Source organism: Solanum verrucosum, unplaced genomic scaffold (genome assembly GCF_900185275.1).
Source record: "Solanum verrucosum unplaced genomic scaffold, falcon-dt-bn FXZP01000207.1, whole genome shotgun sequence".
Taxonomy (NCBI): domain Eukaryota; kingdom Viridiplantae; phylum Streptophyta; class Magnoliopsida; order Solanales; family Solanaceae; genus Solanum; species Solanum verrucosum.
Window position 1 is genome coordinate 1992738 of NW_026019996.1, and position 72089 is coordinate 2064826.

The 72089-nt window shown below is 32.5% G+C and overlaps 3 protein-coding genes across 3 annotated transcripts; all 3 read right to left on the minus strand.

The window, feature by feature from the left end:
* Positions 1-25719: 25719 nt before the first annotated feature.
* Positions 25720-27065, minus strand: LOC125819239 (CBL-interacting protein kinase 18-like). The gene has a single exon (XM_049498705.1). It carries the CDS (start codon positions 27049-27051, stop codon positions 25720-25722), a length of 1332 nt encoding a protein of 443 aa, XP_049354662.1. The 5' UTR covers positions 27052-27065.
* Positions 27066-27150: 85 nt separating this feature from the next.
* Positions 27151-53323, minus strand: LOC125819313 (uncharacterized). Its single transcript, XM_049498771.1, has 12 exons — positions 53248-53323; positions 52238-52266; positions 52072-52140; positions 51817-51963; positions 50754-50946; positions 50228-50301; positions 49697-49780; positions 49479-49619; positions 49323-49388; positions 48795-48904; positions 48354-48538; positions 27151-27356 (listed from the first exon to the last, which is right to left on the minus strand). Exons 1-12 carry the CDS (start codon positions 53321-53323, stop codon positions 27151-27153), a joined length of 1380 nt encoding a protein of 459 aa, XP_049354728.1.
* Positions 53324-53490: 167 nt separating this feature from the next.
* On the minus strand, positions 53491-58399 carry LOC125819240 (CBL-interacting protein kinase 18-like). The gene is made up of 2 exons (XM_049498706.1): positions 58294-58399; positions 53491-54833 (listed from the first exon to the last, which is right to left on the minus strand). Exons 1-2 carry the CDS (start codon positions 58366-58368, stop codon positions 53583-53585), a joined length of 1326 nt encoding a protein of 441 aa, XP_049354663.1. The 5' UTR covers positions 58369-58399; the 3' UTR covers positions 53491-53582.
* Between the last annotated feature and the right edge of the window lie 13690 nt (positions 58400-72089).

Consider the following 72089-nt stretch of genomic DNA (forward strand, 5'->3'; position numbering starts at 1 on the left):
ATTATGGATTCAAGGTTCATGATCTCATGTTTATGGATGATTTCATGATGTTTAGATGTACCTTAGAGTGTTGGAATCAACTAGAAAACGTAGGTACATCACAAATGAACACGTACTAAAAGGTGGGGAACGAATAGGGAGAACTGGCGTCCCTGGCGCTCTGAGAGGCGTGGGGTGCCAGCCCTCAAATGCCAGAGAGGCTGCTGGGGCGGGCTGGATGGAGCGTCTCCCCAAGGGGTGGACTTCAGAGTCCCATTTGGAGGGCGCTGGCTGGCGCGACGCCCCACCTCCTTCCCAGGTTTTGGCGATTTTTCTTCTCTGTTTTTCAACTCTAAACCTCAATGGTTCTTTCCCCAAACACTTAGAATCAGTAGTATCCTCAATAACCAATATATTTAACTCAAAAAACAACCCGGAAACACGAATCAAATCAACACTGGGCATTCAACAATCAACCAACAAGAATTCGACAATGTTCTTCAAGAACCTTAACATGTAAACAACTCTAAATCGTTGAAATTGAAACAAGTTGGTGTGTGGGTGAACTAACCCAACACGAGAAGATCTCACATACCTTAATAGGGATTACCCCAGACGAATTCCACTCCAAACGCTTGACGTTCTTGGCGAAATCTTGACTTTTCTCCCTTTCTTTCTTCTTTTGTCTTTTCTGCAAGCCTTAGTGTGAAATTTAATTTTTCTTATTCTTTCCAAAAATCAAAATTTTTCATATTTGAAACTCTTTATAGTCGTTTCTAAGTGCGAGATGTTACAATATCTTCCCCTTAGGAACATTCGTCCTCGAATGAGCTTTATTTCACTAAGCTAAGGGTGGTAACATCTAGTTCAATCACCCAACATGTAAATGCAACAATCAACATGCTTATTCATAATTCAAAGAGTACTAAGAAGAGAATTAGTACCTTGATCTGTATTCCCTCCGGATTCAAAGAGATGTGGATATCTCTTCTTTATATCTTCTTCAGCTTCCCAAGTAGCTTCATCAACAAACTGGTTCCTCCAAAGGACTTTGACTGAAGCTACTTCTTTTGTCCTTAACTTGCGAACTTGGTGATCTAGAATCTGGACTGAAATCTCCTCATAAGATAAGTTATCCTTGATCTCAATATTTTCAGTTGGTATGATCAATGAAGGATCGCCCATGCACTTCTTCAACATGGAGATGTGAAACACCGGATGAACCGCTGCTAGCTCTTGTGGTAGCTCCAACTCATAAGCTACATTGCCCATCATTTTGGATATTTTATAAGGCCCAATATACCGAGGACTAAGTTTCCCCTTTTAACCAAATCTCATAACACCCTTCATGGGTGAAACTTTATGATTTACCCAATCATCTACTTCGAACTCTAACTCTCTTCTCCTAAACTCAGTGTAGGATTTCTGACGACTCTTTGCCATTTTCAACCTCTCTTGAATCACTTTAACCTTCTCCATGGCTTGGTGAACTAAATCTGGTCCTATCAACCCTGCTTCACCAACTTCAAACCATCAAATACGAGATCTGCATCTTCTCCCATAAAGAGCTTCATATGGAGCCATTTGGATGCTAGAGTGGTAATTGTTGTTGTAAGCAAACTCAATTAAAGGTAGGTGATCATCCCAATTACCTTTGAAATCAATCACACATTCCCTCAACATATCTTCTACTGTCTAAATGGTACGCTCTGCTTGCCCATCTGTCTGAGGATGAAAGACAGTACTCAAGCTCACCTTTGAACCCAAGCCTTTTTGGAATGACTTCCAAAACTGTGCAGTAATAATAGAGACCGGAACTCCATGAAGTCTTACCACTTCTTGAATATACAACTTGGCATAATCTTCTGCGGAATGGGTAGTCTTTACTGGTAGAAAATGGGTAGATTTAGTCATTCTTTCTACAATCACCCAAATGGAATCATGTTGTATGCGAGAACTTGGCAAACCTATGATGAAGTCCATATTGATCATCTCCCACTTCCATTCTGGAAGTTCTATATTTTGAGCCAAACCATTGGGCCTTTGGTGCTCTACTTTCACTTGTTGGCAATTTGGACACTTAGCAACAAACTCTGCAATGCCCTTCTTCATGTCATTCCACCAATACAGTTCTCTTAAATAGCGATACATCTTTGTGGAACCCGGATGAATGGAATATCTGGAGCTATGAGCTTCCTCTATGATCCTATTTTGGAGTCCATCCTCCATAGGTACGCACAATCTACCTTGATATATCAATACACCGTCTCCCCCTTGTTCAAAAGCTAATACCCTTAGCTTATGAACATTTTCCTTTAAGTCTAGCAAAATGGGATCTTAGTCTTGCTTTTATTTCACTTTTGACACTAGTGATAATTCAGCCCCATTCGTCACCACTATTCCTCCTTCTGTGAAATCCATCAGTCGGACTCCTAAGCGTGCAAGTCTATGCACATCTTTCGCTAACTCTCTCTTTTCTTCATCAACATGGGCAGTACTACCCATAGACAACCTACTCAAGGCATCAGCAACAACATTAGCCTTACCTGGGTGATAAAGAATACTCATGTCATAATCTTTGAGTAATTCTAACCACCTCCTTTGTCTGAGATTTAGTTCTTTCTGAGTGAACACATATTGTAAGCTCTTGTGATCAGTGAATACATCAACATGAACACCATACAAGTAGTGACGCTAAATCTTGAAAGTGAAGACTACCGCAGCCAACTCTAAGTCATGGGTTGTATAGTTCTTCTCATGAACCTTCAACTGTCTGGAGGCATAAGCTAGCACCTTACCATTCTGCATTAGGACACAACCCAAGCCAACTCTAGATGCATCACAACACACCACGAAACCGTGAGTACCTTCTGGTAAGGTCAACACTGGGGCAGTAGTCAACCTCTTCTTCAATTCCTGAAAGCTTTTCTCACAAGCTTCAGACCATTGAAACTTAACTGTCTTCTGAGTCAACTTCATCAAAGGGGATGAGATAGACGAGAACCCCTCTACAAACCTTCTATAATAGCTAGCTAAACCTAATAAACTCATAATATCAGTTGGAGATGTGGGTCTAGGCCAATTCTGCACTGCCTCAATTTTCTGAGTATCAACTCTAATTCCCTCTCAAGACACAATATGGCCTAAGAATGCCGCAAACTCAAGCCAAAACTCACACTTAGAGAACTTGACATACAACTCCTTATCTTTCAAAGTCTGAAGAACTATTCTGAGATGACTAGCATGATCTTCTTCATTCCTTGACTAGATTAGTATGTCATCAATAAAGACGATAACAAACATATCTAAATAAGGTTTGAAGACTCTATTCATACGGTCCATGAACGCTGCTGGTGCATTGGTTAAACCGAACGACATGACCATAAACTCATAATGACCATAACGGAACCTGAATGCTGTCTTTGGAATGTCACATTCCCTTACTTTCAACTGATGGTAACCTGATATGAGGTCTATCTTAGAAAAACAAGAAGCACCCTGAAGCTGATCGAAAAGATCATCAATCCTTGGAAAAGGATACTTATTCTTGATGGTAACCTTATTCAATTGACGGTAATCTATACACATCCTAAGGGAACCATCCTTCTTTCTCACAAACAAGACCGGAGCCCCAAGGTGAGACACTTGGTCGAATAAAGCCCTTATCTAAAACATCTTTTAACTGTTCTTTCAATTCTTTCAACTCAGCTGGTGCCGTTCTGTATGGCGGAATACAGATAGGACGAGTATCTGGAATAAGATCTTTACCGAAATCTATCTCTCTCTCTCAGGAGGGGCTCCGGGAAGATAATTAGGAAAGACTTCTGAAAAACTCTTTTACTACTGGAACTAACTGAATATGAGGTACCTCAACACTTGAGTCATTAACTCAGACTAAGTGATAGACACACCCCTTAGAAACTAACTTCTTTGCCTTAAGATACGAAATGAAACGACCCTTAGGCACTGCTGAACTGCTTTTCCACTCTAAGATTGGCTCATTTGGAAACTGAAACTTGACAACTCGAGTTCTACAATCAACTGAGACATAACAGGCATGAAGCTAGTCCATACCAAGAATGACATCAAAGTCTACCATGTCTAACTCAATTAGATCAGCCATGGTACTCTTGTGACTGACGAAAAAGGGACAATCACGATAGACTCTCTTTGCTAGAATAGACTCACCAACAGGCGTAGAGACATTAAATGGTTCACTAAGCTGCTAAGGAATAACATCAAAGTTCATAGCAACATAAGGAGTTACAAAAGATAAACTAGCTCCTGGATCTAGCAAGGCATAAATAGTAAAGTCAAAGACTTGAATCATACCAGTGACAACATCTAGTGAATCCTCTTGCTCTTGGCGACTGTTGAGAGCATATAAGCGGTTTGTTCCTCCGCCAGTATCGGAAGCAGCCCCTCTAGGTGCAGCTCTGTTTGGTGGAGCAACTGAAGAAGACTAGGCTCTGTGGCACCCATTACCATTTCCATGTTTGTTCTTTGGGCACTCTCGCATGAAATGCCCACTCTGACCACACTTGAAACAACCAGTGGAGCCCTCACAACAAACACCTGAATGGTTTCTACCACACTTGGGCGCATGCAGGAGGCTTATTACCCCCTTGTGCCACGCTACCATGAAAATAAGCAGGTTCAACTCTGAAGTTTTGATTATTGTACTCACCTTTGTTCTTGGGTGCAGGTGCACTAGCAGATGATGGAGTAGGGCCCTTCTATTTCTGTTGGAAGGATGACCGGTTCACATTACTTTTCTGCTGCCCGGACTCATTCCTTGTCTTAGCCCTCTTGTTCTTGAACTCTTCTCTATCTCTTAGATCTCTTCCTCTACCTGTTGCACATAGACCATCAACCTTTTAAAGTCCATATACCTAATAAGCATTGCTGCCCGACCCTCTTTGCTTGATAGACGGGACAACCCAAGAACAAATAGACTCATCCTACTCCTCATGTCCGCAACCATTTTCGGAGCATAGCGAGACAATTGAGTGAACTTCAACCCATACTCATGAGCGCTTAGAGAATCCTGCTTAAGTGTGAGGAACTCACGTTCCTTAGCCTCTACTAGTTCCCGGGGAAAGAAACGCCCCAAGAAAACCTATTCAAAACATGCCCAAATCGCAGGTTGTGCATCCTCAACTCTACCCCCTTTCCACTGATCAAACCAAGTCCTAGCAACATTTTTCATCTGATAAGCAGCTAGCTCAATTCTCGCAGTATCAGTAACATGTATCACATCGAACACCTTTTTCAGTTCCTCAATGAAGTTCTCTGGATCCTCTGCAGTGCTCGAACCAATGAAAATTGGGGGATTCATCCTCAAGAACTCACGAATCATTGAAGTGTCAACCTCTTCTTGTCGAGCTCCTCTCTGTTGCCCATCTTGGTTAGTCACAACTTGACTGAGCATCCTAATAGCCTCACAGAACTAAACATTGGTCACTTCTCCTTGCTGTTGCACTTCAGGTGCATTGGGTAACCCTTGCTCCTCAACATTACGCCTAGCAGGACGTCCTCTAACAGCTCTTCGTGGAGGCATGATTATCTGAAAAGCACGCGCAAGCACGAGTTAGAGGAAAACTTTTTAGAGATTAAACTCTAACACACGAAATGAGTGTGAAAGAAGTGAGATAGTTCCTAAATATTGCAGCCTCCTAATTATAGATGTGGCGCGCTTCACACCGATAAATAGGACTCTACAGACATGGCTTCATAGACTCCCTAGGACTCTTGAACTCTGTGCTCTGATACCAAGTTTGTCACGTCCCGAGCCTACACCCTGGGCGGGATTGGCACTTGAAAGCCATTGCTGGCCCCAAGCGAACCCTTGGCCTGACTTACTTAACTCAACGGAAGACAATATTCATATATATAATGATCAATGATCTCAACTGAACTGGATAATAAAACGACTGAGAATGTTTTAAAGATTAAACATTCAACTTGGCCAAAAGTGGCAACCTAAGTCTTAACAACAAGAAATGATAATGAAAAGACTCAACGAACTAACATCTGACTGTCTATGAAGCCTCTAAAACAACTGAGATGGATGTTGGGACCACCCTCACAACATCCTAATGAACTAACTAGAAAGCAATAAAAAAAAGAGTCATCTGGAATGCAAAGAGGCTCACCAACAAACTCTGAACTGTTCACTGGATCAACGATGCATCGGATGCTGATCCTAGTTACCTGTGTCTGCATCATAATAAGATGCAGGCCAACTGACATCAGTACATTGAATGTACGAGTATGAGAGTTGGAATGCTTAAACAACATAGGCTTGAGATGGAAATCTGAAAGAAACACTTACCTTGGCTCTTCTCAACTCATGAATACTTACTGAACTCATTTCAATATAAAACAGTTTAAACAAGTGCAATATAAAGAAAAGTTGTTTAAAAACATGATGTCAACTCTGTGTATATACAAGGATACAACATAGATCTGAAATGTATGTAAAAATACAATAAACTGATGTATATAAAAATACAATCACTTCTGTGGGAGTTTCTCTAACCGACAACCATCACATAAGAGCTATAGTGATGATACAATGATCTACCTCACGTTGCCAGCGCATCCTATACCCGGCCAAAGGTATATAATCTGAACTGCCTAATGGATCCACTAGTCTATAGCAAAAAGGATTCATCTAAAAAGTGTGACCCTTTTCAACCCATGATGGCTACATGGTTTTATGGTGACGTGAGTTATCTAAACTCATGCTCGTCCCCAATTCGGTGCTTAATACTACTCCCAAAATATACTGACTCTTATGTTTTAAAAACATACTTCTTCCGTTATTTGAGATTAGTGCTCAAAAACTTAGCTCAAAGGCTATCTTGGAAATCAAAGTTTCCCCTCTTGCTTAATTTAGAAAACGATTACCTTTTCTGAAAACTAGCCCGAAGGCTCTTTGAAAATCTCAGTTCTTATTTAAATGTGAAAACATTTTAAATCTCTTTGGGAATACTTAGTCCCCATATACTTTTGAAGAAATGAACTTCAACTTTACTCTTCACTCTTTACTCAACTTGAACTTTAGGTCTTAAAACAAAGTTAAAAAATTTGGAAAAGACTTTTGGAAAACTCTAGGAACTTATCTTGACTTGACTCTTACTTCTCTTGACTTTGATCTTAACTTCCCTTGAATTGGATTATGGATTCAAGGTTCATGATCTCATGTTTATGGATGATTTCATGATGTTTAGATGTACCTTAGAGTGTTGGAATCAACTAGAAAACGTAGGTACATCACTAAGGAACATGTACTAAAAGGTGGGGAACGAATATGGAGAACTGGCGTCCCTGGAGCTCTGAGAGGCGTGGGGCGCCAGCCCTCAAACGTCAGAGAGGCTGCTGGGGCGCGCTGGCTTGCGCATCTCCCCAAGTGGTGGACTTCAGAGTCCCTTTTGGGGGGAGTTGGCTGGCACGACGCGCCGCCCCTTTCCCCAGGTTTTGACGATTTTTCTTCTCTATTTTTAAACTCTAAACCTCAATGGTTCTTTCCCCAAACACTTAGAATCATTAGTACCCTCAATACCTAATATATTTAACTCGAAAAACAACCCAGAAACACGAATCAAATCAACACTGGGCATTCAACAATCAACCAACAAGAATTTGACAATGTTCTTCAAGAACCTTAACATGTAAACAACTCCAAATCGTTGAATTGAAACAAGTTGGTGTGTGGGTGAACTAACCCAATACGATAAGATCTCACATACCTTAATAGGGATCACCCTCGACGAATTCCACTCCAAACGCTTGACGTTCTTGGTGAAATTTAGGCTTTCTCCCTTTCTTTCTTCTTTTCTCTTTTCTCTAAGCCATAAGCGTGAAATTTAATTTTTCTAATCTGACAAAAATAAGTTTTTACCCCAATAAATTCCTAAAAACGAATTAGGAAATAAATTAGATAAAAGACTACTTTGCCCTTCCTTAATTCCGGATTGGGACTTTCTTCAATCCAACAACCCAACTTCCGAAAGGCATATCTTACTCATATGATGTCGAAATCACGCAAACTTGGCGGCGTTGGAAAGATCTCTCCAAGGTTTTTTCCAACCATATCAAGATCTAATCCTAAATCATCCTGAGGTAGGAGTTATGGCCGTTTGAAAATGGTCAAAACTCACTTTCTTAACTTATACAAAATTTCCAGATTTTTCTTTTTCTTTCCAAAAATCAAAATTTTTCATATTTTAAACTCTTTATAGTTATTTCTAGGTGCGAGATGTTACATGTACACCCCTTGTTTTTTCGTATATTGTATATAATATCTTGCCACACTTTATGTGGATACAAGAATGGGCGTAGTCAGGTAGGATCGAGAGGTTCATTCGAATCTCTTTCGGCTGAAAATTACACTGTTTATATATGGTTAAAAATATTTTTTTTATGTATGTATAGTAGATGTTGAACTTCCTTCGACTTTTTCGTGTTTTTGACTTCTTCATATTTTAAACCCCTTACTGAAAATTGTGGTTCTACTAATCATACAAGTAGCTATCTAAAGTGAGTGAATCTTTAATGACGACAAGTCATAATTTAATCTTGTTTTTCTAACAATCTGTCATCCCTCAAATTGGTAAAGTTGCTTCCGTGTGATCAGGAGGTCACGAGTTCAAGCCTTGGAAACAACTTCTGGCAGAAATGAAAGGTAAGACTGCCTACAATAGGCACTTGTGGTTAGACCCTTCCCCAGACCATGCGCATAGCAGGAGCTTTAGTGCACCTGTAGACTACCCATTTTTTTTCTATGTCTCATCCCTCGAACCATTTCGATCGCCTAACAAGTGCTTCATTATCTCTTAGACAAAGCTTGCATCAATGAATTCCTTATCTTAATTTCACTAGAAAGTAGTTCGTAGGCCTATGCAAGTTCAGCTATCATAACATCAACTTTGATTATTTGTACTAGGGGTGTACATGACCGGGTTGGTTTGGATTTTTCAAATATCAAACCAAATCATTTGTGTAAAATTTTTAAATTTATAAACCAAACCAAACTAATAAGATTCGGATTTTTTCGAGTTTTTCAACCTCGGGTTGGTTCGGATTTTTCAAATACCAAACCAAACCATTGTGTCGAATTTTTAAATTTATAAATCAAACCAAACTAATAAACCTCAGATTTTTTCGGTAAAGTTTGCATACAAACATATAATTAACTTGTGCTCCAAATATTTTTTTAGTCCAACCAAAATACAATTATCTAAGGTGTTTCTTAAGAAAATGACACAATATATGAGACGAGTACTGATGATACTAAAATATTCAATAAAAAATAATAATGAAATCATCATATAAAATAAATATTGCAAAGTCACAATGAAAATGATCATAATTTAAAAGTACTAAATCATGCTAAAATAAATTTAATAAGTATTAGTTACATTACTAAATATTTAAGGAAAAATTAAAATTAGATTATGTATTTTAATTGTCTAAACCAATGTAAAACTAAAGAACAAATATTCAATATTATTGTCATTCTTAGTGTTGAATTGATTTTCTTTTTGCATTAGTATTAATTTGATTTTGATTTAAGTTTTACTATAATTATCAACATCAATGAACTATAATCTTTATTGGACCATTCCGAATTCTATGTTTTAAACTTGAAATAATATATTAAAAGATAAAAACTATGAAATAGTATACAAAATATTTTAAAATTATATCAAAGTAAATATTTTTATGTATAAAATAAAATTTTAAAATTACATATATCATGTCGGGTTGGTTTGGTCCCGGGTTCGTTTTTTTAGTTAAAACCAAACCAACCCAATTATAGTCGGATTTTTTTTCCAATACCAAACCAAGTCAAACCAAACCACTAGTCGGGTTTTTTTTCGATTTGACTGAATTTGCGATTTGGTTCGATTTTCGGTTCGATTTTTTACACCCCTTAATTTGTACTATGAAAATAAACTAGTACAATTGATACTTTCTAGCTATATATATTCACATGGGACTATACCCTTTATGCAAGTCATCAATTGCAAGTTGTAACTTTATATGTGTCTATTCAAGTTCATTATTATGCCCAAGGGTCATAAAACGATATTCCACCTCCATAACTTAACATTATATTATTGGGGAATAAGAAGGGCTAGGGAAAGGAACTTTTAATTATTATTGGGGAAGAAGGAGGACCATGGAAAGGAACTTTTAATTAGCTCTCACAATATCCAAATTATGTCACATCCTCCACACGTACAATAAGGAGATGTTTGGAAGAAAAAATTAATTGGACATTCCAGCTAGATGAGTTGTGCTAATTAATTCGATTTAAGTGCGAGAAACAAGAGATGTTTTGTATAGCTTGCATTGTGCATGTTGCCGGACAAGGGAGAACACATAAAATGAGTAAGGGATATTCACAAAGGTTCTTTTGATGGAACTCAATTTGGAGATGTGTTTGGTGAAGATCGACCTTGATCACTTGTTATCAAAATCATAGAATGATCATCATAAGAAAAAGGCAAGAATTTATTTCCCGAAGATAGAGAAGGACTCATGTCTCAATGACGTGGTAAAAAAGAATAAAAGGATATATAGTTACATCAAATATATATATATATATATATATATATACTATGTAAATACTATTTAAGTATTTTATACCATATTTAAAGTGAGATACATTGAGATATATACACCACTCTCTAAAAAAATTAGCCTAGAATAGATCAATTGGGTATAATCTATCCCCCCAATTCACCTTCATGAATCCTAATCACTCTCTCTCTCTTCTCAATCTCCCATCCCACATACATCTCTTTATTCTCTCTTCTGATTATAGAGGCCTGTAACTGATTCAACTATTAATTAAGTTGTGTGTCTGATTTCTTATAGTTTTCAATTTACATTTTCTTCTAATTTTTGATAGTTAATTATACCAAATTATTGAAACTTGATTGATTTTGGGTTATCTTAATATACTTTACGGCTAATGATTCTTCAAACAAGAAAAAATATTAATGGAGATATAACATACCATCGTGAATCTACCAAAATAGACCTTTATCTATTTTGAATTTCACTAAAGAACAATCTATTGTAAGATCCTAGTCTGTGATTGTTCTTTTTACTCCATCGAATGATATTGTGGCAGAGAATAGATCTAAGCATCGAACCTGTAACACTCCAGAAAATTTTTGAGCTAAGACTTGAACCATCCTTTGTTGTGAGTAGGATTTTACCGAGGAATTTAAAATTTCTAAAGTGTTAAGGTCACTAAATGTAGCACCTTGAGTTCCAAGAAGAACTAAAGAGAGTTCATTCAAGTCATTCCTAAGTTCCTCTAAGATTTGGGTCAACTTCAAACGATCATAACTCTCAGTACAGAATGAGTTCGGTGGCCCGTAAAATATCAAATGAAAGGTCTTTGAATTATCTTTCCAATGCCACCAAGTTTGCTAAATTTCGAGCTCGTATGAGGGAGATATTCTTGTTTGAAGTCGGGCTGTCCAAATAAGGAAAGTTACCCAAAAATAATAAGGGGTATTTTGGTGTCTTTTCCTTACCCAATCAGATTTAATTCAGTTTTAGTAAGGTTTAAGGGGTCTAATCTGATTAGGCTCAGTTTTATAATCCTAATATACGCCTAGGGTTTTAGTTGAGAGTTCAAGAAGAGAAAAGAGGAAAGGATCAAGGCGTTCGTCGAGGTTCTTGAGTTTTATTGCAGATTTTCGCCATGTGTTTGATCCTTAAGAGGTATGTAAGCTTCCATAGTGTTGAGTTTTTTCACCCACACGCCAATCATGTTAATTTCAGCGAAATTCATTCTAGAAAGTTGAAAGTTTGGTGTTCTTAAATTGTGTTCTTGAAATTGGCTTTCGTTGTTGAGTTTAAATGAGGTTGATGAGTTCTTCAGGAAATTGTGTCAATTTTAGAGTTGTGTTTGATTAGATTCTTGTGTACATGTAGTGGGTATCTGAATCTAAAGAGAAATTGAGAAAAAGAATCGAATTTAGGCCAATTGGGGCAAGAAAACGAGGAAGAGCCTGTTCCTCAGAAGTGAAATTTTTTCTCCCCGCTTCGCAAAGAGAACGTGGACTCCATTGTTTCAAAAATTATTTTGACCAAACATTATAATTCATCTTTGCATTGCCGACTTGCTCCCCAGGCAGTGTTTTTCAACCGTTTCTCATGATTAACTATCTAAAACTCATTTAATCATTATGATATCTTTTCTATCACAAATCATAACTTTGAATTCATTATTCAAATTCAAGGTAGAGTTAAGAGCCAAGTCTTGAGAGTTCTTTTGAGTCTTTTGAGAAAGTCCCTTTGTGTCTTTTGAGGAGTCTTCTACAAATTTTAATAACTTGTTTCAAGACTCAAGTAAGTGAGCATGAGAGTAAGGAGAATGTATTTATGAGTCTACACTATCAACGAGATCCTTCATATCATGAACCATAACTCTTGAATTCATAATTCAAATTCAAGAGAGAGTTAAGAGTAGAGTTCAAAAAAGTCTTTGAGTTCAATTGTGAATCTTTTGAGATTAACTATTGATTTGAGCTAAGTTTTGAGGAAGTAAGTACGAAGATGAGAAGAGTCGTATACACGAGTTCCATATTGTTATGCAGACCTTCGAGTCGAGTCGTTCCTGCCCATAATTCTGCATGAACTTTATAATTTGAGCATCTTTGAGATGAGTAGTACTATCTTTAAGTTCTAAGTCTTGAGTATCGAGTTCCTAACCCTTTTGAGATTATATTCCTAATCATAGGACAATTACATGTTACCCATGTAGTCCTTCAATTGAGTAGTTCATGACCATAGTTCCGCATGAACCCTATGAGTTGAACATTCTTGAGATGAGTAGTATCTTGAAGTCCATGAGTTGAGTTGTTCATTCCCATGATTCTGCATGAACCGTCTGAGTTGAGCATTCTTGAAATAAGTAGTATTATTGAAGTTCTTGAGTTCTGAGTTGTCGAGTTTCGAGTATTGAGTTCTATGTATGGTTATTGAAAACCTTGAATTGAGTCGTTCACGTCCATAATTCGGCATGAACCTTATTTTGAGAAGTCTTTTACAATTTTTTCTAAACTTGTTTTAAGACTTGAGCACTTAAGTTGAGAAAAAGTGGAGTCGAGTCATTTTCTTTAAAATGATATATGGAAACTAAGTATTCCCAAGACTAAATGTTTTCACATTTAAAAGAGGAGGAAATTGAGATTTCCATAAGAGTTTTAAGCAGTTTGAGTAACATCTCTTTTTAGATAAATATTTTGAGTAATAATCTCAAACCACAAAAGGAGTTATATTTTTAAACATATGAGCCGAGTATATTTTTGGGAGTAGTATTAAGCACCGATATAGGGACGAGTTTAGATAACTCAAGTCTCCATAAACCATGCAGCTAACGTGGGTAGAAAGGGTCATACTTTTTAGATGATTCCTTAATGCTTTTAGCATAGACTAGTGGATCCACTTAGTTGAGAGGTTCTATACCCCGACAAAGTATATGACAGTTCTGGCAGCGTGGGCGAGACGTTGTATCATCACATAACTCATAGTGATTGTTGTCGATTAGAGAATCTCCAACATAGTTATATAATATTTTTATATACAAATTGAATTGCTATTGTATTCTTCAATACATTGAGTTGCTTTATACTGTTTAAAGGTTTTCCATATATTACATCTTTTATTGTGGCTATATCCTTGAGTAACTTGAGTTGAGTACCTTTGAGTTGAGTATCTTATTCTTGAGTTGAGTTTAGTTGAGTGAGTTGAGAAGAGGTAAGTATGTTCCCTTTTATCAAGTTCAAGCTTATGTTATGCTTTAGAATTCCCCTTACATGCTCGTACATTCCATCTACTGAGCCATTTGGCCTGCATGATTTCATGATGCAGATACAAGTATTCAGGATCATCAACAGGCACTTCGTTGATACCACTTGCAGTTCCAATTAGCTATGGTGCCTTCTTGCTTCCAAAGGATTTCATTTACCTTTATTTTTGTCTGGATGTCGTGGGTCTTGTCCCGACTTCCATCTTTGTCATTTAGAGGCATCATAGATAAACAGTACAATTTGAGAAGTCTGTTTTATTTATTTTATTAAATGTTTTAAAGACTTAAGTTGCCTATTTTATGGCGAGTTTAATATATTATTTTTATTCAGAGTTATTCATTTGAGTTAAAGATTTGTAATTGAATTCAATGAATTTTATTCAGTTTTTAAGCTTTTGTATGCTTGAGTTAGTCTTCCGCTTGTAGTCAGCCAAGATGAGGGTTCGCTTTGGGACCAACAATAGTTCTCGAGTGTCGGCCACGTCCAGGGTGTAGACTCGGGTCTTGGTAAACTTCGTATCAGAGCACATAGTTCAAGTGTCCTATAAGGTGTCTATGAAGCCGTGCCAGTAGGGTTTTGTTTATGGTTGTGAGGGCCCCATTTCTATAAATAAGGGACTACATACATTTAAGAAAACTTTTCCATCTTTCATACTCTTAATCGTGCGATAGAGCTATGTCATAAAGATTTATTCTAACTCGTGCGTTCTTATATCCATTCGACTACCCCCATACTAGAGGTGGTTGAAAAACAAATTCAGTCATTTATCGATGAGTTGCTCTTAGATTTTTTTTTGAGGAAGTCATGAGTTTGCAGAATGGCTTAAGAGAAACATGTGAGTGAGTTAAAGTATTGAGTTCGAGGAAATGCACTCATATTCGTATGAATCATGCATTTGAGATAAAAATGAGTTGTACTATTTTCTTTAAGTCCTGTTTCAGCTGAGATCCTTATGAGAAAGTATGTTTAGAGCTTGGGTAGTATTTTCACCCGAAAAGGTAGCATGAGTTACGAGATCATGAGCAGTAGCACTGAAAAAGCCCAGAGTTAGAGGAAAGTATGTAGAGGTTTAGTAATCTAAGTAAGGGAGATGGTGTTTTGACAAGCTATGTTTACTATAGTCATGCACCTAGTAAGTTAGTAATGAGGAGTTTTCCCTTATGGGTAGACTATGATGTGATGAGTTGTGAAGATTCCATCATAGGAGGTAGAGTGTGTTGTAGCTAGAAAGGAGTTTGTGATGAAGTGTCATTTTGTAGGTACTGACCAAGTGTAAGTGTTCAATAAAAGAGCAAGAGTATACATGAGATGATAGATCTAAGCTAGGCTTATGATTTTGAGGGAGTGCCCATAATATTCAAAGTGTTATATAACTAATTAGGCATTGATGTATAGTGAATGAGTGAATAGTACTCAAGTTGTGAAGGGAAATGTGATAGTAAATTGTAAGTATGAATAAGTAAGGATTGACTATTTATCATAACGTCCTAGTGGACGAGTGTTACCAAATTTGTATCAAGTAGTTGTAAGATAGTATAGTAAGCGAGCAATCATATTGATAATCGAGTTTAGTCATAAATACTAAGCTTCAATTCGAGATTAACTATCTAAAACTCATTTAATCATTATGATATCATTCCTATCACAAATCATAACCTTGAATTCATAATTCAAATTCAAGGTAGAGTTAAGAGCCAAGTCTTGAGAGTTCTTTCGAGTCTTTTGAGAAAGTCCCTTTGAGTCTCTTGAGGAGTCTTCTACAAATTCTAATAACTTGTTTCAAGACTCAAGTAAGTGAGCATGCGAGTGAGGAGAATGTATTCATGAGTCTACACTATCAACAAGATCCTTCATATCATGAACCATAACTCTTGAATTCATAATTCAAATTCAAGAGAAAGTTAAGAGTAGAGTTCAAGAAAGTCTTTGAGTTCAATTGTGAATCTTTTGAGATCAACTATTGATTTGAGCTAAGTTTTGAGGAAGTAAGTATGAGGATGAGAAGAGTCGTATACACGTTCCATATTGTTATGCAGACCTTCGAGTCGAGTCGTTCACACCCATAATTCCGCATGAACTTTCCAATTTGAACATCTTTGAAAGGAGTAATATCTTCAAGTTCTAAGTCTTGAGTATCGTGTTCCTAACCCTTTTGAGATTATATTCCTATTCCTGGGACTATTACATGTTACCCATGCAGTCCTTCAATTGAGTAGTTCATGCTCATAGTTCCGCATGAACCCTGTGAGTTGAACATTCTTGAGATGAGTAGTATCTTGAAGTCCACGAGTTGAGTTGTTCATGCTCATAATTCCGCATGAACCCTCTGAGTTGAGCATTCTTGAAATAAGTAGTATCATTGAAGTTTTTGAGTTCTGAGTTGTCGGGTTCCGAGTATTGAGTTCTATGTATTGTTATTTAAAACCTTGAATTGAGTCGTTCATATCCATAATTCGGTATGAACCTTATTTTGAGAAGTCTTTTACAATTTTTTCTAAACTTGTTTTAAGACTTGAGCACTTGAGTTGAGAAAAGTGGAGTCGACACATTTTCTTTAAACTGATATATGGGAACTAAGTATTCCCAAGAGTAAATGTTTTCACATTTAAAAGAGGAGGAAACTGAGAATTCCGAAAGAGTTTTGAGCAGTTTGAGTAACATCTCTTTTTAGAGAAAGAATTTGAGTAATAATCTCAAACCACAGAAGGAGTTATGTTTTTAAACATATAAGTTGAGTATATTTTTGGGAGTAGTATTGAGCACCGATATGGGGACGAGTTCAGATAACTCAAGTCTCCATAAACCATATAGCCAACGTGGGTAGAAAGGGTCATACTTTTTAGATGATTTCTTAATGCTTTTAGCATAGACTAGTGGATCCACTTAGTTGAGAGGTTCTATACTCCGACAAAGTATAGGATAGTTCTGGCAGCGTGGGCGAGACGCTGTATCATCACATAGCTCATAGTGATGGTTGTCGATTAGAGAATCTCCCACAGAGTTATATTAGATTTTTATATACAAATTGAGTTGTTATTGTATTCTTCAATACATCGAGTTGCTTTATACTATTTAATTTTTTTCCATATATTGCATCTTTTATTGTTGCTATATCCTTGAGTATCTTGAGTTGAGTACCTTTGAGTTGAGTATCATATCTTTGAGTTGAGTATCTAATCTTTGAGTTGAGTATCTTATTCTTGAGTTGAGTTTAGTTGAGTGAGTTGAGAAGAGGTAAGTATGTTCCCTTTTTATCAAGTTCAAGTTTATGTTATGCTTTAGAATTCCCTTTACATGCTCCTACATTCCATGTACTGAGCCATTTGGCCTGCATCGCTTAATGATGTAGATACATGTATTCAAGATCATCAACATGCACTTCGTTGATACTACTTGCAGTTCGTGTTAGCTATTGTGAGTCTCCTTGCTTCCGGAGGATTTCATTTACTTTCAGTTTTGTCAGGATGTCGTGGGTCTTGTCCCGACTTCCATCTTTGTCATTTCGAGGCTTCATAGATAGAGAATACAGTTTGAGAAGTTTGTTTCATTTTTTTTGTTAAATGTTTTAAAAACTTAAGCTGCCTATTTTATGGCATGTTGAATATATTATTTTTATTCAAAGTTATTCATTTGAGTTAAAGATTTGTAATTGAGTTCAATGAATTTTATTTAGTTTTTAAGCTTTTGTATGCTTGAGTTAGTCTTCTGCTTGTAGTTTGCCAGGATGAGGATTCACTTGGGGTCCATCAATGGTTCTCGAGTGCCGACCATGTCCAGGGTGTAGACCCGGATCGTGACTAAACCGACCCAGTACTAAAATTGTAATACCTATGCAAAGGTCTACACCCAAAATCAAATACACAAGCAGAGCAAGATGTTAATTGAAATATTCATATGTAAATTAGTGCAATATCTATGTATAATTCACAGTATACATTCATCATTCAATTGTATTTCTCTTTTTTTCTTCTTAGTAGTAGATGAATCAACTGTGATTATGCAAATTCTCTATATGTATGTGTAACTATGTTATGTATCTTTCAGCCTTAAAGATTTTGAATTTTCCATTTCTGGTATCTAGTTTTATTTAACAGAAAAATTATTATCAGATATAAATATATTCATTAGTAGCAATGTTAATTAAGTTTTGTATCTGTTTTGTTTGACAAAAGATTTATTATCAAATACATATGTATTCAATAAGTAGCAATTTTAATTAAGACTACATGAGATCTGATGATACATATATCTAATGTTGAACAACAAAGTATGTACATGGTGACTACCCCTACATATTTTTTGTAATAGTAATGTATCCAAGTTAAGACTAAATGCATTTGATTATTATTTGTGTATTTTGTGTAAGTGTTCATGTATCTGTCAGGTATACATATGTATCTGAGTAAGAGTTTTTGAGTAGGGTAAATAGTAACTTTAGTTGTGTATCTGAGTTGTATCCCCCAAGTAATAGGGTATCTGAACATGTATATGTATCTGCTATTAAATTTAAGATGTATGATTCTTAACAACACAATATTCACCATTATTGAACCAAAAAAGCTCGAAATTATTGGAGAAGAAGTGTAAAGTTTGTTGATTCTCTAAAATTTTTTGGAAGGATTTCAAATGTTTTGAACTTTTTTAGGAATTCTGATACCGCGACATACTCTAAAGTCGTTGCACGCGTGATTTCCTCCTTAAATCATGCATTTCAATTGCATTCCTTATTTAAAATTATATGTATTTGACTAACATGTATCCGAGATACATATATTTGGATGCGCCAAATACATGTATTCGAGGTGCGAGTTATAGTAGTATTTGTAATATCGCCAACTCATGGAAAGAGAGAAAATTAGCTACTAAACTAGTGAAATTTGTGTTGTTTACCCTAAATTCAACATATGAGCTAAGTTGGACATTTTTAATTCAAATAACACCTACCATAAATTCAATATATGAGCTAAATTGGACATTTTTAAAGAGGAACTTTCATAAATAGCCACTATGATAAACTTAATTAAGCTTCATAGCTATAGTTTGGTAATTACAATTCGTAACTACATGTTAGAGGGGAGGAGAGAGGTGAGTGAAATTGGGAGAGGGAGGAGAGAGGCGAGCGAGATTAGGAGAGGAAGGAGAAAGGCGAGTGAGAGAGGACAAAGAGTGGAGAGAGATGAATTGTGTTTGTATATATGTTATATAATTGTATATATGTAACTAGTATGTATATGTATCAATGATTGTATTTGTGTTTCAACATACAATTTGTATCCGTATACAATTGTATCGAGTTCAACATTTGTATTTGTATATGTATAATTTATTTGTCATCATTTGTATCAATATTTGTATCAACAAATACATGTGTATTTGTATCACTACAAAGATCTGTATAGTTGACACTTATAATTTGTATTTGTATAATTGATTGTTATTATTTTTGTTCATATAAACGAATATTTGTACAACTTTTGTTTGTTTAAACGACTGTTAACATTTGTATTTGTATAAATTGTGTTGGTATAAAGCGAGAGAAAAACTGGTATAAGAGAAGCGAGAGAGACTGGGCAGGGAGAGGAGAGAGGCAAGGGAGAGATGACTAGAAAAAAAGGAGAGAGGCGAGCGAGATTCGAGATAGTGGAGAGATAGGCAAGAGAGAGGAAGAGAGGTGAGAGGTGAGAGAGAGGAATGTAATTATAGCTAGAAGTAAGTTGTGAATGATTATTAATGCAAACTGTAGATATGTTAGCTAATTAACTAGTATATGCTTGTTTAACTACGTAACTTCCCCATTTTTTAATTCAAAACCTCATCATAGAGCGGTAAAAGCGTCAGGAAATTACATAAAATATGTTCAACATCATGCATGATTAGGCCTCAAACAAAAATAAAATAAAAGCATTTTCTTGAACTCAATCATACAGTCTATCCTGAATCCCAACATAACTTTAACCTGAATGCAATTCCAATGATAGAAAAATTTATTTTGTTAAAATATGCACATAATGAGTGTTTGCTTAATGTCCCTACCCCGATGCTTTTAGGTTTCACTTAGTGGGGACTATACTATGACTATGGGATGGGATCTTTTGTCACTCTCAAATTGAATTAGAAATTGAAGGGCCAAAAGCCTAGTGGCCAATGCTTATTAATCCTTCTTTCTAAATTGTTTAGTGAAATATGATGTGAGAATATAGCACAAATAGCTACTAGTGTATTTCAACATCTCACACCCACTCACCCCCTACTTGCAAGGTGGTGAGGGCATAAAAAGAATAGATATTAAATTACATTTGTAATGATCGCGATTTGATAGTTCTCGCAAAGAGAACAAGATGCTGGTTATTTTCTCTCTTTCTTTTTCCAGTTTGCCAGTCTTCACCCCCTAACGCGGATTGATAGCGATGAGCACCTACTCGTTGGATGACTAATGAAAAAAAGAGAAAACAAGAAATTCAGGTTTGACATGTATCTTGTGAGGTTACTTCACTTTCCAAAACTACCTTTTGTAAGTCAATGTAGACAAAACCCATACATCCAGAATTTGTGCCCATTAAGAGTTGGCCCTCTCCAGCCTCCAATAATTTCACGACATAACACATCTCCACACACACACACGCACAAAAGAAACATTTCATGGCTCATATATGCTACTTAAAATATCTTCACATATATATTTTTCTACTTATATTTGTAGCAATTAAACTAATGTTGCTAAAAGGATAGAGAGAAAGTAGCCACGTGATGTTAATGTGAAGGGTACCCCAAGTGGCTCCACTCCAAATGCTTTGACCTTCAAGGCCAAAACAAATAGGATGCCTAGAATTTATACGAATTGAATTCCTTTTGCTAAGCATTTTTATTAGATTCACTTTATTAGAGCTCTTACCCTTTACAGGCTGATGCACTATAACACTTTGTTCAGGTGGTTGTTACCTATTGTTAAATAATGTATCTTAGTGTATTGTATTGTGTTGTATTATATTATATTATATTGTGATGTATTGTATTAATAAATATGATGTTTGGATAGATTATATCGTTTTTCGTCAATACGACGTAATGTCACATATCCATAATTTGAGTGATAAACGTATAAAAAAAAGTAGGATACGGGGTAATACTATTATGAAAAGGTATGATAAAAGATAAAATATGATTATTAAATAATAAATAAAAATAAAATGAGAAGAAAATATTTAGATAACGACGCAACCACACCTTATCGGTCGTTACATAAAATGAGTCTTTTCGTCATTACCTAATGATGGATTTAAACAATACGATACAATAGAATTAAAGTAACAATCAAAACAAACATTGTGTTTAAACTAACAATATAATAGAACGGGTAACAACCATTTGGAGCAAATTTTAATAGAAAAACTACCTACTTAAAAAAATATTTCTATCATATGTACTAATTTTCTCTATAGTTTGAAATAATTACATAATGTCTCATTATTAATAATTTCATATAAGATTTTAAGTCAAACACATCAACATATATGTATTTATTGATAATTTCATATAAGATTTTAAGTCAAATACACCAACATATATATATTTTTGCTATCAGATACACTAAAATAAAGAGAGATGCAAACGAGATAGAAGGGATGCGAGTGAGATAGTATATGTATCTCAAATACATGTGAATCACACTAGATACATGTATCTGGAACACCAGATACAGGGAGAGAGGCGAGCGAGAGAGTCAAATACATAGGAAACCACTTGGATACAATGTATCTACAACAAGTTACGCCTAATTTTGATCATATGTATCAGAGATATATGTATCTGAAATCCAAATTCTGAGAAGTTTCGTAATAATGAAAAGTGAAGGAAAGGGAGGTAATTAGGTACTAAACTAGTGAAATTTTTGTATGTTACCCAATTTCAATTAATTAGGCCCGTAAATTTTCCGAACGATTAATGGTTAAATTAAACTAAAAACGAAAGGAGATCATCATGTGTTCGGTATGAAGAAAATATTTTTTGGGAATATAAGTGGATTTCTTATTTTCTAGTTTTTAGTAAATAAGCAAAAAAATATTATTCCAAGAGCATTTATATATAATCTAACAAAATACTATGTGGTGAGATAAGGTGGAAGTGGGATGGCGGGGGTTGGGGCTGGAATGATCAAGGCCGATGGGGCTTGAATGAGTGGGAAGGAGACAATAAGTGTGAAATGTTACTTATGAGACTTATTTTCGCTAATTTTACTGGGAAAGTCATTTTCCTCATTTTTAAGCAATTTGTTTTATTAGAGAAAATCTTTTTTAAAATATCTTGACCCACCAAACATGAGAAAATAAAAAATTCATACCAAACACACCCTTCAGAATTATTACTCCCTTTGTTTCAATTTATGTTATACCCTTTTGTTTTTAATTTATTCCAAAAGAATGTCACGTTTCTATTATTAGGAACAACTTTATTTTAAAAAAAAATCTTTTATCTTTAATGAAATGATTCATACCACGCATATGAATTATAATTAAGATTTGTTTAGACTACAAATTTCAAAAATCTTCTTTTCTCTATTAAATTTTATATTAAATTGAATAATATCACATAAATTAAGGCAAAATGAGTCACGACAAGCTAAGGGTATACAATTATACATATTGTGTATCCATAAGCTTTTGGGGTAGTGTCGCAATCACCTTTGAGTGAGAAGATATATACCTTCTCCTTTGGTGAATTTCCCTTTGAGCCTAGTGGACTCTATTGGCCAATCATCATATTCATATAAACGGAAGTAAGGTTGTCAAATGGCGGGTTGAATTGAAATTGGAGATATTAAAAGAAATAGAAATTGAGTTGAGTCTTAACCCGTCTAAGTTTACTTTGGGCTCAAATGAGTTTAAAAACGGATTGGGTCTTGAACCACTCAATTTGACCCGCTTAATCTCAATAATTTTAATATATTATTATTTAAATTTTATAACCACAATTTAAATTTCAACTCAAGAAAATTTTAAAAAGAAGTTACAAATGGATAGATAAATCCTAAAAGATATAAAATAGATAGTAATTAATACCTTCATTATAGGAACATACATTACATTAATGCAAATAAATAGTCTTTAAACGATTGAAATTGGAGATTAAATTGAGCTCAATTGATAATTCTCTTATAATGGATAAAGGTTTGAATGGATTAAGATTAAACTCAATTTAAATTATCTTGAGTCCAACCCTTAAAATTCTGAAAAAATTGAGTAAGTTACCTATTATTGGGCTATTTTAGACACCCCTAAACGAAACTAAAGGCACCCATACTGACCAGTTGACAGCAACTATATAATAATAATAATAATAATAATAATAATAGAATTGTACCAAGACTCCCCATCAAATAAATAATAGAATTGTACTAGACTCCCCATCAAATAATTACATACATTGCATCAGTATTAATTTGGATTAGCTTGAGAGAGAGAGAGAGAAAGAGAGTCTTTGTTTTTTGTTTTTCGGTGCCGTTAGACCAATTTAGAGATAGCTCAGTGGAATATATATATACTTTTAATCGTAATCAAAGGTGTTTTCTTGTCTCTCGTTTCTTTTCTAAAAAAATAAAGAATCTAATGGATCGAACTCATATGTTGTACCTGGTCGTTTAAATTAGATCTCTTTTCGGACAACAAGAAGGAGTTTACTATGGTCAGTGCAGTGAGGGTACTTGTAAATCACTAGGTAGCCATACAACACTCATCCCAAGTTTGACTTATCCCAAACAATCCTCGACGTACTAGCCCTATAACGGAGTCAGACCCAACCACACTCTCTTAATATAAAGTGGAGCAGAACCGTTTGCCTGATCTGACTCCCATTTAAATCAAAATATCTCCTTCGCTTTGCTTCTTGAAGATGACAGTTTGTGTTTATAATTAATTAATTATTAATTAACAGCTTGCCCTCCTTGTTTTCCACATTTAACACTGCAAAGCAAATATATATATCAACCACATATGAACTTAGAATTTAAAGACTTCGGGTATATAAAATATGTTTTCTAAGCTAAAAGTTTTTAAAATTTTTGGGTGCACTAAATATGATCTCTAAGCTAAATTTATAATAAAAATAATAAAATAGTGCTCTAGCTGGATTCAAATCCTGATCTCGCAGATGATTCTTTTGCTTAGTACCAGCAATACTAGAGCACACGTATGTTCTTCATGGGTACACCTCTAATATCAACACATTCCTTCTTCTTTTAAACAAACAAACACAACTTGCCACGAAATAAAAACTTACATTCTCATTTCATCTATCTCATATTTAATTCTCTTAATTTACTAGCAAGAATCATATATTTTTAGTTTGCTGCCTAAACTAGTTAAGTATATCATCGATAATTTATAGGATTGTATTAATTACATGATTCGATGTATATAGGTTTCGGCTCCAATCCTTATTATTCTCTATAGTGGTGCTTTTAACAAAAAAATATAAATCATTGTGACATTATATTATAATATAGAAAGATATATACAAAATACAAGTATTTTTATATCTAAAAATCCCAGAAATGAGCTATTTTTTAATAGGGATCCTGACATATACACGTATGACATATTTAAAACATACACTTTGCATATCTTTCTCATGCAATGGCTTATACACACAATTTGAAAACACATATATATTGGTTCAGTTGGCCACACATACAATTGACATCTTCACATATATGCACAAACATCCAGCTTGTGCGCTTTGAAAACATACACATATACATATGCATACAATTAAAAATTCAGATACCGTATTCATGCTATTTCATGTATGCAGATATAAATAGCAGAAACAGACATTAAAATCCATCATAATTAGGCTTCAAATTATTGGAGACTAGAAACATCAAATAATTAGACCTAAAGTATCGTTATTTCTGAAATTTTCTCGATTTAAATATTCATGGCTACCCCAAAAAGAAAAAGAAAAAGAAAATGATTATAGAGAAAGTATAATATGGGGAATCCATAAGAATGGCTTCATCATCATATAACAAAAATACAATGCAGGCATTGAATTTATTCACTTAAATTTCTTAGGGCGAATGTTAATTAATAATTTCGTCGTATTCTTTAAGAGAAGTACTCAGAAATGATTTTGTTCCTTATTCTTCAACTCTAGTGCCATACAGGCAGCGCAGCAGGCTTATTAATTTTCTACTTATACAATATGATCATCACATGTTTATATGATACTAAAACAAACCCTATATTGAATTTGAAATAATATCCAGCATACACTTCCATTTGAAATCTCTCATTATTTATGAACTTAGCACTATTATTGTATATATATGTAGAGTAAAAACTCCAACAGTTAAAGCGGGCACACTCTTTGTTTAATTGAATTTTTCACCTAAATAGTCAGGTGGATTGACAGTGACTGAAAACTTCAAGAGAGGTAAGCAAATTGAATGCACAGTAAAAACGGATATCCTCACACACAAACATACAACATTATTTAGGTTTTCCTCAAACAACAAGTCGAGGTCGATTCTATGAGAACCACCACTAAATCATAGATATATAGTAGAATCGGCATATATACCCTGTTGCTGTTCCACTGATTCTGTCTGTTCTTGAGAACAAATTTCCAAATAGAAATACAACATAACTTCCGCACGCCATTTAATTAACTCATGCATGCATGAAAACTAGCTAGTACTATTGAAGGCAGAAATTATATAACTGAAGCAATAATATAAAATAAGAGAAGGGAGACAACTCTGGGAAAAATAATCCAATTTTGCAGTAATATGCTTTCATAGATAGAACTAGTGCACCAAACAAACAGAATACAAAGTATGATCAGCAGACAGAGCGAGCATCTAGAAATCAGAAGCTTCATTTTAGTGATTCTATAATTACTATTGTTGATGAGATTGCACACCTTGCCAAGCCAGAACAATTTCCTCAAAAGCTGGTCTGATAGTTTGCGTCAACATGTTTTGGTAATCAATCGCATCACCACTTGACCTACTCAGCTCAATGAAGTAATAATGGGATTCAGAAATTTCAAATATTTGCACGTCAATGCACAGAGTTTCATATCTGCTCTCATTTAATCCCTCTAATCTAAGAAATCCACCCTCTTTCTTCTTTATTTCAAGGTTCAGACTCCTGCCAACTTCCACAAGCTTGGATATGATGATTGGGGCAGGCTTCACTGATGTGAATCGCAGCTCCCCCTTTTGATCATTGTTTATGAATAAACCAGACAAATTAAACCAGCAGAGGATATGAAATGCACTAAAGATTGCAGGTTTCATCAACTCTAACTTAGTGTCGGAGGAAGAGGTACTACTCTCCAAATTTGAACTGGAAACAGCATCACCATCTGCAATAACATTTTGGTTCACTACTTGTTTAGTTCCCACATGTGAAGATCCCAATCCTTTCTTAAACCAGGAGCTTTCCTTGATTTTGGCTATTGAAATCCTTTTATGAGGGTTTGGGTCAAGGATCCTAGAGAGAAGTTTACGCACTTCTAGAGGGAACCAATGAGGGCATTTGTACTCTGCCCTGCATATCTTCCTATACAGATTCATAAGATTTGAGTCATAAAATGGAAGATAACCAGCCAACAAGACAAACAAAATCACCCCACAAGACCAGATGTCAGCTTTGACACCTTTATATCCTTTTCTACTAATCACCTCAGGAGCAACATATGCTGGTGTACCACAGGTTGTGTGGAGTAACCCATCTTGCCGCTTAGACTCAGCTAATGCACTCAAACCAAAGTCTGAGACCTTTAGGTTTCCATTCTCATCCAGTAGGAGATTTTCTGGTTTGAGATCACGGTGATAAACATCTCGGCTGTGGCAAAATTCAACTGCGTTGATCAGTTGCTGAAACAACTTTCTAGCAACATCTTCCTTGAGCCTCCCCTTTGTCAGTTTGTTGAAAAGCTCGCCACCTTTGGCATGTTCGATCACAAAGTAAATCTTACTCTTAGTTGCCATGACCTCGTATAGCTGCACAACATGTGGATGTTTGACCAATGCCATAACAGATATCTCTCGTTTCGTCTGTTCAGTCAGTCCAGCTTTCTGAACCTTCTCTTTATCAATTACTTTAATGGCTACAGTCTGTCCGCTTTCCAGATTCCTTCCATAATAAACCTTACCAAAGTTGCCTTGACCTAATAATCTCCCCAATTCATATTTTTGCATCAATGCATTTCCATTTTTCACCATTTTCAACAAACAATCCTACTTTATACTATAATTCTATAAATAACACTCCTGCTGATATGATAATTCTCTATTTACAGGCACGAAACCTTGTTTCAGTGTTCAACCATCTGCAACAAGGCCGTGCTTCAGCACAACAACATTCTTAATCACTGTTACTTCATTGTGCATCTGGTACGAGAACTTAAATGCTCTATGAGCTGCGAATTTGAAATCATCATGTAGAGAACAGAATAATCCCAATGCAGATGGAAACTCAGAGGCTTCTAAGAGCCAAGAGCTGTTGTTTAACCCCATCTTTCTGCATCCTAAAAATCACAAGATAAGAAAAAGAGACTCAAAACTACAGCTTATTATTAATTAACTTAAACGCAAAAGCAAAACTAGAGATAGACAACAAAAACAAAAACAATATATCCAACGTCATCACACAAGTCTAGGGAGGGTAGAGTGTACACACACCTTACCCCTACCTTGGGAGGCGGACAAGAAAACGATGCCCAAATAAAAAGTAATAGTAGTACAATAGAAAATGAAAAGATTTCGTTGAAATTGTTCATTTGGAAATGTTCAAAAAAGCTATACCACCAATGCAGGTTAAGCAGTCATTATAGATAAACTTTACTTCCATTTAAATAACTACAAAATTTAAACAGAAGACAAATCATTTTCTATTACAAGGCTAAAATACCCTAGCAAGATCTGTTTCTGAATCTAAAATTAGATTCTTTATATCTTGATTCTGGACCACCATTCCATCATCAAATCGGGCCCAAAAAAGCAAAACCATTTCAATCCCCCCCTTTTTTACCAATCTAAAAATAGATATAACTAAAGCATCTCCGATCAAATCGATAATTAGCATTTAAACAAAAATGAAAAAGGCAAACATGAACAAGTGTAAATTCCACATTCACACAACATTTACTAAAAAAATCATCGAATTCTCGACCATGAATAATCAAAATTCACAAACAAATCGAAATTAAACTTAAAATGGGTATAAGAAAGAACCTGAATACAAGTAGAGACGATCCAAGGAGAAAAATACGAGGTGTGTTGGTAATTTGGTGAAGTTCCCCTTTATATATACATGAGAGCATTAAAGTTGTGACTAAATAATTTGTAATGTTCAGATTTTGTTGCCTTGATACAAAATAACTGTCTGTAAGTGAAAAGTTGGTAAGCTCCTGCGATCGTATCTAGACACGTATTGGACATCTGTACAAAACAGGCAGAATTTTCGTGAATTGTTTGAAAAGAATATTGAAAATGCTCCTAAACTAGGTATGAATTATTAGTTTCATCCTTAACTATTGACAAATTTAAAAACACTTTTTTATTTAACTAACAGAACTTATATAGACCCGCGATCTTTCAACATGAGTGAAATACATCCTTAATTTAGCGTCACGTTTAAGATATTTTCTACACTTCTCTTGACTTTTCTTTTCATTAAGAGTTTTATGTTATTACAAGAATTTGAAACCACTTGTTAGGTCATGTGATAGATCTGGAGTTGTATCTAAGTTTAATTAGTCAAGTATAAAGGAGTGTTTTTATGACTGTTAATAGTTCGGAGACAAAACTAATAATTTGCATCAAGTTTAAGGGTTTATATAATAACAATAAATTATGGATTATTATGTAGAAATTACTTAATATAAGGACTTTAGAGTCTTTAATTACTCTTAATCTCAGTGTGAAAATGCTCATTACATATTATATTTCCAATAAAATAATTAATCACAAATTTTCTTATAATTTGTATTAGGTCCCAAGCATCTATGTAAGTTTATTCCTTAGATGGCTAGGAGGGAAAAGAATATTATAAACAAATCCTTTTTTCAAATACTTTTGTGCAAAAGTATTTAACAGTTTATTTTGAAAGATGAGAGAGCTTTAATATGAATTATTTTTAGTCATGCTTTTCTTTTTATTAGAAAGAAAGCTTTAAAAACCATTAGTCAAGTTTTTTGAATGTTAAAAATGCTTATTTTTAAGAATGTGATGTTTTCTAGTTAAATTTTTTTTTAAAAAAAATAAGTATTTCTGAAGAGTAATATAAACTATTTTTTCAGAAGTTAAAATTTTTTTGAAAGCACTTTAGAAAAAAATCCTAGTAAAACTTAGAAACTAGTCAATTTTAAACTAAATATATTGGTTACATGCTCTATTTAAATATGACTCATTAAGACTCACGTATGTACAACTACATTTTCTAGTGACAGTTAAATAAGAATAAAAAATGTGAGATGCCAGCGGAATGATCGATTGGATAGAATCTAGGATTGTTTTCTTTCCATTGCATACTTATTTGTGTGTCGAAAATATAAAATTGTGTTAGATTCTTGAAATAGAACAAAATAAAATTGGGTCGACTGAATAAATTGATATAATTGCTTGTTCAATTAATTTATAGGGAAAGAAAAAACAACGAGCTTTGTTCTTAATTTGAATAATTCTCAATCTAATTAGACGTTAAAAATTTATCAACTTCTAATGCAGGAAGGGTTTCTTTTTTCATGAGTGAATTTTCAATTTTTTTAGTGAACCTTAACTATTATCATTTTCTTATTATGAAGATGTGTGTAGAAGAAACAATATATTGATAAAGAAAGTCTTTTTGAAGTCGAAAGAGCAATTAGGTCACAGAATAAATGAACTTTACCATTTTATTATCTTATGACACTATAACATAGACCAATTAAATGAAATGAAAAGAAAAAAATATGATAGAGAATCTATTGAAAGATTACATGTATTAAAGGTATATTCTTACTATAATACTTTGCTTTAACTATATCGTTATAAGTATCGCCCTCAAAATCTTTCATCTTGAGTTCAAATCGAATTTTAAATGGAATAAATTTAAAGATAGTTACACCCACATAGCTCGCAACAACACATCTTTCTATATTCACTTATTTTTCAAGAGTATATTTATGAACTTGCTTATGATCGTTTAAATATAAATAGGTTGATCATGTTGAATAATTCAGGTTATAACAATATATTTAGTTTTGCAATTGTGAATCATTTTCTTATTTCTACTAATGTACCTAACAAAAAATATTTTTTTGGGTGCAACAAGAGTTTATATTCTCAAATAATATTTGAGGGATTCACATTTATTAAGAAAAAAATCATTCTCTTTGATTAATATCTTCTTTCGAAGACAAAAATAATTTTAAATCTCATAATTTAAAATCACTTAATCAATGATTCCCTTCTTAGAGGACAATATTTTACATCTAAATTGTATTAGATATATTAATACCCTACCCATCTTTGGAAATTTTGTTTCAGAGTTTCGTTCGGATTAAATATATCATTTTTGTACATTTATTATGATTTTTTCTCCCTGAATATTGTAATTTGAATAGCCTTATTACTTCAAAGAAGTGTGGTTATTATTTTTCAAAAAGAAAATCTTCTTTTTTCATATAATTCTTATGTATATAAGTGTGAATACATTTTCATTTTTTCTACAGAACAAATCTTCTTAATTTAGTCAACATCTTTTGAAGCCCTTTTTGAACGAATATAATTTTATGAAAAAATATAACGTTTTGTAGAAGTTTTTACTAAGAATTTTCATGTTACCCTATAACTATCAAGGATCATTCCATGCATTATGTCAGGTATGAAGAAAAATCAATTGTGTTTCAAAAAGGACGTTTCTTTATATTAACAAATGAATAGTTTACTTATTAATTTTTAGCAACATCACTTTCTATGTGCTTTCACCAATAAAAATCCATATAAATTAATTATTCAACCATTTTTCGTGACTTTATGTGTTATCTTTCAAGTGTGTGTCTAATCATTTAATGGTATGTAGTCAAATGTTAAAAAAATTCATTTATAATCAATAGTGCAATTAAAATTTTCGATATCCTTCTCTTTCAACTATTTCTTTGATTGAATTATTAGCTAAAACACACTTTTGTACCATATTAGAGCATTCCATTAGCAAATTGATTTGGTCCAATTTATCAAATTATAATATCATTGACCTATTTGGACATATAACTTTTAAAAACTTCGATTAAACGATAAGTTATTACTCAAAAGTGTTTTTTTAATTTATTAATTAAACATAAAAAAAACACCAAAAATACTTTTCCGAAACACTTTTCAAAATAAATTAATTTAAAATTTTCACCAAATAAATCATAAGTGACACTTTCCTTTCTTTTCTTTTTCTAAACTTCATATTGCATTGAAGACGCAAATTTAAGCCCCATAATTATCCTTTACATTGTTAGTTTTAAATAATTATCCAGGCAAGATTATTAATTTTGTAACAACTAGAGTACCTTATTTCATGCCTAAAAGGCTAAGATCACCCAAGTGTATAAGAAATTATATATCTCACTAGTTTTTACTCTCCTTGATTTTCTCCTCTTCTCTCCCTACATTGTACATGATTTTCTTACCATGTCTATCAGTTGAACATATGTTAAGCTAGAAAAATACTTAATTTTTTAGAAAAAATAAAAAACTATAAACATAATCTACACACTATTTAAGATATATGATACATCACATACTTTAGATACAAATATTCTTTATTTAGATAAATTAGATGCATTGATATAGTATCTTCAATGGAAATTTTGAGTATTTTGAATTTTTTATTGTTTCTATTAGAGTTTTGAAGAATCGTAGTAGTAGAAGAAGAAAGAACCTAAATTATGTGCTTTGTTTTTGTAATAAAGATACAAATGCGCCTCATTAAGGGGGATGCAAGATTTTCTCCTATATTTATTGGATTTTGTTGTTTTAAATTTGCGCAATTTTCTCCTTAAATATCATACATTGTATCACACATCATTTTTGCAGAGGGTTTTTAAAAAAAAAACATAATTATTTTTTTGAAAAAAAAATAAAAATAGGGGTAGGTTGGGTGGAAGGCGAGGAGTGGGGTAATTTTATTTATTTTTTTGAAAAAAAAAATTAGGGATAGATTGAGTGGAAGGTGGGGGGAGGGCGCCCGGGGGTGGAAGGGGTAATTTTTTTTTGTTTTGAAAAATGAAAAAAAATTAGGGGTAGGTTGGGTGGAAGGTGTTGGGGGGGAGGGGGATTTTATTTTTCTTTTTGAAAAACATAAAAAGAAACTCAATTTAATAATGGAAAACATTTTAAAAAAGAAATTGGGGAGGGGGTGAGGGTGGTGTTGGAGTAGAGTTTTTTAAAGAAAAAACATAAAAAAAAAAAAAAGTGGGGGTAAGGGGGATGAAGGCGGGGTGAGGTGGAGGGGGATAAAAGCGGGGTGCGAGTTAGAAAAAATAAAAATAAAATAAAATTAGGGGTGGGTCAATTGGATGTAGAGATGAGAGTGAGTAGAATAAAAAATTACTTTAGAAACTTAAAACATATAAATTCATTTTTAATTCTTCAATCCATGTGAATGAAATATGGGTAACTCATATCCAATCCGTCCATTAATTATCCAAATCATATTTACTCATATATTTTATGGGCGGATTGGATAATTACCCATTTTTGTTCAAACCATTTTAAACTCATCCAAATCCAACCATTTGTCACACCCTAAGTCCAACCGATACTTGAATCAAAATTAAAATTTAAGCGATAGTCATAAATTAGGAATTTTAACTTGTAACTTTGACTTATTTTGTCTTTTTTACTTAAAAATAAATGCTTAGAAGCACTTTTTAATTTTATCTTAACACTACAAGAATATTTAAAAGTTATTTTAACTTAAAAACATTACAAATAAGTCAATCCAAACAGACTCCTCGGCTTTTTCATAACCTCAAACTTCGTTAGATGGCTCTATGATTTTTTGATACTCCCTCCGTTCCATATTAGTTTATCACTTTCCATTTTGCACGATGCTTGAGAAATCATAATTAAGAAGATAATTTTACTAATCTACCCCTTAAAAAACTTTTTGATAATTTTACAAATAAATGTAAACTCTTTCAAAAAGAATTAATTGCAAAGGCAATATAGAAAAAAATAATTAATTAATGCTTTTTAATTTAGTAATGTGGACAACTAATACTTGTAAGATAATTATTTTAGTGTAATAATCAACTAATATGAGACGAATGAAATGCTTTTCTATATGTGGTAACCCGGACTCACATTCCCAATAAAATTGGGGGGAGGAGGGACACAGAGAATTGTGAAATACTATAGGCGTTGAACATGGATTCGACTCCCCTCCATAACCCCTTTCCTCCATTTTGTCAAGTGCACGTCTGGATTAGAGTCATGTGTCATATTTAAAGTTTAAAGGTCAAGATTATATTATATTAACAAATATCATAACCATAGTTAAGTCAACTAATTTTAGAAAACTACTCTCTAAATATATATATATATATATATATATATATATATATATATATATATATAAAGTTGAATGTAAGCAATCCTATATGGCACCTCTCTATGATCAGTATTTCTATTTATTTATTTTTTATCATTAAAAAAATTATTGAATAAGATAAAGAAACAAATATGTTAAATATATTAGTGGCGTCGTTTTTAATACCCATAACTATAGCACATAAATATTAGAATTTAAAAGAGAAATAAATAGTTGTTGATAACTTATACGAGAGAATGTCAAGAGTTTCTCTAATATTTAAAATAGGGTAGATAATCACAAATCATTTCAAAAATATGGTAAAAGTTATTCACCAACTAATATTGACGTGTTCATTATTGACGAAGTAGTAGAAAAATTCATGGTTTGTGTCACGCCCCGAGCCTATACCTTGGACGGGACTGGCCCCAAGCGAGCCCTTGGCCTGGCTTAACTATTAGCGGAAGACTTTACTCAACATAACTGTACTTGTACTTTAAAAGTAAACTGAAAGCTCAATGTGATAACTGAAAATGTATTATAAATAAACATGCACTGGCCAAAGTGGCAACTCAAGTCTCAAAGCATAATTAAAATGGAAAGACTCAAGAACTAATATCAACTAACTGTCTATGAATCCCCTAGCAACAGAGATGGACATCAGGACAAGACCCACGATATCCTAATGAACTAAAATGATAAAGTAATGAAAAAGGGGATCCTCTGGAAGCAAGGAGACTCACCAATAACTCTGAAACTCAACTGGATCAACGATGCGATGGGTGTTGATCCTGGTTACCTTAATCTGCATCATAAAAAGATGCAGGTCAACTGGCATCAGTACATTGAATGTACGAGCATGCGAGGAGAATTCTAAAACAAGGCATAAGCTTGAAAAGGGAACTGAAAGAACAAACATGGTCTCAACTGAACTGAATTAATTCAAAATAAAGCAGTATAAATAAGTGCATTATAAAGAAAAGCTTTAAAACATGGATATCAACTTTGTGTATTTAAAAATACAATAGTAACTCTGTATGTATGCAATGATACAATATAAACTATGGATGTATATAAAAATACAAGTAACTCTATGTATATAATAATACAAAATACTTATGTGGTAGTTTCTCTAACCGACAACCATCACTTAAGAGCTATTGTGATGATACAACGTTTTGCCTCACGCTGCCAGGCCGTCCTATACCTTGTCGAGGGTATAGAACCTGACTAATAAGTGGATCCACTAGTCTATGCTAAAAAGCACTAAGGAATCATCTAAAAAGTATGACCCTTTTCTACCCATGATGGCTACATGGTTTATGGGGGCTGGGAGTTGTCTGAACTCTCCTCCATATCGGTGCTCAATACTACTCCCAAAATATAATACTAGCTCTTATGTTTAAAAACATAACTTCTTTCTGTGGTTTGAGATAATTGCTCAAAACTTAGCTCAAAGGCTATCTTGGAAAACAAAATTTCCTCTCTTGCTTAATTGTGAAAGCATTTACTCTTTACTGAAAACTAACTCAAAGGCTCTTTTGAAAATCTCAGTTTCCTTTCTTGTTTAAATGTGAAAACATTTTACTATTTGGGAATAGTCCCGATATACTCTTTTGAAGAAATGAACTTCAATCTTTACTCTTTACTCAACTCAAAACTCAGGTCTTAAAACAAAGTTAAAACATTTGTAAAAGACATTTAGAAGACTCTATGAACTTCTCTTTACTTGTCTCTTAACTTTCCTTGAATTTGAATTTATGGATTCAAGGATTGTGATTTGTGATAGGAAAGATCTCATGATGTTTATGAGTGTTTTTAGATAGTTAAACATGAGAAATGATCAAGAAATCACTTCTTGGAAGCAAGTCCGCGACGCGGAGATGCATTTAAATATTTGGTCGCAAAATAAATTTTGAGACAGAATGGTCCGTGACCGCTTCACGACGCGGAGAAAGATTCTGTGAAATGGTGGGACAAGTCCGCGACGCGGACTGGGACGCTAGATTTGCCTGACTTTTTCCTTCTTCGTTTTCTAACCCCAATTCACCTAAACTCGGTTCTTTTTCTCAAATTCTCTTTAGTTTCAGATACCCAGAACATATACACTAGAATTTAACTCAAAACAACTCTAACAATCGACATTAAACTCTCAAGAACTCCTCAATCTCATCCCAAATTCAAGAACGAAAGCAATTCAAGAACACAACTCAAGAACATCAAATTCTTAATCTTTTAGGACGAAAATCATACTGAAATAAACATGGTTGGCATGTGGGTGAACGAACCCAACGCTATGTGAACTCACATACCTCGTAGGATCGAATCCTTGGCGAAACCCGCAATCAATTCCTCACGAAGACGACAAATCTTAACTTTCCTCTTCTCTTCTCTCTTGAGTTCTTCTCTCTAAAACCCTAGCGTGAATTTTCAATTGTGCAAACTGAACCAATTCAGTTTTGACCCTAATTAATTCACTAAAAATGAATTGAATCAATTGGGTATGGAAAAGCTCATAATAACCTTCTAAAATTTGGTTTTAACTTTCCTTATCTAGACAACCCAATTTCCAATGGGCATATCTCCCTCATACGAACTCGAAAATGAGCAAACTCGGCGGCGTTGGAAAGATAATTCAAAGATATTTCCTACGGTATTTTTTAGAACACCTAACTCATCTTGAGCTAGGAGTGATGATTGTTTGAAGCTGCCTCAAAACTCATACTTAACTTAACTTTGTCAAACTTTCCAAATTTGATTATTTCCCAAAAAGTGTTTCTTTCTAATTCCAAGTCTTTCTAGTAGCAGGGTGTTACAGTTTGATTAGCTCCTTTCTCAATATTTCATTCCTTTTTATGATTGTGTTTCAAACATCTTCTTTGTTTTAATTGTTTTTCTTCCTTTTATTACTTTTTAACTTTTCAGAAATATCAAACAAGTTTCATTGAATATGCACGCATCAAAGGAAAAAAAATCAACAACATACCAAATAAATTTTAAAAAAGGTCATGAAGGGAAGAAGGATAACAAGCAATGAAAAAGAAAAAACATAAACAACAAAGCTTCTCGGAAGGAAATTTAGAAATGAAGAGAAGAGATCTTAGAAAGGACAGTATTTCGTCGGCTTTAGCGTAAAATAATAGTCAAATCATTGACGGTAAGTGTTAGATATATGAAAATTGGAATTAATTTTATGAAAGAGTTAATCTAATATCCTATTTAGTATGATATTCTATATGGTTGACTAACTACAAATTGCACCATATTCTTTTTTTTAAAAAATAATCAAATATATCACTAATAACTGAGCATATAATTATGTGTTTAAAGCTTCAGGATAAAAAAATAATAATAATCAAAACCAAAAAAATGCAAAAATAAAATTATTAGGAATATTTTTAAAGTTATTAGAATCTAAAATAGGTTAAGAATCTTACGTTTCAAAATCATTGTACAATTACAAATATATATACATATAAAAAGAAATTCTCAAAATTATTTATATTTAGCCTATAAAATAAAAAAAAATAAGTATTAAAATCAATAAAAATGAACACCTTAACTTTGTCACTTCTTCTTCTGATGATAGAATATGATTTCTAGTATCTCATGATTCTTCAAGATATTGATATAAGAAGAAAAGTCATGTAACAAATGTTCTCTTTAAAAATATTTTTTTTTTAAAATGTTGCACTATAATGTTTTCTACAAAATTTTGTATTGAGAGAAAAAACTAAATCATACTGATTGAAAAACTTATAGAAAAACTGATGAGTGATAAGAAAAATTATTTAAAGAAGAATCAATTTAATTACTAAATTAGGAAAAGTATAATTAAGGAGAAATATATGCTGTCAATTATCATTTAAAAGGATCCTAAATTAGTTCTCACATTATAACTTTCCATTTTTATTCTTCTTCCGTTTTTTTTTAAATTTTTTTCTTTAATTTTTTTGTTTCATTTTTCCTTATGTATCTTTAATTAATGTTTGTTTTATTTTTTATTATGATTTGAAAGGATCCTAAATTAGTTTTCACATTATTTCTTTCAATTTTTTATTCCTCTAATATCGTTTTTTGTATATTTTATTATTTATTTATTTCTATTTTTTTCCTTATTTACCACCTTTAATTAATATTTGTTTTATTTTTAATTATTTTTCTTCAATTATAGTTTATATTCTTAGAAATAATGAATATATATATTATTCTTCCGTTCTTTTTTTAAATATTTTATTATTTAATTCTTTTCCATTTTTTTTCTTATGTTTCACCTTTAAATTAGTTTTTTTTAATTTATCTTTAATTATACTTTATATTCTTAGAAATAATATATATATATATATATATATATGTATATTAATTTTGTTGACATTTTTTTAATTTTAAAGACTAAAAGACAAAAATATCAAAGGTAACCAAGACAGAAATATCAAAGGTAACCAACCATGTTTAATTTTGTTCATCAACAGATCATATTAATTTTCTTACTTTCTTACCTTAATCTGATAATTAATGTCATTTATATCATTTCCTTAAATCACTTCTTTTTTAAAAAAAATTAAAAATTTACTTTCTTTTATTTATTTATTACAAGAAATTAGTTATTATAATCTTTGTAACAAATATATTTATTAATGTAATTCGATTTTATATTTTATAAATAAATTAGATCATCTCTTATGTTAAAGATCTATACGATTATACCAATATCAAATAATAAAGTTAAAAATAGAAGATGATGACACTCTTCTTATTTGAAATATTTATTTAACTTTATAACAAAAAATTACATTTTTTTTTATAAAAAAAATAATAAAAATTGCTCAAAAAATTGTCTTGAAAATTTATCTATTTTGCATTTTTTCAAATTTTAAATCATCTCATCATTAATGCTATTAATTTTTTCCTTTAATTACTTTTTTTTCCTTCTTTGTTCTTTTTACTTTCTTTTCTTTATTTATTTTAAAATATTAGTTATTGGTATATAGGTTTTTGAGTTTTTTTTTTGTACTTCTATAAAGAAAATTTTGAATTATGCCTAATTTAAAGAAAATAATTAATTAGGTAAATTCTTTTATTGAAATGGAAAACAAGATCTATTTTTTTTCTCTTCTTAGATTACTTTAGGTTACGAATTTTAGTTTTTTAGTTTTAAAAAAATGAAATTATAAATTTAAAATTATTAGAAGTAGAATTTTCAATAAATAATGTATTCATAATTTCTTTATCCACGTGAAATTGATTAAAATTCATGAATACTTATATATTGTCTATTTGGTTCTTCGATTGATTTTTAAAAAATAGTTAATTACTTCATGTCTGAGTGATATCGTGTTTGAATTAAAGTTAATTGGAAATGGACATGATATTGTATTAAAATTTTAATTTGGTAATTCGATTTTTAAAAATGTTATAACATTATTGTGTCAATTTTATTTTTTTAAAATAATTGATTGTTTTCTCTGATGTCAACTTAATGTGAAGATATTATTTCTTTTCTTAACTATTTTATTTAAGAGGAAACACGAATGTTGTCTCTAATCAAAATAGAATTTGCCTTTTTATTTCTACTTAATTTATAAAAAAACATTTTAAATTATAGTTATACAGCACGAAGAGCGGAAAGTTTTCTAGTTTGGTAAAAATTATAATATATTCTAAACAAAATTTGAGATTTATTAATATCATTAATTTCATATTATATTTTTGTATTTAATTATTAAATTATATGATATTTAAGGTGAGAATCAACTAAACAATTTATGTACTAGTAAACTTTACTCTTGAAATATTATATATACTATGTTGAGAAACAAATCAAAAAAGTTAAAAATTATCAGTGTGGGAAAAAACCAAAAAATAAAAATAACAAGATGAAAGGTTTTTAGAATTAAACGTAAATACCAAAATTATTTCAAGGAGAAACTGTGGCTATTGTGTTTTAAGGGGAATAAATATAGTATGTTTTTTTAAATAAATATCCTTTTATCTTCTTTTTTAAAAAATGGAAGATAACATTGTTTTAAATGCAAATATTTTTGAAGATTATTATATATCACATTAAATATAAACGTTTAATGTTCTACAATTTTAATATTTAAATGTAAATGATAAATATATGATGAAATTAATGATATTAGTAAATATCAAATTTGTATGGAATATATTGTAATTCTTACCAAATTTGGATAGTAGTTTTCTAAAATTTGTTGACTTAACTATGATTATGATATTTGTTAATATAATATAACCTTGACCTTTAAACTTTAAATCTGACACATGTCTCTAATCTAGACGTGCACTTGACGAAATGGAGGGAAGAGGTAATGGAGGGGAGCCGGATCCGTTGACCATCATCTATTTTTTTTCCTTGTGCTAAATTCAATTAGTTTCCCCTATAATGTTTTCAATCATCATTGAGGTAATATCTTTACAAGTACATGAAGGAGTAATTTTTTATTTTTTTATTTTTTTACTTTTTACTATTTATGTACATTTAAACTAGTGAGTCTTCAACTCTTCATGTATTTATTTAAGCATCAATTAATTTAGTAGTCCCCATTGTAATGTGACATTACCCAAATTTGTCTATTGGTCCTGATTTAACATGACATAGAATACAAATAAATTTTTTTTTAACCCTCCCTAGGAGCTCCCACCCCTTTTGCTCCCTTGGTGACTCGAACTCGCAACCTTCGGGTTGGAAGTGAGGGGTGCTTACCATCCGAGCAACTCCCTCTCGTCCATTGAATATAAATAATGTACTTTAGTCCAATGTATTTTCTTATTGATGTGGGCATTGGTTAGTGGAGATTTGGCAAGAGGGGTCATTTTTTGTTCACCATTTGACTCCAAAGCCAAATGAATGGAGATTTAAAAGGAAAAAAACACACAAAAAGGAAAACATATTTAAAAGAAAAAGTAGGGTCTGGTATTGGTCAAGACTCATTGACAGATTGTTCATCTTCACATTCTTGGATGTCCATTATTTGATTATGGTCACCAAAGTCAGCAAAATATTTTTAAAATATATTTAGACACTCTTTTGTTTATATAGTCTACTTAAGTTATTTTGGAGGAATATAAAAGAAGAGTTAAAAGACTCAAATAAAGAGATGGAAAAATTCATTTTTAAGAAGCCTTTGACATGCGAGATGAAATCAGCTTCTACTTTACCATTTATATTACTAACATAATATTTATTATTACTTCAAATCAATTTCTACTTTATCATTTATATTCACAAAATTCATTATTTTTTATCAAATTTATTTACCAACCAAATTGACCAACAAATGGTTCAAAGTAACCATGTTGGTTCGTCTTCTCAATCATATGAACGAGAAATGCAAGTTTTAACGTGAGAAGATTGTTCATACTACGTGGGAGAATTATATTAAAGACTAGTACGCAACAATTTATGTTTAATTTTTTTTTATTAAATTAAAGCTTGATCAATAAATATTGTAATTTTTAAGAATATTTTTGTGATAGTGAGTTATGTGATTTTATAAACTTTTGCTTATTAGGTAAGATTGTATAAAGAATTGAGATAATTTTAATAGTTTTACAACTTATGGAGGTTTTATGTTTATGAGAAAACATCCAAAATAAAAAGTCTAAATCACATGTCCAAACAAAACTTCAACTTCGTTTCATATCATTATTTTAAATCATGATTTCATATAGCATGGTTAAACGAGCCCCTAAATATAATGGGTCTAGAAGAAATGTTTAAGTCTATATTTTCTGCTATTTTTTCGTGTGTTTTGTCATGTTTTTAGATTTTCAGATAGCTTATTTAAGGAGATTAGTCTACTTTAATTTTTTTAAATTTTTAATTGGGATAGAATAAAGGGGGGGGGGGGGGGGGATACATTATAAAAATTGATAGACATTTTGTGAGGCAAAATCTAAGAAAGGTCTTGATCTAGAGACCTAAATCTTTTTATCAAGGCCTTATTAACTAAATTTGCTTAAAGGAAAAATTACCTCATGAAATGCTAAAAAATAGATATTTTTTTAGTACTTTTTTTTAAGAGCAACTTTCACATATAACAAACACAAAATTCATATTTGTATGCTATAACAAAGTTTGCATAATTGCGCTCCATAGCAAACATAAATATGTATATTTCGCTATACATATACAAAAGAAAGCAGTTGTATAATCTGTTTTGTTATACATATACAAAAAGATCAATTGTATAAAGTGAGAGAGGCGAGTGAGCGAGCGAGATCTGGGAGAGTGGCGAGCGAGATCTGGGAGAGGGGAACGCAAATATATGTATATATACAATTTTCACGCATTTTATACATTTGCGTTTTTGTATAAAGTGAGAGAGGCGAGTGAGAGAGCGAGATCTGGGAGAGTGGCGAGCGAGATCTGGGAGAGGGGAGAGAGGGGAACAAAAATATATGTATATATACAATTTTCTCTCGCTTTATACAAACACAAACACATTTTATACAATTTGCGTTTTTTGTATAAAGTGAGAGAGGCGAGTGAGAGAGCGAGATCTGGGAGAGTGGCGAGCGAGATCTGGAAGAGGGGAACGAAAATATATGTATATATACAATTTTCTCTCGCTTTATACAAAACACAAACGCACTTTATACACTTGCGTTTGTATAAAAAACGAGAGAGGCGAGGGAGAGAACGAGAGTGGCGAGCAACATTCACCAGGAGAGAGGTGAAGTAGCAACAGTTTGCTATGAGGTACAATTAAATCAAACTATATTTATAGCATTTAATTTGAATTAATAATTTGTTATTATATACAATTTTTCCTTTTTTTAATGTGGGATATCCCTCTTTGAGATCTTGAATTTGAAAATGTATTAGTTAGGTAAGATAGTTAATGAAACAAGGAATAAGGTGGAGAGTACTTAAAGATGAAAACAACATTAAAGTTTGGACTTATACATGAACTAGTAACTTAGCCGCGCTACGCGCGGTTGTAAAATATTATATCAAAAATATAAATTAACCTTTTCATATTATTTGAATATAAAAGAGTTTTTAGTTCAAATTTAATTAAATAGATAAAATTTTAAATTTGAATTCATTGACAAGGTATTTTTTCAGTTTTCGTTAAACATAAATTGATTAATATCATATAACCAGCTTGAAGATAAACAAAGCTCATTAAAAAAAGTATGTGAGAAAAAAAGAAGAATATGGTCCATTCACTCCATCCATAACAAAGTGAAGATAATTGTATTTATATGTCGGAAATTATGACGTATACAGATTTAAAAAGTAGAGTTTAGAACATAAAATAAAAAACAAAACCAATCATTTTGTGTAATTTTAAAAAAGACTAAATCAACCGGTAATTATATGATAATTGAAATAGATTGTATAAGATATGTATGAAAATAATTTGATAAAATATAGAAATTGTAATGTCTAAAACGTAAAAATGAATATTCGTAAATTATATTTAATTTAAATTGTTAAGTATAGTTGGATTGTCTAGCTAATTATATTATAGACATGAAGGTGACATTTGGATAATCAAAATGTTATAATAATTTTGGTCACTTCACCGATAATAAAGAACCTATTTTAACTTTTTCAATACTTTTTTCACTTTCTTACATTACATACTCCCTTTATTTCAAAATAAAGTTTTTATTTTTATTTTTTATTTTGTTTCCAATCGTATTTTACATAATTCTGAAGACTTCACTGATGTTTTTTTTTTCAATCTTACCCTTATTCAATCAAAAGAAATTTATATAACCAAAAAATTGGGTCAAAGAACTATATTTTCTTCAAGATATATATTAAAGTTAATTAAGTAAAAGTATCTTACTTTTTGCCCCGCCCCAAACTAAAAAAAAGAAATTGACATACTTCAAGAAGGTGAATATCATGGAGCTGAAGAGTACATAACAAAATAAAATTGAATTACACTTTCTATGTTTTAAAAATAAAACTTTTTATGAATGAAAATCCAGCAAATTGAAGTAAAAATATGTGTAGTGTAGTTTTTGTAGTAGTTAATACTCTTCTTCAATGTTTGTTATTTAACTTGAAATGAGAAATGTATATGTGCCTCTTTTGCTCTTTAACTTATGTTTTAGTAGTTATGTGAGAAAGACTTTAAGAAAAATTAAGGAAAACACTATTTCAAATATGAAATAAAAAAGATAATCTCAAGTAGGGGTTTCATGAAATAAAAAATAATGAGCTTATATAAACAAAATTGAGAAATCTTTAAAGAAAAAAATATAAATAGTTCTTTGTGCAATAGTTTTTTTTTAACCTTTGTTAGTAGTTAGTATTATTACACACAAAGTTACAATAACTAATTTACATCTAAGCAAAAATACATACTTGCAATAATAAAAAGTTATAAGAATTCAAACTAAAGAAGTTACATGGAGAATAAAGACACACACATCTTCCTTGGAACCTTATCATAAGACAATAGATTAAAAATAAGAATACAAAATCAATGCCCACTTTTTTGACCTCTTGTCTGACACCCTCTTTGACAAACTAATCAACATTCAAGAGTCTTTTTCACCGTGTCAAGTTAAAGCATGAATTTGATAATATAATAATACTACAAAGAACAATGAAATATAAAGAATAATCTTGAGTTGAAATTTCATGAAATTAAAAAACTTGTGAATTTATTTTGTCATTAAAAATAGAGAGATATCATAAAATATCTTAAATTTTATAATTTAGTAGTTGGAGGTTATGAATATGAAAACTTAAAAGTCATAAAATTAATGATATTATAAAAAAAAATGAAGTTTAATAAATTTACGTTATGGAGGTTAAACTTAAAAATTAAAAGAAAAATAAAAAAAGCACAAATAAAGTAGATAAAAGAAATGCATTTATATTATACAAAGATATAATTTTTTTGAAATTGAATAAATAAAAAGAAAAGTAAAAAAAGAGCAAAGAAAGGAAAAATCTATAAAATAAATAAATAAAAATCATAAAATTTAACTATCGTGAATAGTTTGTTGGAATTCTTTTTATTAGATCAAATGGAAAAAATTGTAATAATTGATGAGAATTTGAGAAATATTATAGGAAACGAGAATGATAGCTTTAATGATAAAATAAATTAAATATGGCTATTGATGAAAATGTAAATAAATATGATTATTTTTAATGATTTTTTATTTTTTAGGTGAATTTTTTGGTATTTTAAAATTAGAAAAAAGGCAAAGAAAAGATAAATTGGATTGAAACTCTTAGAGAGGGTTACATCACCATTTTTATATTCAACTTTATTATTATATATAGATTTGTAATAAATTAAATAATTCTTTTTTACAGTAAAATAATTAGTTTAAATGAAAGAAAAAAATATAAATATAAATATAAATAAAGGTCATAGAGAAATGTCACATATTATACAAGAAAAATAAAAAGAAATCATACCTTTGACATTTAATTCTGGATACATATCATGAAAAATCTCCTGGATACATATTTATAAAATATATTTTTCATGTAATTAAGTACACATATTTATGCAATTTAAATATGGAACATCTCCATCTTACCTTTTTCTATAATATCATTTGCTTTTTTTTTTTAGGTTGTCCAAATTTAAAATCGTAAATCTCTACTTATAGAACCTGAAAAAAAAAAAAACAAAATATATGTTAGCATATTTTTATAAAATCTATACATTACAAATAAAAATATAAACAAATGAAGGATGAATAATAATTATTTAAAAAGCCATGTGAAAGGAGTTACAGAAGAAAAAAAAATATTTAAATGAGTAAGGAAAATGACTAAAAGAAGGAGAGGAGGAAAGTAAAACAAAAATAAAGTAAAATGAAGCTTTCGGTGGTAGTTTTTATGGACTTGAAATAGCATTAAAGTATAATTAAAAAGTAAGAAATTAATTAGAAATTGACTTTTAATATGGCCACATTTATAGACGTTTTAAAACGGCAGTATCATTTATCTTGTGCATTTAATTTATTTATTTATAATTCTTTGTAATAAAAATGAAGAAAAAATGCTAAAAAAATCAACAAAATCTGAGAAAATATATAAATTCATTTCCTAATCAATGAGGCATGCCACATCAGCGGACTTATGTTCCTCCTTTATATATATATATATAGATTCATAATTCAAATGGCTCTAAACCCTTCAAATTAAACACAAATAACAACCAATTTACAATTAAGGGTGATGTTAATGTTCTTATTAATCAACAAAATTATATATTCACGACTTGTATAGCTATTTTTGTCTTAATGATATTCATTCTATTTTATTTATTTCATTATCTATTACAGAAACTTCGGATAAAAGTATGTAGTATTATACAAAATTAGGTGAGTAAAAGATTAGATTTAGTTACTATCTAACCAAAGATTTTACTCGTTATAGTGATGCGACTGCTAATAAATCTCAAGCTAGTTATTACTCTTTTTTAAAAAAAATTCTAAAGACTTTTTATGGTCACTGAAAATAAAATACAAATATAGTATAAATATTTTGTTAGGAAATGCATTCTTAATGTCTTACTAATTAATGCAAACACTTCTAATAGTTTGATTTTATTTATGATGCTTGCAAAGTGGTTTGGTTTTAAAATAGTAACACTTGATCACATATTTTTTGAGTGTTCGAAATCTTAGTTAGTGTAGAAATTGTGACATATCATTGCCTGATTTAAAAAACACTTTTAATTTTTCAAGATGGCGACATGATTTGTTTCACAATACATGTCAGTATCTTAAGTCTGTTAAGCTATTGATATTAAGTGTTTCTATCTTATGATAAAAGTGAAAAACTATTTTCTTTGCTATACCGGTTATACAATATTGTTAATTAGGCTTTACTTGATTTTCATGAATATATAATGATGTGTTGCTAACTTCGTTAGTTTCACCTTGCATGTTTACTTTGACTCATATGAAGAAAATAGTCATAACCGCTCAAGCACTTGCAATTTAATAGGCATTAGAAAGCACTGTCAAAGAATCATATGCTATCACATACAAAAAAATGTAACACAAATATTCATGACAAAAATAAAATTGTGATAATATAAAGATTGGTGGGTTCCTTTGAAAATATCAACTTTATTTAGAGTTTAGACTCTTCGTAAATGAAATGTGCTGACTCATAATCTAACTAAGTTTTATTTTTATTTTTTCTCCTCAACTATTGTTTAATAAGTATGTTTATCTTCTATGCGGCTATTCATACCCCCTCCGTCGTCTACAAACTTGTCACTCGTACTCCTATTTGAACAGAAACCTCCAAATTAATCTGAATTTCTTTAAATGAAATCCATACGCGACCCTTTTTTTATCTTAACCCAAACAAATTTAACTCATATCTCATACCTATTTCAAAAAGAACTTCCAAGTGGCTTCAACTGCCAATTGAGAACTTCCAAAGAATCTGGTTTACATTGATGGACCTTTGAACCCTTTTCTTTCCTCCAAATGTCTTCTAGACGCCTGCCCTCTTCTTCAAACACTTGATCTCAGCAATAACTAATTCTCTGGTACAATTTCAACTAGTCTTGTTAATCAACTAAGCTTTATAGGCTTAATCTTTTGGAAATGGTTATGGAAAATGGATTAAATTTGTTTGGTTTAAGATAGATAGAGGGTCGGATATGGGTTTCAACTTGAAAAGGGATCGTTCTTAAGAAACCCGAGTGAATTTCGGGGTTTCTATCCAAATAGAGGTATGTGTGACAAGTTTGCAAACAATAGGGGTATAAATAGCCGCATAGTGCAATGAAGGGTAAATCTAATTATTAAGTGAAAGTTGAGGAGTATTTTTAACCTTTCTCCGTAAAGTTTATTGCATTGTATGGTTTAAATTTATTATTACGTAACGACGAAAAGTCTCATTGGTGTAATCGTGTCATTCCCATAATATTTTCTTCTCATTTTGTCTTTACTTATTATTTAATAATCCTATTTATCCTTTAGTCTAGCTTTTCATAGTAGCTCTACTATGTACTCTACTTTTCTTATGAGTTTATCATTCAAATTATTGATTTATGACATTATGCAATAACAGAGAACAATTTAATTTATCCAAACATTATATTCATTAGAATAATGCAATACAATACAAGACAATACGACAAATTATGAAACAATACATAACAACTTTCCAAACATAAATGCAATTGTCTCTTATATATAAGTAGCAATATAATACTCACTTTGTTTCAATTTATATAACTCACTTTTCTTTTTTAATCGGTCCAAAAAAATTTGACACATCTCTATATTTAATAATAATTTAACTTTTAAATATTTATTTACCCTTAATAAAATGATTTATAACCACACAAACATCTATCACTTATTTTAGACCATAAATTTTAGAAATTGTTCTTTCTTTCTTAAATTTCTTGCGACAGAGGGAGTATAAAAAGTCGTATATATAAGAAGCAAAAAAAAAAAAAAAAAAAAACCTTGAGACTATCACGAAAGAAAAATAAAAACTTGAACAAATGTTTTTCTTTAATATAAAGTGTCCTTCCAAGGAAAAACGTCAAACTTGAGTCTCTTTGCCTTGAAAAAGAAACTCGAAACTAATACTGAAAACTACAAGTTTACTAGTATCAAACTGGCAAATGCAGCTAGATTTTTTGTCATCAGAAAATCACAAATAGGAACATAACCGCGAAGCAGAAGTCAAAAAATCAATAATTTCATTCAAAACTGAAATGTAAAAGAACACAAGTTACAATATTGCATGCACCTAAAAGCAACTATTAGTTGTGACATGGATCATAATTCCACCACCACTGCTGGTAGATATCAGTTTGAATAACGGCTTGATCACATGAACAAACAGAAACCCCAAAAGAAAAAAGAGAGAAAAGAAGACAAGAAAAGGATTTCTGAGTTTCAGATTACCTCAAGGGGAATCATCTTCTACCAGCTCTATTTATCTAAAGAATGAATGAAGGAGAGGAACTGCAAGACCTACAGATTCTAACACTAAAAGGGCATTTACAAGTAGGAATAGGAGGTGCTTTTTCCGCTATTTGTTTCTCTAGGTCCATAAAGTTGGAGCCTTTATGTGCAAATAATCTCCTGAGATTTATCACAGAAAGCTCACTGAAGCTACCTACAGCAAGGTCAGCTTGCACTAAATCATACCTGCAAGTTACAAACTCCTAAATGAAAATTTGCGAGCAGAAGCAGTGACATACTTTCTGCATTTGAAGAAAATTAAAATAGCAAGAAAATCCAGAACTTGTATTAATATATCAACACTTCAAACAGACATTGAAGTAAGCACCTAGTCCTAAACCCACCCACCCTAGTCCAAACATAATACAATAAGACAGTTTAACAAAGACAGAATCAAGAGCTTCAACAATAAGGTGAAAAACCAGAAAACACTAATACATACGCTGGGTGAGCACCAATAAGTGCCACAGCCATCATTGTACAGTTGTGAGCAGCAGTTATGCCCCTAGAGTCGTCCTCAAACACCACACACTTTGATGGCTTTCTGTCCAGCTACAGAATTTTGTTTTTGCAATAGGTAAGATCCAACAAAACCAAGAGAGTTCAAAAGAAGGTTAGTGTTTTGGTCTAAGCTTAAAAAGCATAGAGGAAAGAGTAGAGAGTGTGTGGTTAATCTATCATTTAAATGATGTAGCAGGTCAATATTGCTAGGATTTAGCATTCAATGCAGATGTAAGTATAAACAAAAAACTGGAACTGACACACCTTATTAAAAGAGAAAATTAAGCATTTTTAGTTCACACACCACACTTCTAGATATTATTCTCCCTCATATGCAAGTAAGAAATAAAATGTGCTAAAAGCAGCCACCATCCCCAAAGAATCCGAACAGTATGTTTAAAATAGTTTTAGTATTCTTAACGAGTTAGAAATGCACCAGTCCAACACTCAAAATACACTTCAGCCTTACTTTTACAGCTGCAGAAAGAAATCTATGTGCTATAGACTCCATTCCGTCCTCCTCTGTCACAATTGCCTGCATCAACAGCATGATGGTCAACAACATGCACATGGTAATAGCCGACCAGATTGTAGATATTATCTCTAAGATAATGTAATTAACTACCTGGAAGTACTTCATGAGTCCCATGCGCTCTAAGGCTTCAACCATATTTCTGCGATCAAAACTTGACACAACAGCGCAAGGGATACGAGCAGTTGATACAGCATCCAGCCATTCTTTCAATCCTTCAATTGGCTCTGAAATCTAAAAAGAGGAGAGTTATAGTGATGTTTTGAGTTCATTGAAAAACACAGCATCCCACTCTGCATAAATGCTTTTACTTTGAGAAGCTTGTCATGATAGAGTTGGGAAAGCCTCATCTTCAATCGATCCTGATCAGCTTCATTCTTCTCCTTTGGCAGCGCCTATAATTGCATAGGATTTCTCAAAAATAGACATTTTAATAAGACATTGATTATATAAGAAAGGATTTCTACAAAACTAGATAACGATCAATACTATTTTTATCTCAGTGATTTTCTATAGAGAAATGTGTATTTTACCTCCCAAAAAAGTCCTAAAAGCAAATTCAAACCTGATAGTCCACTATTTCTCCAATCAAAAAGACATGCACACCGACTCATATGCATATAGTGTATAGAGGCAAATATCTCAAGAGAATTTAACAATTATTTATTTAACAAAAGAGTAGAAAAGATTACAGGCCCCAGACTTGGACAAAATTAAGGAAGAAGACACTATCCAGACTCATTAATCATTCTTTAGCCCCTGATCCCTTCCCTTCCCCTAATATCAAGGATTCCATTCAGCCCATCACGGGAGATAAACCCATTACTAAAAGTCAACATCACCCTGATCTCTGATTTATGTGAATTTGGATTTGATAGAGCCAGAAAGAATCTGACCTTTATATTTATGAATCTCACTACAAGTTGAAAAAAATTACAGTTACCACGTCACTGGCACTCCAGATGTATATGTGTATTGGCAGTAGACAGCTAAATCCCATCACATTCCCCATTTTCTTCTTTTCTTTTAGGGGCCCGACAAAACTTTAGAAATTTAAAACTCATTCCCCACTCGAGGATGTTTCATTTTATAAATGAAGAGCAAATATTTACTGTACAACCAATAAGAAACAAATGTATGATTCTGAAAATTTTGTCACACCTTTGTCGGTTCCACCAAAAAGGCACTACTTTTGGAGGATCCGACGACATGCACCCATTGACATTTTAGAAGAGTCCGAGCAACACATGTAATTTCAATCCCACTCGGATTGGCTTATTCTATACAGCTGAAATAATATTGATATTTGCATGCAACCCAAGTGAAGAAGTTTAATTACTCAGCCAGAAAAATCGGCAAGTCACTCACCCTTCTTCAGAGGCAATTGATTCCAGGCATCCAACTTCAGAGCTCGAGAAACTGCCTGAGAAGTATGATGTGGAAGTACATTGTCAACAAATAATTGAGTGTTATGACTTCCACTCAAGTAGAAGAAAGAACTCAGCAACACAATTGCTTCGAGCTTCACTATTGGAACATCAATATCTACCACATCTTTGGTCTACAATTATCTTCAGCAACATTTCTAGAGGAAATCAATCCAACCATTATCTTATCTCCCCCCCCCCCCTCCCCCTCCCCCACCCAACACCCCAAACCAACAAACATATCTTTTATCAATATCCAGATATGTGATTAAGATATACATTGTACGTATCCGTATAATTCACTTTTCTCTTCTATCAAATTCTTCTTTCTTAACATGAACCCAAGTTTTTGTTGCCTTTTGCCTGAGTTCCAGTCCATGCACCCAATACTTTGTCTAATACAAAACAAGCCACCTCTCCTCTTTAGGAGACATATCATGAAGCATCAACTTTTTTGGAACTGGACATTGGTGGTGTTGTTGTTATCTTAAAGCATCAATTCCTAGGGTGAGTGGCGAAACACCATAATTTGGGGATCTTGTACTTCTATTGCAGTTTATTCCAATTCATAAATGTATTAGAGGAAAGTTCCTTGACATATATATGCACACACACACACATAGTGAGAGAGACACACACATAGGAAGTGAGAGAGAGAGAGAGAAGTTCTTTAATCTGTCTTTCACACCTAATTTTTTTAAAACGGTCTCCCATATAAGAACCAAATTGGAGAGCAGGAATAAAGATGCACAAACAAAGACTTTGAGTTTGTAAGGCAAGGTCATCAAAGATTCAGACATTGGGCCTGAATGTAACAAAACCAGCACCCTTCAAAAATTCCTTATAAGCATGCAATTTTAGACACGAATAAGAAGCACAAACATAGGGCAAACCAACAATAGAAGATCACTTCCTTTTATATGGACATAATCAATTGCCAGCCAGGCTTCAGAGACCACGTCACAGTTGATCACAAATAAAGTAACAGTCACGAATCAGGTAACCTCTCCTAAATTAGACCAGATGGTCAAAGATTCAGGTCTTACCACCACATTATCCCAAGAGAAAATGAGGCCATAAGCTTCATCAGGCTTCATGGCATAACGGATTCTTCGCAGGAAACCCTCTTGCAGTCTATCATTTAAAAAATCCTAAATGCAAAAAAAAGGAACTCCTTGAGTACAGATATGTTGCCTTGTAGCACCAAAAGGCACAAAGATTCAAAAACCCTGTTACAAAATCTGAACTTCTGGTTTTACCACATCAACTTTGAGCAGTCCATTGGGTCTAAATGTCTCGAAACCTTCTCTGTATTCAGCACCAATTGCCTACAAAACCCAATAAACACAAACAAACACCCTATCAGAACTAGAAATGCGTGTAAAGCAGTGTGATGTCTTCACGTATGACATATTTAAAACACACACTTTGCATATCTTTCTCATGCAATTGGCCTATACATACAATTTGAAAACATATATATTGGTTCAGTTGGCCACATATACAATTGATGTCTTCACATACATGCACAAACATCCAACATCTGCGCTTTGAAAACATATATACATATACATACAATTAAGATTTCAGATATTATATTCACGCTATTTCAATTAGGATTAGTTATTTCATGCATGCAGATGCAATACATTTTCCTATGTTTTAAAAAGGAAAATGTTGTCATATTTTGAAATAACAAAATCTCGCTATATATTGCAGAAACGGACATTAAAATCCATCATAATTAGGCTTCAAATTATTGGAGACTAGAAACATCAAATAATTAGACCTAGACTATCGCTATTTCTGAATTTTTCTCTATTTAAATATTCATGGCAACCTCAAAAAGAAAATGAAAATGGATTGTTCACTTGGTTTCTTAGGGTGCTTGTTAATAATTTCGTCGTATGCTTTAAGAGAACCCATAAATGATTTTGTTCCTTATTCTTCAACTCTAGTGCCATACAGCAGGCTTATTTTCTACCTATACAATATGATCATCACAAGTTTATATGATAAAACAAACACACTATATTGAATTTGAAATAAGTGTAATATCCCAACATACACTTCCATTTAAAATCTGTCTTTATTTGATTGAAGAGATACAGAAATATCATTTAGGAACTTCGCACTTGTATATATGTAGAGTAAAAACTCCAACAGTTAAAGCGGGCACACTTTGTTTTATTGAATTTTTCACCTAAATAGTCAGGTCCAAAACAAGGTGGATTGAGATTGACAACTTATTCAAGAGAGGTAAGCAAATTGAATGCACAGTAAAAACGGATTCACACACAAACATACAACATTATTTAGGTTTTCTCTATTTTCCTCAAACAACATAACCAACAAGTCGAGGTCATTTCTATGAGAATTCAAAGAGCTCCCACCACTAAATCATAAACTACACTATGATAGTAGAATCGACATACCCTGTTGCTGTTCCACTGATTCTGTCTGTTCTTGAGAACAAATTTCCAAATAGAAATACAAGACAACTTCCGCCATTTAACTCATGCAAGCATGAAAACTAGTACTTTTGCAGCATTTCTCGCCTAAGGCAGAAATTATAACTGAAGCAATAAAATAAGAGAAGGGAAACAACTCTGGGAAAATAATCCAAGTTTGCAGTAATATGCTTTCATAGATAGGTGCAGTAAATAGTACTAGCGCACCAAACAAACAGAATTAGTTTAAACACTAATACAAAGTATGATCAGCCGAGCATCTGGATATCAGAAGCTTCATTTTAGTGATTCTATAATTACTATTGATGAGATTGCACACCTTGCCAAGCCAGAACAATTTCCTCAAGAGCTGGTCTGATAGTTTGCGTCAACATGTTTTGGTAATCAATCGCATCACCACTTGACCTACTCAGCTCAATGAAGTAATGGGATTCAGAAATTTCAAATATTTGCAAGCCAATGCACAGAGTTTCATATCTGCTCTCATTTAATCCCACTAATCTAAGAAATCCACCCTCTTTCTTCTTTATTTCAAGGTTCAGACTCCTGCCAACTTCCACAAGCTTGGATATGATGACTGGGGCAGGCTTCACTGATGTGAATCGCAGCTCCTCCTTGTGATCATTGTTTATGAATAAACCAGACAAATCAAACCCGCAGTTGATATTAAATGCACTAATGATTGCAGGTTTTATCAACTCTAACTTGGTGTCGGAGGAAGAGGTACTATTCTCCGAATTTGAACTGGAAACAGCATCACCATCTGCAATAACATTTCGGTTCACTACTTGTTTAGTTCCCACATGTCTAGATCCCAATCCTTTCTTAAACCAGGAGCTTTCCTTGATTTTGGCTATTGAAATCCTTTTATGAGGGTTTGGGTCGAGGATCCTAGAGAGAAGTTTACGTACTTCTAGAGGGAACCAATTAGGGCATTTGCACTCTGCCCTGCATATCTTCCTATACAGATTCATAAGATTTGAGTCATAAAATGGAAGATAACCAGCCAACAAGACAAATAAAATCACCCCACAAGACCAGATGTCAGCTTTGACACCTTCATATCCTTTTCTACTAATCACCTCAGGAGCAACATATGCTGGTGTACCACAGGTTGTGTGGAGTAACCCATCTTGCCGCTTAGACTCAGCTAATGCACTCAAACCAAAGTCTGAGACCTTTAGGTTTCCATTCTCATCCAGTAGGAGATTTTCCGGTTTGAGATCACGGTGATAAACATCTCGGCTGTGGCAAAATTCAACTGCGTTGATCAGTTGCTGAAACAACTTTCTAGCAACATCTTCCTTGAGCCTCCCCTTTGTCAGTTTGTTGAAAAGCTCGCCACCTTTGGCATGTTCGATCACAAAGTAAATCTTACTCTTAGTTGCCATGACCTCGTATAGCTGCACAACATGTGGATGTTTGACCATTGCCATAACAGATATCTCTCGTTTCGTCTGTTCAGTTAGTCCAGCTTTCTGAACCTTCTCTTTATCAATTACTTTAATGGCTACAGTCTGTCCGCTTTTCAGATCCCTTCCATAATAAACCTTACCAAAGTTGCCTTGACCTAATAATTTCCCCAATTCATATTTTTTCATCAATACATTTCCTTTCTCCATTTTCAACAAACAATCCTACTTTATACTACAAATAACACTCCTGCTGATATGATAATTCTCTATTTACAGGCACGAAACCTTGTTTCAGTGTTCAACCGTCTGCAACAAGGCCGTGCTTCAGCACAACAACATTCTTAATCACTGTTACTTCATTGTGCATCTGGCACGAGAACCTAAATGCTCTATGAGCTGCAAATTTGAAATCATCATGTAGAAAACAGAATAACCCCAATGCAGATGGAAACTCAGAGGCTTCTAAGAGCCAAGAGCTGTTGTTTCACCCCATCTTTCTGCATCCCAAATATATTTTTCAGTGATATGTCGCAGAGCTCTGAAAATCACAAGATACGAAAAAGAGACTCAAAACTAGAGCACACCTATGTTCTTCATGGGTGCACCCCCACTGCTAAAAGGTGGGTACACCTCTAATATCAACATATTCCTTCTTCTTTTAAACAAACAAACACCACTTGCCACGAAATAAAAACTTACATTCTCATTTCATCTATCTCATATTTAATTCTCTTAATTTACTAGCAAGAATCATATATTTTTAGTTTGCTGGCTAAACTAGGTAAGTATATCATCGATAATTTATAGGATTGTATTAATTACATGATTCGATGTATAGAGGTTTCGGCTCCAATCCTTATTATTCTCTATAGTGGTGTTTTTAACAAAAAAATATAAAACATTGTGACATTATATTATGTAGAAAGATATATACAAAAATACACGTATTTTTATATCTAAAAATCCTAGCAATTAGCTATTTTTTAATAGAGATCCTGACATAAACACACATGACATATTTAAAACATACACTTTGCACATCTTTCTCATGCAATGGTGAATGGCCAATACACTCAATTTGAAAACACATATATTGATTCAGTTGGCCACACATACAATTGACATCGTCACATATATGCACAAACATCCAGCTTGTGCGCTTTGAAAACATACACATATACATACGCATACAATTAAAAATTTAGATACCGTATTCATGCTATTTCATGTATGCAGATATAAATAGCAGAAACGGACATTAAAATCCATCATAATTAGGCTTCAAATTATTGGAGACTAGAAACATCAAATAATTAGACCTAGAGTATCGTTATTTCTGAAATTTTCTTGATTTAAATATTCAGGGCTACCCCAAAAAGAAAAAGAAAAAGAAAATGAAAATGATTATAGAGAAAGTATAATATGGCCAACATGGGGAATCCATAAGAATGGCTTCATCATCATATAACAAAAATACAATGCAGGCATTGAATTTATTCACTTAAATTTCTTAGGGCGCTTGTTAATTAATAATTTCGTCGTATTCTTTAAGAGAAGTACTCAGAAATGATTTTGTTCCTTATTCTTCAACTCTAGTGCCATACAGCGCAGCAGGCCTATTAATTTTCTACTTATACAATATGATCATCACATGTTTATATGATACTAAAACAAACCCTATATTAAATTTGAAATAAGTACTGTAATATACACTTCCATTTGAAATCTCTCTTTATTTATGAACTTAGCACTATTCTTGTACATATGTAGAGTAAAAACTCCAAGAGTTAAAACGGGCACACTCTTTGTTTTATTGAATTTTTCACCTAAATAGTCAGGTGGATTGAGAGTGACTGAAAACTTCAAGAGAGGTAAGCAAATTGAATGCACAGTAAAAACGGATATCCTCACACACAAACATACAACATTATTTAGGTTTTCCTCAAACAACAAGTCGAGGTCGATTCTATGAGAACCACCACTAAATCATAGATATATAGTAGAATCGGCATATATACCCTGTTGCTGTTCCACTGATTCTGTCTGTTCTTGAGAACAAATTTCCAAATAGAAATACAACATAACTTCCGCACGCCATTTAATTAACTCATGCATGCATGAAAACTAGCTAGTACTATTGAAGGCAGAAATTATATAACTGAAGCAATAATATAAAATAAGAGAAGGGAGACAACTCTGGGAAAAATAATCCAAGTTTGCAGTAATATGCTTTCATAGATAGAACTAGTGCACCAATTAAACGAACAGAATACAAAGTATGATCAGCAGACAGAGCGAGCATTTAGAAATCAGAAGCTTCATTTTAGTGATTCTATAATTACTATTGTTGATGAGATTGCACACCTTGCCAAGCCAGAACAATTTCCTCAAGAGCTGGTCTGATAGTTTGCGTCAACATGTTTTGGTAATCAATCGCATCACCACTTGACCTACTCAGCTCAATGAAGTAATGGGATTCAGAAATTTCAAATATTTGCACGTCAATGCACAGAGTTTCAGATCTGCTCTCATTTAATCCCTCTAATCTAAGAAATCCACCCTCTTTCTTCTTTATTTCAAGGTTCAGACTCCTGCCAACTTCCACAAGCTTGGATATGATGACTGGGGCAGGCTTCACTGATGTGAATCGCAGCTCCTCCTTTTGATCATTGTTTATGAATAAACCAGACAAATTAAACCAGCAGAGGATATGAAATGCACTAAAGATTGCAGGTTTCATCAACTCTAACTTAGTGTCGGAGGAAGAGGTACTACTCTCCAAATTTGAACTAGAAGCAGCATCACCATCTGCAATAACATTTTGGTTCACTACTTGTTTAGTTCCCACATGTGTAGATCCCAATCCTTTCTTAAACCAGGAGCTTTCCTTGATTTTGGCTATTGAAATCCTTTTATGAGGGTTTGGGTCGAGGATCCTAGAGAGAAGTTTACGCACTTCTAGAGGGAACCAATGAGGGCATTTGTACTCTGCCCTGCATATCTTCCTATACAGATTCATAAGATTTGAGTCATAAAATGGAAGATAACCAGCCAACAAGACAAATAAAATCACCCCACAAGACCAGATGTCAGCTTTGACACCTTTATATCCTTTTCTACTAATCACCTCAGGAGCAACATATGCTGGTGTACCACAGGTTGTGTGGAGTAACCCATCTTGCCGCTTAGACTCAGCTAATGCACTCAAACCAAAGTCTGAGACCTTTAGGTTTCCATTCTCATCCAGTAGGAGATTTTCCGGTTTGAGATCACGGTGATAAACATCACGGCTGTGGCAAAATTCAACTGCGTTGATCAGTTGCTGAAACAACTTTCTAGCAACATCTTCCTTGAGCCTCCCCTTTGTCAGTTTGTTGAAAAGCTCGCCACCTTTGGCATGTTCGATCACAAAGTAAATCTTACTCTTAGTTGCCATGACCTCGTATAGCTGCACAACATGTGGATGTTTGACCAATGCCATAACAGATATCTCTCGTTTCGTCTGTTCAGTCAGTCCAGCTTTCTGAACCTTCTCTTTATCAATTACTTTAATGGCTACAGTCTGTCCGCTTTCCAGATTCCTTCCATAATAAACCTTACCAAAGTTGCCTTGACCTAATAATCTCCCCAATTCATATTTTTGCATCAATGCATTTCCATTTTTCACCATTTTCAACAAACAATCCTACTTTATACTATAATTCTATAAATAACACTCCTGCTGATATGATAATTCTCTATTTACAGGCACGAAACTTTGTTTCAGTGTTCAACCGTCTGCAACAAGGCCGTGCTTCAGCACAACGACATTCTTAATCACTGTTACTTCATTGTGCATCTGGTACAAGAACTTAAATGCTCTATAAGCTGCAAATTTGAAATCACCATGTAGAGAACAGAATAATCCCAATGCAAATGGAAACTCAGAGGCTTCTAAGAGCCAAGAGCTGTTGTTTAACCCCATCTTTCTGCATCCTAAAAATCACAAGATACGAAAAAGAGACTCAAAACTACAGTTTATTATTAATTAACTTAAACGCAAAAGCAAAACTAGAGATAGACAACAAAAACAATATATCCAACGTAATCCCACAATTCTAGGGAGGGCAGAGTGTACACAGACCTTACCCTTACTTTGGGAGGTAGACAAGAAAACGATGCCCAAATAACAAGTAATTGGTAAAATAGGAAATGAAAAGATTTAGTTGAAATTGTTCATTTGGAAATGTTCAAAAAAGCTATACCACCAATGTAGGTTAAACAGTCATTACAGACTTCCATTTAAATAACTACAAAATTCAAACAGAAGACATATCATGTTCTATTACAAGGCCAAAATACCCTGGCAAGATCTGTTTCTGAATCTAAAATTAGATTCTTTATATCTTGATTCTGGACCACCATTCCATCATCAAATCGGGCCAAAAAAAGCAAAACCAATTCAATCCCCCCTTCTTTACCAATCTAAAAATAGATATAACTAAAGCATCTCCGATCAAATCGATAATTAGCATTTAAACAAAAATGAAAAAGGCAAACATGAACAAGTGTAAATTCCACATTCACACAACATTTACTAAAAAAATCATCGAATTCTCGACCATGAATAATCAAAATTCACAAACAAATCGAAATTAAACTTAAAATGGGTATAAGAAAGAACCTGAATACAAGTAGAGACGATCCAAGGAGAAAAATAGGAGGTGTGTTGGTAAATATATTTAATTTGGTGAAGCTCCCCTTTATATATGTATATATATACATGAAAGCATTAAAGTTGTGACTAAATAATTTGTAATGTTCAGATTTTGTTGCCTTGATACAAAATAATTGTCTGCAAGTGAAAAGTTGGTAAGCTCCTGCAATCTCACAAAATATAACAATTGTATCTAGACACGTATTGAACATCTGTACATAACGGGCATAATTTTCGTGAATTGTTTGAAAAGAATATTGAAAACGCTCCTAAATTATGTATGAATTATTAGTTTTATCCTTAATTATTGACAAATTTTAAAAAACACTCTTTTACTTGGCTAACAAAACTTACATAGACCCACGATCTTTCAACATGAGTGAAATACATCCTTAATTTAGCGTCACGTTTAAGATATTTTATTAAGAGTTTCATGTTAGTACAATAGTTTGAAACCACTTGCTAGGTCATGTGACAGATCGAGAGTGTATTTAATTTGGTTAGTCAAGTAGATGAGTATTTTTTTAAGATTGTCAATAGCTCAAAGAAACTATTAATTTGTGTTAAGTTCGAGGGTTTATATAATAAATAATAATAACAATGAATTATGGATTATTATGTAGAAATTACTTAATATAAGGACTTTAGAGCCTTTAATTACTCTTAATCTCAGTGTGAAAATGCTCATTACATACTATTAGGGGTGCGTATCAGTCGGTTCGGTTCGATTTTATGTGTTATTGGTTCGATTTATCGGTTTTCGGTTTGTAAATTCGTAAAACCGATAACCAAACCAATAACATATTTCTCATCGGTTTTTGGTTAATCGGTCTATGGTACTTAACGATTCGGTTTTCGGTTTAACCAATAAGAAAATACTCATATATATTATATACACGATAAGAAAATTTTCATATAAACCATATGATTTTTCCAGCATTTGGCATGAAAGTAATAATCATAAAAGTAACAATCATTTTTCTTGCAAGTTTAGACACTAGACACATTCAAAGAAAAAAGTGTGAAAGTAACAATTGTTTAACCATTAACAAAAAGTGTGAAAGTAACAATCGTTTAACCATTAACAAAAAGTGTGAAAGTAACAATCGTTTAACCATTAACAATAAGACTAGTAAATTTAGTATACTCTTATTGGGTTATCAGTCTAACCATTAACAAAAATCATAAAACCGAAAACCGAACCAATAACCCAATAAAAAAATTTGCAAAACTGTTTAAAAATCGTTAGCCCAATAACCCAATATCAATAAACCAATAGTGTTTTTTCGGTTCGGTTTATTGGTTAAATCGATTTTTGCACACCCCTGCATACTATATCTCCTATAAAATAATTAATCACAAATTTTATTATAATTTGTATTAGGTCTCAAGCATCTATGTAAGTTTATTCCTTAGATGGCTAGGAGGGAAAAGAATATTACAAGCAACTTATTTTTTCAAATATTTTGTGCAAAAGTATTTAACAGCTTATTGGGAAGGCATGAAACATAAAGAGGATCTTTAACTTGGTATCAATTCACAACTATGACCCTAAACTTTGTCAGTGCACAAGTAGGCACTTTAACTTTTACAAATTTAAACAATTAAACACTCGTATATTCCATGCAAAGTGCGTGATATACAAATGCTTCTAAGTGGCTGCCAACTAATTAAAATAAATACACGTGGATTTTTCAATTAAAATACTGAAAATAAAAAAAAAATATCAATTAACAATTCTGACCCTATGCTTAGAACAGAGAACAATGTTTTCCTCTTTCTTCTCTACAAAACCCTAACCCTAAGTTCCTACATTTCATCCTTTGATTCTAGTTAAAATTGTTCAAGAATTGTGCTGAAATTTCACGTACTTGGATGTCTATCTATTCTTCTTCCTCAATTTAGTTAAGGTATGTTTAATTTCCCCTTTTGATAATTTTATATAAAAATTATGATTTTTTTACCACAATTGTAAATTTGCTCTTTTTTTCACAGTATTGAACATATGGATCACATTATCGTTGTTTTTCACCATGGAGGTAGCTTTTATAAAGGTCAATATGTTTCGAAATTGGACAATATTATATTTATCGTAGACAAGGACCACTTTTCGTTGACCGAAATGAAATCTTATGCAAAAGATGTTGGGTATGATGAAATTGAAGCTTTTTATGTTGAAGACCCTACTACCCATAGATTTGTGAAGTTAGAAAGTGACAACCAACTATACAATTGTGGAGTGGGTCCTATTTTAATTTGTATCTGAAGCATGTGATTGTTGAAGAAGGGGGCCCACTACTAGCACTGTTTTGGGAACATTTTCTGGTGAAAAAAATATTCAAGAATTAATAGAATTCCTCTAGAGCTTCACATCCTGAGGATGGTATAAACGGGACCTTAAACGAGAAAGCTGGTGATGATAATGAGGAAGAAAATAGTGACTCTCTTGACTTTGAAGAGGAAGATTTAGATGGGGTTCCGGATGAGGATGACAGTGAAGTCGATGAAGAATTGAGAGCCTTTAGAGAAAATCTGAGACAAGAAAAGAGGAATGAAGCTACAAAGTCAAAAGAGAGAATTAAAAAATCTTCCAAAAATCAAGATGTTGAGCTTGGAGAAACTGGCATATATAAGGGATTTGAGGATATTTTCAAGAATAAGGCAGCCAAGTATATTGGTAGATTGGGAGGTAATGAAGAGTTCATTGGTTCATCAGATGAACTAAGTGAAGATAGCGATGAAGAGCTAGATGTTTTAGCACAACCAGGTGTTGATTTACCTTCCAGAAGAAAAAGTAAAAAATTGAGGTATGATAATTCTTGTTCCATTTCTTTCTTTGAATTAGGTATGATATTTGAGAGTGCAGTTGAGTTTAGAAAAGCTATCGCTGATTATGGTGTTCGACAGAAGGTTCAATTAAAAATTAAACCCAATGAACCTCATAGAATAAGGGTAAGATGTGAAGGAAAATGTAACTAGAAATCTTTGCTAGCTTGGATAAAGATACAGGAAACTTTTCTGTGAAAAATTATCCTGTTCACAGATGTCCTACAAAGAACATGAACAGATTATGCTCAGCCAAATATGTGGAAAGAAAGATGAGGGAAATAATAATATCTCAACCTGATATTAGAGTTTATAAGCTTCAAAAGACAACAAGAAAGAAGTAGGGTTTAAAAGTGGGAAGATCAATATGTTACAGGGCAAAGATGAATGTTATCAACAAGTTCTTGGGTGATTGGAAGCTTGAGTTTTCAAAGTTGTTAGACTATGCTGATATGATTAAGAGTACGAATCCTAGGACTTCTTGTTGGGTGAGAACTGATAATGAAACAGTCCCTAGAAAATACTTGTTCAAATATTTGTATGTTTGCTTTGGGGCATTGAAGAATGGATGGCTTAGAGGTTGTAGGAAGATTATAGGATTGGATGGAGGTTTTTTTAAGGGTGCTTGTAAAGGAGAATTATTAGTGGTTGTTGGAAAAAATGGAAACCAACAAATGTATCCAATAGCTTGGGCAGTGGTTGACCAAGAAACTAAACACTCTTGTAGTTGGTTCTTGAGCTATCTCATTCAAGATTTGCAACTTGGTGACGGAAATGGCATAACAATCATGTCTGACATGCAAAAGGTATTGTTTTAAACTGTTTATACTTGTTTATATAAGTTATTGTTGCCTTCTTCTTCTTTATACTTGTTTTATCTTTTATTTACAATTTATAATTTTGAATCAGTCGAGGCATATGTGATATTGTAGTATAGAAAAATGAGGCATGTGTGATATTGTAGTATAGAAACAGGGAATGACCATGCCACATTTTAAACTACTAGGAAAATGTGTTTTTGAACATAGAAAGCCTGCAACTTCCTGGCATCAATATATCCACTATGTTAAAATTATGTGTATTTGTTCATATTTCTGTCCCATCAGTAATGTATGAAGCTCATTTTAATCTATCCTCTGATATCCGGAGTCTCCTAAGGCAAGTAAATGGGAACAAAGAATCCATTGAATTTATTTGCCAACAATAACACAACTAGACAATTAAGATGTATAGATTGCACCATAGGAAAGAAATCAAAATTCTATTTTTAAGCATGATTTTAATATGTCAAGACAAGGCTTGATCTCGTAGCAAGTGAAGGAGGACCAATATCTACTCTAACATGAGAATATGGCATAGCCAGCAAGACACTAGTGCTGTTAACAAACAAACTATAAACACCTCAAGAACACTATCTAAAATTCAAGAAACATAGTGTTGTTATCTTCTTCTTCTTTTAATTTTTTTTATCATTTGAAAATGAAGCTAATTTCTGCCGGCTTTTTAAATTTTCTGCCTTATTTCTTGTTAAAATTGGACTTAAGATTTATGACGTAACATCCTCTATCATGTCTATTTACTTTGAAAGTTGAGGCATATGTGTATTTTCTTTTAAGTTTGAACTTGAAGGTGCTGCTTTTTATATCCTTATTACTTTGGTGTTTAATGTTGAACTTCATCTATTTATTTTATTTTCTAGGGTCTTGATTTAGTTGTTGATGGGTTGCTTCCTAATGTTGAAAGGAGAATGTGTGCAAGGTACATTTGGGCAAATTGGTAAAAGACTTGGAGAGGTGAAGCAAGGAGAAAAGCATTTTGGAGGTGTTCCAAAGCTAGTTTTGAAGTAAAGTTGAGTGATCAGTTTGCATATTTGGGACAACTTGGTAACAACATTTGTGAGTCATTGCTTAAGTATAACAAATAATATTGGTGTAGGGCCTTTTTTAGTGAAAGAACCAAGTGTGATGTGGTGAAAAATAATATGTGTGAAACATTCAATTCTTGAATTGTTGGTCCTAGGCATAAAACTGTGATTAGTATGCTTGAAGATATTAGACATAAAATGATGGATAGTCATGGAGATGTGATCAAGTTTGTCGATACTTGGATCAGTGACATTTCACCCATGGCAAGACTAACTTTAGAGATAAACAAAGAGATTGGTAGGAAGCTAAAGGTGAATTGGAACCATGACACTGGATTTGAGATTCTGGAAGGAGAATATAGGCACATAGTCAATATGGCTAATAAAACATGTAGTTGCAGGTTATGGCAGTTGAAAGGTATCCCTTGCCAACATCTAGTTTGTGCCTTGCATCACATTGGACAAGAACCATAAAATTATGTAGATCATTGGTACCGAAAATATACATTCCTACGTGCTTATAAGTACTTCTTACAGTCTATCTCTAATATGAAAATGTGGTCGGAAACCAATAACCCACAAATAGAGCCCCCTTGAAGTCAAGCCAATGCTCGGAAGACCAGGCAAATGTAAAAGAAAAGATAAAGATGAACCAAGAAAAAAAAAGTGGGGGAAAGCATAAAAAAATGGAGTAAAAATGACATGTTCCAAATGCCATTAAGTTGGGCATAATAAAAAGACCTGTAAATCAGTGGTAAGTACTGTATTTGATATTTCTTTTCTACGTAATCATTTTTAGACTTCTAAATCTTTTTCTTATTGTATAGCCCTCTCAACAGCCTCGTCAACAACCTTTTGAATAGCCCTATCAGCAGCCTTTTCAACAGCCTCGTCAATAGCCTTTTCAACAGCCCTATCAGCAGCCTCGTCAACAGCCCTCACAACCACCTGTGAGTCAGTCTAGCACTCGACATTCCACTTTTTTATATCCAGAAACTTCAAGAGTTGAAGGAAGAAAAAAGCAAACAAATAGTTCTTCTACAAGGGCATCTTCTTCATTTGGAAGGAAGTGTGCAAGAGATGTTGGATTTGGTATTTACACAGATATACAATCTGGAAGACAAGTCATTAATGTATGTGTGTTCTTAACTTGATTTTTTTTCATCTTAATTTATATATAAAGAATAATGTATAGGTAACCTTATGTATATGATTTATATAGCCCGAGAGATCAAGTGAAAGAGTTATCTCAAATGGGACAACACTAAAGAATGCATCACAAAAAAATGTAGATCTTGGATTCAAGCCACCTAGTTTGAAATGGAAAGGAAAATAAGCTATGACGGGAAATCAACTTCAACAAATGCAACAACGGAAAAAATTTCAAATCAAATCTAAATGGGTACCATGAGAGTTCAATTATCCTAGTGATATGGTTACACTTTGGACAACTCTATTTTTTCTTATTTTGATATTTATTTTCTGAAGGCATAATTCACGTAAAACAGTGATTTGACTTTAAACTATTCCACTTTTGATCATTTTGATGTACTTTTGGATATTTTGATGTATATTTGCCTTTAGACAACTCTTTTAAGGTTATTATGGCTATGAAGCATGTTTTATGGAGGTTAAGTTGATATTTTGTAAAGCTTTTTGGTGTTTGTTATGGAAAACCTTATTGATGTTTAGTACATGTGAGTTTGAGTTGTTTTATTAGATATAGCTTCATATGGGTATGAGCTATTTTATTGATGTAGTATGTGGATGCGAGCTATTTTACTGATCGATGAAATATGTGCAGAGCTGCTGTTATATTATAAGATTTTCCTTTTAATTTCTGTTGTTAAACAAAAGGCATACAAGTTGCTCTATTATCTGTAGCTTACAGTAGCATTGAAGCAAGAAACATGAGTTTTGCCAATTGTACATTGTTGTTGCTTTTGTGCTCCACATAAACATCTTCAAGAGCAAATTGTTTTGCCAATTATACTAGCTTTTGAAGAATATCATAGCACCTTTATTACACGTCCCTGTGCCAATATAGTTCTTTTGTTTTCGTTAGTGTTTGTTCTTCTCCAATTACATTCAAAAATTGTCAATTAGCAGCAGAAGTTACGTTTACAAATATTTTGGAGTATCAAGATACGTTTGCAAAACTAACATACAATTATTCAACAACTAATTTACAATATTTCATTACCATTTACTTAAAAAATTCTTTACCGTATGCCGTTATCAAACCAAAGAAAACTACATTATGATCCCAAAATGACTCCTGCAACCAGCCAAAGTACCCAAATCAACATACGTAACAATCACTACATAAAGAACTCTCTATAAATCCAAGATAGGATCACAACAATCAACAAAACTCGATATTTTCTCCTAATTTTTTCCTTTTCTTCATTATGTTGTCTTATCCTTTTTTGTAATCCCGAAATAACAGTTCTAGCTTGTTCGTTATAATCAATTTCGCACCACTCGAAAAACTTGCAGCCAACGTGTTTAAGAAGCAACAAAATAATCATAAAATTGTATCTTGAATGCTAGAATTTAAACAAAAAAAAGGTCATCCAAATTGAAACCTTACCCGACTATCTTCACATCCAAGAAACCAGAGACCTGGGTTGTTTACAGACCAATAAATCTTCATTAAAGCTCTTTTTCCACAATGACAAAATTTTTTTGATGTCATTTCAATGAGCAGAAAATTGTGAAGAAAGAAAGGAAAATGGCAAAAGCTGTTGAAGAAATTAGAAAGAAGAGAGTAAAGTGAGATTTTGATTTTATTACTGTTGGGGGCTTTTGTTTTTACCACTGACGCGCCTAATTGAAGTGTGTTTCACGCACTTTGCCATGTAGGATTAAAGTGTTTAATTGTTAAATTTTTGGATAGTTGAAGTGCCTACTTGTGCACTGGCAAAGTTTAAGGTCATAGTTGTGAATTGATGTCAAGTTAAAGGTCCTCTTTATGTATTATGCCTATTGGGAAAGATGCGAGGGCTTCAAATATGAATTATTTTTAGTCATGCTTTTCTTTTTATTAAAAAGCTTTAAAATCCTTTAAGTCATGTTTTCTGAATATTAAAAAGGAAAAGTTACTTAAATACACAACACTTCTTTACCTATTCTCAGCATTTCCCTACTCTTTTACTAAAATACAAAAATCCATTATTTTCCCCCAATTCAACTTAACCGGATACTTTATCAGTTTAAGTATCCGCCCGTTAGTAATTAAAGTATCCGCGCTTCTATAATATGCATCCGCCCATTAATTAAGTATCCGTGCTGCTAACAACTTAATAATTTAAGTATCCGCCCGTTATTAATTAAAGTATCCGCGCTGTTATATTATGCATCCGCCCGTTAATTAAGTATCCGTGCTGCTAACAACTTAATAATTTAAGTATCCGCCCGTTATTAATTAAAGTATCCGCGCTGCTATATTAAGTATCCACACTGCTATATTATGTATCCGAAAAACACTAAAAAAAAGGATTTTTGGTAATTAATGAAAGAGTAGGGAAAGAAAGTAATTTCTTTCTTATACTATGTCATTTGCCTAATTTTTACTATTAAAAGGGCTTATTTTAAGAATGTGAGGTGTTTAGTTATTTTTAAAAAAAAAATAATAATATGTATTTCTGAAGAGTAGTATAAACTATTTTTTCAAAGTTGATTTTTTTTTAAAAGCATTTTTGAAAAATATCCAAGTAAAAATTAGAAATTAGTCGATTTTAAACTAAATATATTGGTTACATGTTCTACATAAATACTACTCATTAAGACTCATCTACGTATAACTATATTTTCGAGCGACAGTTAAATAAGAATAAAAAATGTGAAATGCCAGCGGAATGATCGGTTGGACAAAGTTTAGGATTGCTTTCTTTCCACCGCATATTTAATTGTGTGTCGGAGATATAAAATTGTTTTAGATTCTTGGAATAGAACAAAATAAAATTAGGTCGACTGAAAAAATGGATAGAACTGCGTCTTTAATTAATTTACAGGGAAAGAAAAAGCAACAAGCTTTGTTCTTAATTTGAATAATTCTCAATCTAATTGGACGTTAAAAATTTATCAACTCCTAATGCGGGAAGGGTTTCTTTTTTCATGAGCGAATTCTCAATTTTTTTAATGAACCTTAACTATCATCATTTTTTAATCTTACAGGAGATAACAGTTTGTAGAAGAAACAATATATTGATAAAGAATGTCTTTTTGAAGTCAAAAGAGCGATTAGGTTAGAGAATAAATGAACTCTAACCATTTTATTATCTTATAACACTATAACATAGACCAATTAAATGACATGAAAAGAAATTTTTTTATAGAGAATCTATTAAAAGATTACCTATATTAAAGGTATCTATTCTTACTATAATACTTTGCTTTAACTATATCGTAATAAGTATCGCCCTCAAAATCTTTCATCTTTAGTTCAAATCGAATTTTAAATGGAAAAAAATTAGAGATATTTACACCCACATAGCTCGCAACAACACATCTTTCTATATTCACTTATTTTTCAAGAGTATATCTATGCACTTGCTTATGATCGTTTAAATATAAATAGGTCGATCATGTTGAATAATTCAGGTTATGACAATATATTTAGTTTCGTAATTGTGAATCATTTTTTTATTTCTACTAATGTACCTAACAAAAAATCATTTTTGGGGCGCAACAAGAGTTTGTATTCTCAAATAATATTTGAGGGATTCACATTTGTATGGAAAAAAAATCACTCTTTGATTAATATCTTCTTTGAAAGACAAAAATGATTTTAAATCTCATAATTTAAAATCACTTAATCAAACATTCCCTTCTTAGAGGATAATATTTTACATCTAAATTGTATTTGATATATTAATACTATACCCATCCATTTGGAAATTTTGTTTCAGACTTTCGTTATTGGATTAAATATATCGCTTCTGTACATTTATTACGATTCTTTCTCCATGAATATTGTAATTTGAATAGCCTTGTTACTTCAAAGAAGTCTGATTATTATTTTTCAAAAAGAAAATCTTCTTATTTTCATATAATTCGCATATGAGTGTGAATACATTTCTTTTCTACAAATCTAATCTTCTTAATTATAGTCAACATCTTTTGAAGCCCTTTTTGAAAGAATATATTTTTATGAAAAAATATAACGTTTTGTAGAAGTCTTTTACTAAGAAATTTCATATTACGCTATAATTATTCAAGGATCATTTCATGCATTATGTCAGGTATGAAGAAAAATCAATTTTGTTTTAAAAAGGTTGTTTTTTTTAATGAACAAATGAAAAGTTTACTTATTAATTTTTAGCAGCGTCACTTTCTACGTGCTTTCTCCAATAAAATTCCATATAAATTAATTATTCAACCATTTTCGTGACTTTATAAGCTATCTTTCAAATGTGCATCTAAATCATTGAATGGTATGTAGTCAAATGTTATTTTTTTTTAATAATTAATAGAGCAATTTAAAAAATTGATAACCTTCTTTCACTAATTATTTCTTTGATTGAATTATTAGCTAAAACACACTTTTGTATCGTATTAGGACATTCCATTAGTAAATTGACTTGGTTAGATTTATCAAATTATAAAATTATTGACCGATTTGGATGCATAACTTTTAAAAACTTTGATTAAACAATAATTTACTGCTCAAAAGTGTTTTTAAAATTTATTAATCAAACATTTAAAAAAATCACCAAAAGTACTTTTCCGAAACACTTTACAAAATAAATTAATTTAAAATTTTCACCAAATAAACCAACAAGTCACACTTTCCTTTTTTCTTTCTTTTTCTAAACTTCATATTGCATTGAAGACACAAACTTATGCCCCATCATTACCCTTTTTATTGATAAGTTTTAAATTATTATATATCCAATATAGCAATATTATTAATTTCGTAACAGATTCCTACACTTGAAACATTGACATTGACTATCTTATTTCATGCCTAAAAGTATCCAAGTGTACGTATCAGACAATTATATTTCTCAGTACTCTCTTTAATTTTCTCTTCTTCTCTATCTACATTATTGCACATGATTTTCTTACCATGTCTATCAGTTGAACATATGTAAAGCTAGAAAAATACTTAATTTTTAGAAAAAAAAGTAAAAAGCTATAAACATAGATACACACTATTTAAGATACAGTGATACATCACATACTTTAGATACATATATTCTTTATTTAGATGCATTGATATTGTATCTTCGAATGGAAATTTTGATTATTTTGAACTTTTTTGTTGCTATTAGAGTTTTGAAAAATCGTAGTCGAAGAAAAAGAGAAGAAGAAAGAACTCAAATTATGTGTTTTTTATTTTTGTAATAAAGATACAAATGCACCTAATTAATGGGGATGCAAGATTTTCTCCTATATTTATTGGATTTTATTGTTTTAAAAGATTTTTGCGCAATTTTCTCCTTAATCATACATTGTATCACACATCATTTTTAATGAAATAGTAGCTACATTTGGTAATAGCCAAAAATACCGCTATATATATGGTACTTGTTGACTTAAACATCTCGCAATTTGAAATAACTAGGAAGAAGCTAACAATTGGAAAATAGTCATTTTTGGAAAGAATGAAAATCTGGAAATTTGTTTAAGTTAGGAAAAGTTGAGTTTTGGTCAACTTCAAACAGCCATAAATCCTATATCAAGATGAGTTAGGTGTACTTCCAGATATGGTTGGAAAGATCTTGGAATGAGCTTTCCAACGCCACCGAGTTTGCGCAATTCCGAGTTCGTATGAGTAAGTTATGTCCTTTGGAAGTTGGGTTGTTGGATTAAGGGAAGTCTAATCCGGATTTTGGAAGGGTAATTTAGTCTTTTCCTTACCTAATTATTCTAATTCGTTTATAGGAGATTAATTGGGGTAAAACCAGATTTTGGTCAGTTTAGAAAAGTTAGAGTTCACACTAGGGCTTGGAGAAAAGAGAAAAGAGGAGAAAGGAGAAGAGGAAGCAAGATTCGTCAAGATAGTCGAGTTTAGCGTGTGGAATTCGTCAGGGGTGATCCCTACAAGGTATGTGAGATCACACAGAATTGGGTTAGTTCACCCACGCGCCAATCATGATTCAATTCAGCGAAATATGTGTGATTTGAAAGTAAATCCTTTGAGTTCTTGATGAAATTCGTTTGAATTCTTGTGGGTTGTTTTGTTGAAGTTTCTTGCGATTTGATTCATGTTTCCGGGTGTAATTTTGATTCGAATCTATCGTGTATTGAGGGTATAAATGATCCTAAGTATTTAGGGAAAGAACCATTGGAGTTTAGAGGGTTTAGAGTTGAAAAATGGAGAAGAAAAGTCGTCAAACACCTAGGGAAGAGAGTGGGGCGTCGCGCGAGCCAGCGCGCCCTAAAGCAGTACCTGAATGTGGGGCTCTGGGGCGACGCGCCAGCCAGAGCGCCCCAACTTGTTCTCTGAATGTTGAGGGCTGGCGCCCCGCGCCTCTCAGAGCGCCAGGGACGCCAGTTCTTCCCATTCTTCCCCCATCTTTTCATACTTGTTCCTTAGCAATGTACCTATGTTTTCTAGTTGATTCCAACACTCTAAGTTACATCTAGACATCATGAAATCAGCCATAAACATGAGATCATGAACCTTGAATCCATAATCCAATTCAAGGAAAGTTAGGATCAACGTCAAGAGAAGTTAAGAGTCAAGTCTAGAAGTTAAAAAGCAAGTCAGAGCAAAGTTTATAAAGTTTTCAAAAGTCTTTCACAAACGTTTTAACTTTGTTTTAAGACTTAAAGTTCAAGTTAAGCAAAGAGTAAAGTTTGAAGTGCATTTTCTTCAAAAGAGTATATCGGGACTATGTATTCCCATAGAGTAAATGTTTTCACATTTAAATAAGAAAGGAAACTGAGATTTCCAAGATAGCCTTTGAGCTAAGTTTTGAGCACTAATCTCAAATCACATAAGAAGTATGTTTTTAAACATAAAGAGCTAGTATCATATTTTGGGAGTAGTATT

What these genes read in the sequence shown, in the direction of transcription:
- LOC125819239 (XM_049498705.1), bottom strand. Translation starts at nt 27,051, where the DNA reads ATGGTGAAAAATGGAAATGCATTGATGCAAAAATATGAATTGGGGAGA.
- LOC125819313 (XM_049498771.1), bottom strand. Translation starts at nt 53,323, where the DNA reads ATGGCGGAAGTTGTCTTGTATTTCTATTTGGAAATTTGTTCTCAAGAA. An exon ending in ATGAGAAAGATATGCAAAGT is followed by an intron (nt 52,141 to 52,237) that starts GTGTGTTTTAAA and finishes TGGGTTTTGTAG; the next exon opens with GCAATTGGTGCTGAATACAG. An exon ending in GACTGCTCAAAGTTGATGTG is followed by an intron (nt 51,964 to 52,071) that starts GTAAAACCAGAA and finishes TTTTGCATTTAG; the next exon opens with GATTTTTTAAATGATAGACT.
- LOC125819240 (XM_049498706.1), bottom strand. Translation starts at nt 58,368, where the DNA reads ATGGTGAAAAATGGAAATGCATTGATGCAAAAATATGAATTGGGGAGA. An exon ending in GTCAAGGCAACTTTGGTAAG is followed by an intron (nt 54,834 to 58,293) that starts GTTTATTATGGA and finishes AACTTTGGTAAG; the next exon opens with GTTTATTATGGAAGGGATCT.